The 72,089-nt window shown below is 40.9% G+C and overlaps 1 protein-coding gene and 1 long non-coding RNA gene across 5 annotated transcripts; one reads left to right on the plus strand and one right to left on the minus strand.

Moving 5' to 3' along the window:
* Positions 1 to 134: 134 nt before the first annotated feature.
* On the minus strand, positions 135 to 2,617 carry LOC128629157 (uncharacterized). The gene is made up of 3 exons (XR_008393459.1): positions 1,442 to 2,617; positions 1,291 to 1,357; positions 135 to 513 (listed from the first exon to the last, which is right to left on the minus strand). It is a non-coding gene; the product is annotated as an uncharacterized LOC128629157 (long non-coding RNA).
* Positions 2,618 to 9,351: 6,734 nt separating this feature from the next.
* On the plus strand, positions 9,352 to 40,632 carry slc5a6a (solute carrier family 5 member 6a). 4 transcript variants are annotated; one of them, XM_053675598.1, is made up of 16 exons: positions 9,352 to 9,443; positions 17,975 to 18,329; positions 19,310 to 19,375; positions 19,724 to 19,775; positions 20,013 to 20,080; positions 26,002 to 26,156; positions 26,456 to 26,596; positions 26,790 to 26,919; positions 27,528 to 27,616; positions 27,721 to 27,833; positions 30,137 to 30,204; positions 31,526 to 31,612; positions 32,059 to 32,237; positions 32,677 to 32,780; positions 34,001 to 34,122; positions 35,503 to 40,632. In XM_053675598.1, exons 2-16 carry the CDS (start codon positions 17,982 to 17,984, stop codon positions 35,653 to 35,655), a joined length of 1,875 nt encoding a protein of 624 aa, XP_053531573.1. In that variant the 5' UTR covers positions 9,352 to 9,443; positions 17,975 to 17,981; the 3' UTR covers positions 35,656 to 40,632. The 4 variants fall into 4 exon arrangements, with proteins under 4 accessions (XP_053531573.1, XP_017311174.1, XP_017311173.1 ...); XM_017455685.3 differs by having other exon boundaries at positions 9,367 to 9,443; positions 18,085 to 18,329; XM_017455684.3 differs by having other exon boundaries at positions 9,375 to 9,443; positions 17,907 to 18,329.
* Positions 40,633 to 72,089: the final 31,457 nt, after the last annotated feature.

Below are 72,089 nucleotides of genomic sequence, written 5' to 3' on the forward strand. Positions count from 1 at the left end.
GAATGTACATAGGTGTAGTAGTCTAAAGAAGTCTTAGAGGTTATCAGTAATATGAGTTTGGACCAGAATCAGAAGATGCTAAATTGTTAAGAGCCTGAGATTTGAAGGTCAATAAAAAGAATACCACACCAGAATGACAGTTTGCATAAAATGTATTACATACACAGGGCTGGTACATACATATACAAAAAGTTATGAAAAAATAACAAACTAAAATAATAAAGTGCACACGTAAATAAATCCTCTTTTAAATTCCCTTGAGCTCAGTTTGTCCTCAGTTTCACTTTGTTGACAAGAGTTCAGTTACCAACGCTGGGCCCTTTTTAGTTCGTGTTAGTGTTTGTCCTACCACCATGAAGATGAAGAGCCTGGCAATCCGTCTAAAGTCAGTCACAAACACACCCGGACTGGGAATCTACGAATCTCTGAAAGAACGCCTGGAACGTGAGGATTTGTATCATTCCGTGGAAAGGATCTCCGCACGATGTTTCCAACTCTTTACCAAAACCTGACCTATAAATAAGGCCAGATCATTTCTCTCAATTACCATTCAGTGAATAAATTGACTGCTACAGGTTACTATAAAATAAAATGAGATAATACTTCAGGACACCTATAATGCAATGTCAAAATCTCTCTCTCTCATTGTACAACAACTCTTATGTTTCTTCACAGATATCAAAACTATATGAATTTCTCTCCAGTATCCAAAGTACATTTACATCACAAATTACATCCTTCATAAAAACACACATTTCTAACTAAAGTTGTATGAAACCTTAGTAACGTTAGCAGTATGAAGAATAAAACTGCATGAATTTCATGTAAACATCGATCAACTTGTATTACTTTAAATTGGAGGCATTAAAGTGTTAGCGTGCTTATTTATCCCCCTCTGCGCCGGTAACAGTAGAAAGAATGCACTAAAAATTGTACCTCTTTAACCTCCAGTAACACAATTAAATCCACGACTTTTAACATAATTATTTAACTAACTAACCATTTAGCAACAGTAGGGAAAAGGCAGTGTTTTCAAAGGCATTAAACAGTAGTCCGCTAGCCTATTGTGGCTAATTACCATATTAGCATTTGAATCCAGCAGGCTCACATTAGCTTTCCACCATTAGCACCTTTGCATTGCTTACCCATAAGCGCCAATTAGCATAAATGCTAGCGAACTCATAGTAAACTCAGCAGGCTAGGTTAAATACCAATGGGCATCAAAAACCTGAGGCCTGTTAGCATGGATGCTAGCGAACTCATAGGCCTAGCGCCAGGTAAACAACTCACCATTTTAGCAGAATTCACTGCCTTTAGCTCCGTGACAGTGGATTCACGCACAGCTCTCTTTTACTCTCTATATTACAACAATGTATAGTCAGTATAAGCAATAATGAGTACAGAACTTGTTTAATTCACTCCATGTCGTTTTTGGTCTTACCAAGTGGATAACGCAACCTCCTATACTCAGGTGCAAGCACCAAAAGAACGTGCAGAGACACTAACCTAGAGGTGTAACTGTAGCAGAGCCTAGCTGGCAGCTGATTGGTCAGCTCACTGCCTCATAGAGTTCACCCATTTGCGCACTTACAAATCAATCAAAGATAACAAGAAAATCAATGTTAACACTTTTGTGACTTGGTTAGACAGCTAAATAGTGTTTCTCATTATTAAGCCTGGGCTACACATTGTTGTTTGATTATAGCGGCAATTTCTGCTTTCATGCATAAAGCTGTTTCTGAGATGTGCCTCCAATGCTGTGACGGCCGCCTGCACATCTGCCAGAGCGTCGGGTTTCTGCAAGCCTGAGTTTGCATCATGGATCTCAGTGAGCCTGGACATGTACTGTGATACAGTCTCTGAGTCTTGTTGTTTACACATCGCTATTTTTGTCATGTCCATTCCCACAGGAAAGGTGTTCGTCAGCCTCTGCTGGAGCGCCGCGATTTGTGCTCTGTACCTTGCGTTGACTTCATCATCCCACTGTGGGTTGATCAGGTGGACATCGTTCTCTGGGAATTCAGGTGAAACCTTAACCCAGTCAGTGCTAAGTTTCGCCATGAGCAGTCGTCTTAGTTCATGAGTGGTGGGTCTGAATTCTCTGCAAAATATCTGAAGTTCATCCCCAAACTTTCATCCGCCTACTTCACGGAGAGCCGGCAGATGCGTCATGCTGCTCCTGATGTCTTCCAATGTCCAAGGTCTGTGAACTAGCATAGGGCCTTCTTCTCCGGCCACTTATAGCATTGGGGCATCTAACACGGCGTGCACTGTACATTCTCTGTCCAATTTTGTTGGTCTGAAGCCCTCAGGCAGCAACGTTTTTGGTCCCTTCACATGGAATCTCATGTGTAACGTGAGCATAGTTTGGTGGGGGTTGGTGGCTAAGTTCTGACAGTTTCTGATAGAGTGGCATAGGCTGGGCCGCCTCATTGTGAAGAGGTGCCTCTGAAACTGCAGGTTCCTCCCTCCCTACTGGCTGTGGGTGTTGAGGTGGGGCAGAGTCCAGTTCGGGATCGGCTTTCTGCAATTTAGCACACTGAGAAACAGGTGAGGGCCCTACCTGACATTTTTTCCTCTCTTTTATGTGCCTTGCGCTGCCATTCAGTAAATGCCTTCCAGTCAGCCAAAAACTGCACTTCACTCTTTGTTTTAGGGATCTCTCTCTCCTTTGGCTCTAAATTAATTAAGTTAACATGCTATGAAAATCAAGTGAATATGCATTCTCGTGCACAGACAGAAAAGGTTCAAAATGTGTGCCAAATCTCTAGACATTTATTAATCATATAACTTATAGGTTCAGTAGAGCAAACCTTAAGAATGTTACAGCTTTCTCCTTTATATATATATATATATATATATATATATATATATATATATATATATATATATATATATATATATATAGTATCTCACAAAAGTGAGTACACCACTTACATTTTTGTAAATATTTGATTATATCTTTTCATGTGACAACACTGAAGAAATGACACATTGCTATAATGTAAAGTAGTGAGTGTACAGCTTGTATAACAGTGTAAATTTGCTGTCCCCTCAAAATAATTAAACACACAGCCATTAATGTCTAAAATGCTGGCAACAAAAGTGATACATCCCTTAGTGAAAATGTCCAAATTGGGCCCAATTAGCCATTTTCCCACCCTGGTGTCATGTGACTTGTTAATGTTACAAGGTCTCAGGTGTGAATGGGGAGCAGGTGTGTTAAATTTGGTGTCATCGCTCTCACACTCCCTCATACTGGTCACTGGAAGTTCAACATGGCACCTCATGGCAAAGAACTCTGAGGATCTGACAAAAAGAATTGTTGCTCTACATAAAGATGGCCTAGACTATAAGAAAATTGCCAAGACCCTGACACTGAGCTGCAGCACGGTGGCCAAGACCATATAGCGGTTTAACAGGACAGGTTCCACTCAGAACAGGCCTCGCCATGCTTGACCAAAGAAGTTGAGTGCACCTGCTCAGCGTTATATCCAGGGGTTGTCTTTGGGAAATAGACATATGAGTGCTGCCAGCATTGCTGCAGAGGTTGAAGAGGTGGGGGACAGCCTGTCAGTGCTCAGACCATTCGCCGCACACTGCATCAAATTGGTCTGCATGGCTGTCGTCCCAGAAGGAAGCCTCTTCTAAAGATGATGCACAAGAAAGCCTGTAAACAGTTTGGTGAAAACAAGCAGACTAAGGACATGGATTACTGGAACCATGTCCTGTGGTCTGATGAGACCAAGATAAACTTATTTGGTTCAGATGGTGTCAAGCGTGTGTGGCGGCAACCAGGTGAGGAGTACAAAGACAAGTGTGTCTTGCCTACAGTCATGCATGGTGGTGGGAGTGTCATGGTCTGGGGCTGCATTTCCCAATTGGGACATTTTCATTTAGTGGTGTACTCACTTTTGTTGCCAGTGGTTAGACACTAATGGTTGTGTGTTGAGTTATTTTTAGGGGACAGCAAATTTAGACTGTTATACAAGCTGTACACTCACTACTTTACATTGTAGCAAAGTGTCATTTCTTCAGTGTTGTCACATGAAAAGATGTAATCAAATATTTATAAAAATGTAGGCATGTACTCACTTTTGTGAGATACTGTATAACAGTGTAAGTGACATTATAGAGAGTATAAGTGACAAGTGCACACTTGGAACAGCAGACTGGGGAAAATTTCAGGAAGAAAGTACTAGAGATCCAAGTCAAATTAATTTTTAAATGGATGTTGAAACATTAGAGTACAAAATAAAGCAAGGTATAATATTGGCAGCAACAGAGGCCATTCCAAAGAGTAAATGGAAAAATAAATAGAAAGTAATGCCATGGTGAGATGATAAAGGCAAGGAAGGACACATAATTTCAGAACATGGTTCAGTATAAACAAGCTCAGGCAGAAGTAATGAGGACAGTAAGACAAGCAAAAAGGACATTTTGGAGAACATATTGTGATTCAATTGGAAACACAACTCTGACATGGGGGGGGGGGGGGGGGGGTAGAGGAGAATGGAATTATCCAGTTATGATCATAATCATGACAGTTATTTCAGAAATGAAACTGCAGAAACTAACACAGAATAGGTAGAACTGATGGCAAAAGCATTTGTTAAAAAATAAATAGTTCCAATAATTTAACAGAGGAAGGAAAAGAGGTAGAAAAAGAATAAAGGAAGAGAACATGAATGCATTACGCTGGAAAAAATAGTGGAGATGGAGAACAAGATGCATCTTTTAGCACAGAGGACATTGAATAGGACAGAGAACACTGCACCAGGGAAAAACAAAGAATGTTACAATATGCTAAAACATGTCCAGAAAGTCAGGAGAAATTATTGATATTATATAACAGTGTCGGAGGACGGTAGATTACCAAAAAGTTGGAAAGAGGCAGTAATTATCCCAGTAAGGAAGCCTGGAAAGTTCCAAGTAGACCGGGGAATTATAGGCCAATTGCATTAAAGTTACATATGTAAATTAATGGATCTCATGATAAATGAAAGAGTTATGTATTTTTTGGAGAATAAATATATAAAGGGTAGATGTCAAAGCAGATTCAAAAAAATAAGAAATACAATGGATCCTGTAATAAATTTGGAGGATGAGATTAGAATAGCCCAAGTAAACGAAGAGATAGCGGGAGCAGTGTTTTTGATGTGGAGAAATCATGACATGATGTGGAGGGAGGAACTTTTAATTAAATTGGATCTAATGGGAATTAGAGGGAAAATGTTTAATTGGATCATGGATTTCTTAGATGGAAGGACTATACAGGTAAAGATATGTCACGAATCGTGATGGAGCAGAGATAAGGCGAATGCAAGTGCAGGATAACAGTTGTTTATTCGTAGAGACACAGGCAGACAAATCCTAAACGTGATCCAAAACGTAATCCATAAACATGCAAGAGGTCAGGCGATTGGCAAACAGGCATACCCGAGGCAATGCAGGAATCTAGGTCGTTACACAAAACAAGACGAACTAAGGCGAGGGACTGGAAGCGGATAATCCAGCGCGAACTCACTTTTGGCTATGGCTACGATGCGAACTAAACTAACGCTAAACATTTACTTACTATTACGACTTCTTAATCTTCCGCGTTGTGTGCTGGGAGGCACGCGCTATATATGCCGACATGATCAGCGTCTCAACTGCTATCAGCTGAGAGCAATTCAGACCCATGTGAATTCAAAGCCAATGACGGAACAGGGAGGAGACATGACAGACAAACAAAACACACGTGTCCCAATGTCACTACAGTCAACAGCAGAAAAGCAGGTGCTCGCGCATTCGCGCTTAGAGCACGCTGCTTCAAGGGGGAATCGTGACAGAACCCCCCTCCAAAGGCACTCCTCCCGGAGTGCCATGAGTCATCCCATTTCATTGGCGGCCCCGGCCCCCTGGGCTGAATTTCCCGAGCAGAGCCAGGAAACTGCACAGAGCAGGGAAGCAGGGCGACGTCCTTGGCGGAGCAGGAAGGCAGAGCGACGTCCTCGGCGGAGCAGGGAAGCAGGGCGACGTCCTCGTCGGCGCCTGAAAGCGGAGCGAAGTCCCCTGTGAGGCCAGGGAGAGGAGCGTGGGTCTCCTCGCAGCATTAGAGGGGAACGCTATCTGCCATGGAGCAGGGTGGCCGAGCGACGTCCACAGCTGAACAGGGAGGCTGAGTTTACTAGGTGAACCTTGGGCATGGGCGGAGCTTGGCTGTGCGTGTCAGCAGACTGGGGCGCGGGCGGAGCTTGGCTGTGCGTGTCAGCAGACTGGGGCGCGGGCGGAGCTTGGCTGTGCGTGTCAGCAGACTGGGGCGCGGGCGGAGCTTGGCTGTGCGTGTCAGCAGACTGGGGCGCGGGCGGAGCTTGGCTGTGCGTGTCAGTGGGCTGAACTTGGGTGACCGGGTCGGTAGACTAGCATTTGGTCATTAGGCTGAGATATTGGCAGAGCTTGGGAAACTGGATCAGCAGGCTTGAACGTGAGCTCAGGGACGTGAAGCTTGGCTTGGGCGTCGGAGCCTGGAGACTTGGCTTGGGCGTCAGAGCCTGGAGGCTTGGCTTGGGCGTCAGGGACTGGAGGCTTGGCATGGACATCAGGGACTGGAGGCTTGGCTTGGACATCATGGACTGGAGGCTTGACTTGGACCTTCCTGACTTGGGACTTGACTGGGACTTGGACCTTCCTGACTTGAGGCTTGACTTGGACATCAGGGACTGGAGGCTTGACTTGGACATCAGGGACTGGAGGCTTGACTTGGACATCAGGGACTGGAGGCTTGACTTGGACATCAGGGACTGGAGGCTTGACTTGGACATCAGGGACTGGAGGCTTGACTTGGACCTTCCTGACTTGGGACTTGACTGGGACTTGGACCTTCCTGACTTGAGGCTTGACTTGGACATCAGGGACTGGAGGCTTGACTTGGACCTTCCTGACTTGGGACTTGACTGGGACTTGGACATCAGGGACTGGAGGCTTGACTTGGACATCAGGGACTGGAGGCTTGACTTGGACATCAGGGACTGGAGGCTTGACTTGGACCTTCCTGACTTGGGACTTGACTGGGACTTGGACCTTCCTGACTTGAGGCTTGACTTGGACATCAGGGACTGGAGGCTTGACTTGGACCTTCCTGACTTGGGACTTGACTGGGACTTGGACCTTCCTGACTTGAGGCTTGACTTGGACATCAGGGACTGGAGGCTTGACTTGGACATCAGGGACTGGAGGCTTGACTTGGACATCAGGGACTAGAGGCTTGACTTGGACCTTCCTGACTTGGGACTTGACTGGGACTTGGACCTTCCTGACTTGAGGCTTGACTTGGACATCAGGGACTGGAGGCTTGACTTGGACCTTCCTGACTTGGGACTTGACTGGGACTTGGACATCAGGGACTGGAGGCTTGACTTGGACATCAGGGACTGGAGGCTTGACTTGGACATCAGGGACTGGAGGCTTGACTTGGACCTTCCTGACTTGGGACTTGACTGGGACTTGGACCTTCCTGACTTGAGGCTTGACTTGGACATCAGGGACTGGAGGCTTGACTTGGACCTTCCTGACTTGGGACTTGACTGGGACTTGGACCTTCCTGACTTGAGGCTTGACTTGGACATCAGGGACTGGAGGCTTGACTTGGACATCAGGGACTGGAGGCTTGACTTGGATTTCAGAGTTGAGCTCTGCATGAAGTTGCCTGTAGTAGTGGGTAAACGGCAGGGCAGGTTCACCTTCCAGACTTACCCCCCTGAGAAGTTGTTCTAGCTCCCCCTTCGCCTCCAGACTCCCGAATCGCATCATGAATTCCCCCACAAACTGTTCTACACTGTCCAGGTTCCTACAGTGCTTATCCAGTTTAAGCTGCACCCATTGATGGGCCGGTCCAAAGAACCGGGACCACATGAATCGGAGCCAGTGCTTCTCCTCTGGCTTAGGGTCTGACAGGCTGGAGAAATAGAATTGACAATCTACCAGGAAATACTCTGGGGCACCGAAAAATCCGTCAAATGGATCAGGAAGCTCCATAATTGTCCATTGTGGGAAGTGGACTGAGTCCATAGCAGGGACGGTGGGCGTCAGGTTCCGGGTTCTGCGTCTCCTCCGTTCTCCTGCTGCATCCATGTTTCAGCGGAAGATTCTGTCACGAATCGTGACGGAGCAGAGATAAGGCGGATGCAAGTGCAGGATAACAGTTGTTTATTCGTAGAGACACAGGCAGACAAATCCTAAACGTGATCCAAAACGTAATCCATAAACATGCAAGAGGTCAGGCGATTGGCAAACAGGCATACACGGAGCAAGGCAGGAATCTAGGTCGTTAAACAAAACAAGACAAGACACGAACTAAGGCGAGGGACTGAACGCGGATAATCCGCCGCGACGCGATCTAAACTAACGCTAATCATTTACTTACTATTACGACTTCTTAATCTTCCGCGTGCTGGGAGGCACGCGCTATATATGCCGACATGATCAGCGTCTCAACTGCTATCAGCTGAGAGCAATTCAGACCCACGTGAATTCCCAGCCAATGACGGAACAGGGAGGAGACATGACAGACATAAACAAAACACACGTGTCCCAATGTCACTACGGTCAACAGCGGAAAAGCAGGTGCTCGCGCATTCGCGCTTAGAGCACGCTGCTTCAAGGGGGAATCTTGACAAGATAGGGGCTAGTCTTACCAAATCAATATAATGTAGAAAACGGGACACCGCAAGGGAGTGTAATCAGCCCAAATTTATTTTCCATTATGATTAATGATCTATACTCAGAGCTCCCAGTGGATATGGGGAGGTCCCTATTTGCGGATGATGGCGCTATACAGAAGAGATGAAGAAATGGTGAATTTATAAATAAGAAATTACAAGAGTGAATTGATCAAGTTGAAAAGTGAGGAACAAGTGGGGATTTAAGTTCTCAGTAGAAAAAAACAAAAGCAATGACCTTTACAAATAAAAAGAACGGTAAGGAATAGAGATGCATCAATGTATCGGCCAATTCAGTATCTGCCCTTATGAATATAAAGTCTGGTGTAACTAGAAGCAATCAGGAATTACTTTATGAGATTTTATTTACAAACTTAAGAATAAGCAGGAAAGGGAGACGCATTACATTTATCTGGATACCAGCACATGTGGGCATCCAGAGACACGAGAAAGTAGACAGATTGGCAAAAGAAGCAACAAAAAAAGAACATGTTCAGGTCCAAATTAAATCACTTACGTGGTATACAAACTCTGTCTTAGCCAATTGTAACGCAGGAGGCAGTGTACTACTAGCCAATCCCAGCATTTGAGGCGGGACTTGTCGGAATACGAGTGGGAAACAAAATCCGGTTATTAGAAGAACCGGTATTGATGTGGAGAGTAGGCGGTCTTTCAGGATCTCGTTCCTTCATTCAATTACAGCAGTCACGCTGCATGGCAGACGAGTCTTCCTGCATTAAGGTGAGAATATTTGATTATTAGCGAATGTTGTCGATTAAATTCGTTCACGGTGATAGTGTATAGTAGCTACAGCAAAGATAAGTCATCAATTGAATGTTCTTGTCGCTTCACCATGTAAACTAGTAGCGGCATGTTCTGATGCAATTGTTGTTGTTGTTTTTTTTTTTTCAAGTAATCGATCGGTAATTTAGCTATAATATAAATGGTTTCCCTCTGACGTGTTTAACCTCCGCGACTATAGCGCGAGGCATCGCTGCTCGCTAACTTTCACAAAAAATAACGATTTAATCAGCGCCGTTACTTTACTAGTCTATAAAGACACCTCTGGCATCTTAGTTCAGTATACAACAGGATTTTGGATGTGCATATATAACACTTTCCGGCCAGCAATAAAATGTGACCTCAGAACGCACCTGGCGCGTGACAATCTGACCCTGCGGCAGTAACACGGCGCGCGAGCTGCTCGCTACTTTTCACAAATACACCTTTTGTGAAGCTCGTTCATACCATCTACTCCAGAATATTTGTGCGCGTGTGCATTACGGTTTACGGTAGCCTGTTTATGACGTGCGTAGAAAATACAGTTCGCTCTTTCAGATTCATGAAGCACATCATACCCCCAAAATCGGTCGAACTATAGGAAAGTCTTAAATATAATCGAAAGGGATAACTGCTTATTGCACAGAAAAGCCCATAATATTCTGGTCAATTGTCCTATATCCTGAATTTATATATTCTGTAAAGCTGCTCTGGGGCAATGTCCATTGTTAAAAGTGCTGTACATATAATTGAATTGAAATTAAAAATTTCATATTAAATGTTCACTAAATCAAATTTTAAAGATTTAAATTTATTTATGAAGAGAACTTCAGGTACATCATAGTTTTACTTCATACAGGCCCTTCTGTAAGTATTTTGTAGGCTTGTAGATAAGCTTGTTTCAGTTGTTAGGTCATCAGTCTGTGAACACACAGTGTGTTTTGTGGCCACCTGTATTATCAGTTTGTCTTCTGTATAAAACTCTTATTTACGGAACAAAACACTACTTTCCTAGTTTTTTTTTTTTTTTTTTTTAAATATATACCTACAGTCATGTGCAAAAAATAATTACACCCCATGAAAATTGTTGGCTTTTTTTTTTACATATATGGAAAAGCAAACATTTGGTCATCTTTGAAACAGTGCCTATTAATAAAGTTGATATAATTGAACAGAACCACAAGGAAAAGTAGTTTTTCTATCATTTATTCAACAGAAATATCAATACACATGATATTCTTCTGTGGGAAAAAAGTAAGTACACCCTTGGCCTCAGAAGCTAGTATTGCCCCCTTTAGCAGAAATAACCTCTTGTAGGTGTTTTGCATAATTGTCCACCAGGCTTGCTGGAGTTTTTGACCACTCTTCCATGTGATTTTCTTTCAGTTGCAAGGTATTTGAGGGTTTTCTTGCATGTTCTGTCCATTTCACATCCCCCTACAACATTTAAATGGGCTTCAAATCTGGGCTTTGACTCAATGAATGCAAAATGTTAAGTCCCTGAAGCAGCGAAGCCATTATATTTCATTATGTTTCCACCACCGTGGAAATAGGGCTGCACAATTAATTGAATATTGATCTCGATTATGATTTCGACTGCCTATGATTACATGAACATGATTGACTGCGATATTGACGGTTAAAGTTTGTCCTCTTCTCATAGAAAACGCTGCTGCATATGAAATCAAGCACTTCCCAAACTTACAGCCAGTCACTATAGAGTGGCGCAGGGATGATGTCATTTTGTAATGCCAAAACCTGGAAGTGAGTTAGCATTTTAGCCCTTCCGGTTCCATCGTCCTGAAGTCAGTGGGTTTTTGGAGTGGGGTTTTGGTTAAAACCCTGAAATAAGCTCTGTGGTGAACACAAGCTCAAAATATTTTCACGTTTAATTCTACGACATAAAATATGCCAGTAATACCCCACTCATGACTTTTTAAAGCTTGAAAAAGGCGGTTGCTAAGAAGTTGATAAATGGGACTATAGATGTTGTTTAATGTCCCTGATGTCATCACGCCGAACAGGAAAAAACTTTGCAGATAAACAGCTTCAGGTATGCAGTGCACAGTTACCAAAAAAACTTGGAAGAAGATTCATCCTCAGAGTAAATCCGTATTATGGAAAATGTTTTAAATACAGTTTGGGAAAGTTGTCAGAAGCTTGGTGATGGTGACATTGAAGTCAAGCAACCATGGTGTAGTTCGTTTATAGCATACAGTTAGGTTTTTATTTCTGGCGATTGTATTTAGGCTCCAAAATTCATAAGTTGTGTTCATTCGTTTGAAATCTGTGCCACTTGTAGATGATTTTTCATACAGTGGAATGATGTATTTCAAATAATTTGGAGATCCTTTTAAACTCCTTGCTTTTCAGAATGCTAGATTTTGTCTTCTTGCACCTTTTTAACCAGTATGAGTTTCTAGTTAAATTCTAGCCCTTGCCAGGTCTGAACCACTTGGCATCCAGTGTTTGGGCTGAAGTATCTTGGTGCTTAGCAGAATTCATGATGCTCTCAATCTTTACAAGAGTCCCTGAACCCCTGAATTCAGATGCTACATGTAGTATTTCTTCTTTCTCGCAACACTTGCAACACAAATCACGATGTTATTATAGTACAATGTGACATCTAAACTCTAAACCTCTATAAACATCTAAAGACTGTTGTTGTTTCAGAGCTTGCAGCAGGTTCAGATATGTGTTGTTTTGCTAACTCTACATGCAAAATATCCCCTTTCTTTCTCATATATCTTCGCAGTAACAGAATACAACAATATTTTTACTAGAGTTCTGTGTCTAGTCAAGGTTGAGGCTTGCTTAGGCTGCAAGAAACAGTGAAGCAGAAGTTTGGTAAGTAAAATGACTTTGCAGATTAAGAAGTTCCACACTTATTTTTCCTGGTGTAACCAGTCGTCAGTAGGAAACACTTAAAGACAGAGGAATGTTAATGTTTCTTTCACATGTTTCTTGTTCATTATTTTACCATAAACATTGAAGAGAAATCACCGAACTCTCAGAATTTTATATATATATGTATGTGTGTGTGTGTGTGTGTATATATATATATATATATATATATATATATATATATATATAATGAAGAAATTTAATGACAAAATAAATAAGAAATCAAATGGAAATTGTGTGTCATGAAAGTTTTATAATGAGGTACTAAAATCTAGTCCAGAACAAAATACAAAGTTATTACTGTTCAAGTGTAAAGTGACAGGGTCTCATCTTAGGATATTTATTAATATTAAGTGTCTGCAATAGTAGTTTTGTGTGTTTATATTAGCACAATTCTGTGTGCCATGTATACCCATGACCCCCTTCTGTGTGCCATATTTACCCATGATCCCCCTCTCTTTGTCTCTGTGTGCCATGTTTACCCATGATTCCCCTCTGTGTCTCTGTGTGCCATGTATACCCATGACCCCCTTCTCTGTATGCCTTTTTCACCAATGATCCCCATGTAAATGCACTTTAAAACAAAGATACACATGGGCTATAACGTAATATGAAACGGCTACTTTTTTATCTACATAATGTCTTACTCTTAAGTAGGTTATTTAATATCATTTATTAAATAAGTTTTTTTTTTTTTTTTTTTTTAAACCTTCAAGTTTAAAGGTTTAAGGTTATTTTTTGTTAAGAAATAGCAATACTACATATACTACAAGTATTTTTGATCAGGAAAACCAAGCATTATTAAAAAAAAAAAACATTTTGTGTATGTTATAAATAATACGGTAATTGTTGGAAATTTAGTTTTCAAGAAGAAGTCAAATATACACTGATCAGCCATAACATTAAAACCTAATATTGTGTAGGCCCACTTTGTGTCACCAAAACAGCTCTGAGCCATCAAGGCATGGACTCCAAGACCTCTGAAGTGTGCAGTGGTATCTGGCACCAAGACGTTAGTAGCAGATCCTTTAAGTCCTGTAAGGTGTGAGGTGGGGCCTCCATGGATCAGACTTGTTTGTCCAGCACATCCCACAGGCGCTTGATCAGACTGAAATCTGGGGAATTTGGAGGCAAAGTCAACATCCTGAACTCTTTCTCATATTCCTCAAACCATTCCTGAACAATTTTTGCAATGTGGCAGAGCGCATTATCCTGCTGAAAGAGGGAATACTGTTGTACTGTGTACTTGGTCTCTAACAATGTTTCCAAGGTTTCCCAGCAGAACATTGCTGAAAGCATCACACTGGCTTCTTCCCATAGTGCATCCTGGTGCCATCTCTTCCCCAGGTAAGCACCGCACATGGACCTGGCCATCCACATGCTGTAAAAGAAAACATGATCCATCAGAACAGGCCACTCTGACCGGTCTGCAGCTTTGCAGCCCCATACACAGCAAACTGTGATGTCCTGTGTGTTCTGACACCTTTCTATCATAGACAGCATGAACTTTTTCAGTAATTTGTGTTACAGTAGCTCTTCCGTGGGATAGTCTTCACTCCCTACACACATGAATGTGCCTTGGGTGGCCATGACCCTGTCACCAGTTGTCCTTACACTTTTTGTAAGTACTAGCCACTGCACACCGGAGGAAATTAAAATTATTTTGTTTTAAAATAAAATCCACAAACTGAGAGTTACAAATATAAAGTTCAGACTAAAACTTTATGGACTACACAACTGTTTGTCCAAAACAGAAAAGAACCCAACACACATACAAGAATATATATTATTAATTTAGGACTGTAGTTTAATTCTGTGCTTTTTGTGAATCCATAAAAAAAAATGCAAAAGTACATAATATAAACTAACTAAATAAGATATATATTAATATTAGTATCTCACAAAAGTGAGTACACCCCTCACATTTTTGTAAATATTTGATATCTTTTCATGTGACAACACTGAAGAAATGACACTTTGCTACAATGTAAAGTAGTGAGTGTGCTTGTGTAACAGTTTAAATTTGCTGTCCCCTCAAAATAACTCAACACACAGTCATTAATGTCTAAACCGCTGGCAACAAAAGTGAGTACAACCCTAAGTGAAAATGTCCAAATTGGGCCCAAAGTGTCAATATTTTGTGTGGCCACCATTATTTTCCAGCACTGCCTTAACCCTCTTGGGCATGGAGTTCACCAGAGCGTCACAGATTGCCACTGGAGTCCTCTTCCACTCCTCCATGACGACATCACGGAGCTGGTGGATGTTAGAGACCTTGTGCTCCTTCACCTTCTGTTTGAGGATGCCCCACAGATGCTCAATAGGGTTTAGGTCTGGAGACATGCTTGGCCAGTCCATCACCTTCACCCTCGGCTTCTTTAGCAAAGCAGTGGTCGTTATCATGCTGGAATACTGCCCTGTGGCCCAGTCTCCGAAGGGAGGGGATGATGCTCTGCTTCAGTATGTCACAGTACATGTTGGCATTCATGGTTCCCTCAATGAACTGTATCTCCCCAGTGCCAGCAGCACTCATGCAGCCCCAGACCATGACACTCCCACCACCATGCTTGATTGTCGTTAAGACACATTTGTCTTTGTACTCCTCACCTGGTTACCGCCACACACGCTTGACACCATCTGAACCAAATAAGTTTATTTTGGTCTCATCAGACCACAGGACATGGTTCCAGTAATCCATGTCCTTAGTCTGCTTGTCTTCAGCAAACTGTTTGCGGGCTTTCTTGTGCATCATCTTTAGAAGAGGCTTCCTTCTGGGACGACAGCCATGCAGACCAATTTGATGCAGTGTGCAGCGTATGGTCTGAGCACTGACAGGCTGACCCCCCCCACCCCTTCAACCTCTGCAGCAATGTTGGCAGCACTCGTACGTTTATTTCCCAAAGACAACCTCTGGATATGATGCTGAGCACATGCACTCAACTTCTTTGGTTGACCATGGCGAGGCCTGTTCTGAGTGGAACCTGTCCTGTTAAACCGCTGTATGGCCTTGGCCACCATGCTGCAGCTCAGTGTCAGGGTCTTGGCAATCTTATAGCCTAGGCCATCTTTAAGTAAAGCAACAATTCTTTTTTTCAGATCCTCAGAGAGTTCTTTGCCATGAGGTGCCATGTTGAACTTCCAGTGACCAGTATGAGAGAGTGTGAGAGTGATGACACCAAATTTAACACACCTGCTCCCCATTCACACCTGAGGCCTTGTAACACTAAGAAGTCACATGACATCAGGGAGGGAAAATGGCTAATTGGGCCCAATTTGGACATTTTCACTTAGGGGTTTACTCAATTTTGTTGCCAGCGGTTTTAGACATTAATGGCTGTGTGTTGAGTCCTTTTGAGGGGACAGCAAATTTACACCGTCACTCAAGCTGTACACTCACTACTTTACATTGTAGCAAAGTGTCATATCTTCAGTGTTGTCACATGAAAAGATGTAATCAAATATTTACAAAAATGTGAGGGGTGTACTTACTTTTGTGAGATATTGTATTTCCCTGTGTGTGTATAATATATATGTATATGACACACACACACACAGTCATGAGAAGAAAAAAAAAGTACACCCCATGGATGTTATTGGCGGGTGGGTTTTTTTTTTTTTTTTTTTTTTTTTTTTTTTTTTTTTTTTTTTTTTTACATATTTGGACGAGCAAACATTTGATCCTCTTTGAACAGTGCCTATTAATAAAAGTGAAATAAATGTACGTTTTGTATTAATTTTCACAATTTAAATTGAGGAAAAACAACAGATCAGTCACATGGAAAAAGTAAGTAAACACATTGATCATAGGTATGATCTTTTTGTGAATTCGATGTAATGGAAAATTGCCAGCACTTATATAGCATTTTTTTCGTTTAGTTTTTTTTAAATTAACCTTTGCGGTTCTACAAATCAAGGTGTGTGCATTACACGGTTTATCATTCACCCATTCTCACGCACACACCAATGACAGCAGAGCTGCATGCAAGACACTAGCTTGCCATTAGGAGTCAGGCTGACAAGCGAACCCTGCGATTAGTGGACAACCCGCTCTACCACCTGAGCCACAGCCACCTTGTCTTCCAAACTGTTCCACTTTCGACTCATTAGTCCACAGAACATTCTGCCAAAAGTTTTGAGGATCATCCAGGTGTGTTTTGGCAAAATTCAGATGAGTCTTAATGTTGTTCTGGGTTATCAGTGGTTTTTACCTCACCACTCTTCTATGGATGCCATTTTTGCCAAGTGTCTTTCTGATAGTGGAGACATGAACAGTGATCTTTATTGATGCAAGAGTGGCTTGTGGTTCGTTTGATATTGTTCTTGGCTCTTTTGTGACTTCCTGGATGAGTCGTTGCTGTGCTCTTGGAGGAATTTTGGAAGGTCTGACACTTCTGGGAAGGTTCACTACTGTGCCGAGTTTTTCCATTTGGAGATAACGCCTCTCACTGTGGTTCTTTGGAGTCCCAGAGCCTTTGAAATAGCTTTCTAACCCTTCCCAGACTGATGTATTTCAATCACCTTCCTCATCATTTCTGGAATTTCTTTCAATTTTGGCGTAGGGTGTTACTGGTTAAGACCTTTTAACCAATTTCACACTGTTGAGAAAGTTCTATTTAAGTGTTGATTTGATTGAACAGTGTTTGCAGTAACCAGGCCTGGCTACATCTAGTCCAGCTGAACCCCATCATGAATGCAGTTTCATAGGGTTGGGGAATTAGTAACTGGTATTGGATAACTTTTGCTTCAATAAATAACATTAACATTATCATTTAGAAACTGTATTTTGTGTTTACTCAGGTTGCCTTTGTTTTATCTTAGATTTTGTTTTCATTTCTGAAACAATTTAATGAGATATCCAAAAACAGAATAAATCAAAAGCAAATACTTTTTCACAGCACTGTATGAAATTTTTTACAATCTGGGTTATATATAAAATATATATATATATATATATATATATATATATATATATATATATATATATATATATATATATATATATATATATATATATATATATATATATATATATATTTGTTTTTTTCTGTTTTGAGTCTGCTGTTATCATTTTTGGTTAATCCTTGTCACTTAGAAATGTAATCTTTAAAAAAACTTCTTTTAATGAACATATTCTTGTATCAAAACAATTCTAAACTGCTAGCAGGAACACTGTGTAAAGGTCATCTTGGTGTTTGTTAGTTATGTGTGCATTATTTGCATGGTTCCTAGTTAAGCCTTGTTGATGTTTAAACTCTATTGGTGATCATTGAGTTCTGTTAAGCCTCCACTCACTGGAAAGCCTCAAACGGCACAGCATTTATTGGAGGTTTAGTCACCAAAATGTCTGCAGAGCACCAATCTAACCAAGGTTTTGACTTGGCAGCCTGAATTGCTGTTGTATTTTAACCTATTATATAATTCTATATTTGTTTATGGCATTATCTTGGTGATGCTATTGTAAGATATTTTAAGGTGAATCATTTACCACACTGTGCTTTTACTTCTCCATAACGGCACTAGTGAAGATTCTATGGCCAGCCACACACTGTTGCTGTACTAGTCAACTTGTTGTGGCCATACCACTCCAGGTACATCATGGGTGACGCAGACCAGATGCACTTCACTGCAGTGGACTATGCTATCTTCGTACTACTCCTCGTAGCTTCAGCGGGCATTGGCCTGTTCCATGCATTTTCAGGGGGCCGACAGAGAAGCACACGTGAGTTCCTGCTGGCTGACCGCAGCATGAGCTGCCTACCTGTGTCACTGTCCCTACTTGCCACTTTCCAGTCGGCTGTAGCCATCTTGGGTGCGCCGGCTGAAATCTACGCTTATGGCACGCAGTACTGGTTCCTGGGCTGCTCTTACTTCCTGGGCCTGCTCATTCCGGCACACATCTTCATTCCTGTTTTCTACCGTCTGCGTCTTTCCAGCGCCTACCAGGTAGCCTGTGTTCTAAAATATTCTAATGGGGAAGGGTTTTTCAGGCAAAACTAGTATTATAATGTTCCATTGCTTTATTTAAATAATATTTTAATAATCTGTGCTTTGCTTTCAAATGACTATCTATAGTTCCCATTCATTTACAAATTCCAGCTTTACCCAGGAAGGGTTGCACTGTACTTTACTTTTATATTTTTGATTTATTATAATTGTCAAAGTCCGCAGCATTTTTAAAAACCTGTTTCTTTCCTGTTGGAAAGAGAGCCTATAACTAACGCCACTGCTCTCAGCTTGATTATATGGTTCTGACACTTTTTGCTCGGGGGGGGGGGAGCTCAGTTTTTTAAGACCCCTCCCCCCCAAATATTTGAATTTTCTAAATTCTAAAGACTGAAACAAAAATCCAGAAAAAATTACCAAAATAAATTTTATGAGGGCTTCAGTAATGTTAATAGAGCTCCAAGCTAACAGTATACGGATATATAATGGCTTAATAAGAAATTCAATCGGTATGGTTAGCTTATTGTCCACATGCTTGAAGGCAAAATAAAATTGTGTTTTGTGGGGGGTTATTATTGGCTGTTATAATGTTGGAGTAGACTTTCTGAATCAGTTGGAGATTCACATATTAAGCACTGTATGTATATACAATATTGTACTGTTTTCAATATTTTATTGGACAGCTGGTTAGAAATGGAAATTATACCCATTCAGTATTTGATCGGAGAACATCTACATATATTTAGGTATCTCCCTCAGCCTTTTTGGGAAAGAATAGACTGATTTAAAGAACTGTCAAAACGCCCACCTCTAAAACAAGTCAGAATTTCCGGGGTGAGAGAAGCATGTTTATATTTATATCATTTACATATAATGTGTGAGGTAGAATGTGAGTTAAGTCTTCTTTTAATAATGAATGTTGTGGCAGTATCTAATCTTGTTTCTTGTTTATCTAATCTTTTTATTAACTGCTCTTTCAGTATCTAGAGCTTCGCTTCAATAAAACTGTACAGATCTGTGGCACTGTGACCTTCATCTTTCAAATGGTGAGTTTGGTTTGGTCTGTGTGCAGCTCTGGAGTCAGGATGTGGAGCTCTCTGTTATGAGTTGTGTAACTAGAGATTATTTTGCAAGCTTGTGTTCTCAAGCACTTTTTTTTTCCTTTTCTTTGATTTAGTTTGCTTTTTGGAAACCTTATACCAGCTTTCTGAACAGTGTGTTGGGGGGGGGGGTTGAAAAAAAATGTAGACTTTGTGTAAGGATTTACGTAAGGATTTAAGTATTTTATGAATGTGATTTTAGGGTCTCACTATTTAATCTTTAAAATGTTAACACTTGTTTTCAGTGGAATTAACCAAAAGAATGAGCTCTTTCTCTATTTTGTGTCCCTGTAGGTAATCTACATGGGAGTGGTGCTGTATGCTCCTGCACTTGCACTGAATGCAGGTACATATGGCTGCGGTTAGAAAAAATGCTAAAAGATTACTTTTAGTAAAGATGCTAACAATGAGTAAATTCATTACTAAGAAATGTAGTTTTTCCCCCCATAATCAGTACATCCAGCGAATAAAAATAGTAGATTTTTGAAAAGGCAATAGGTAGCAAAATGCACAAGAATGAAGGCAATGAGTTGTTTGACAGTGAATCTACCAATAACTTGTTTTATTTCCTGGTGTATTTCAGTAACTGGTTTTGACCTCTGGGGGGCTGTTCTAGCAATGGGGCTCGTGTGCACACTCTATACAACGCTGGTAAGCCTGACCATTGTCTCCCATCTCAATAACCACAGACATAGTAATTCATTTATTTGTTGCTCTTTTTTTTAAAAAAAATTAATCTCTTGTAATTCATTCTAAACACATTTTAGTCATGTGATACCTGTTGATGTATATAATTTCTCTTTGCACAGGAGGTAAATCACTTTGAGCTTATTCTTAAATGTATGATGTTATTACTTAACATCATACATTATTATAATAATTATATTATCTCTTTTGGCTGGCTAGCTTAGTCGGTAGAGCATTAGACTTCTAATCAAAATACAAGGAAGACTCTGTACTGGCACCCAGGTGGTGGAAACTTCCCCTGGCTCTGCAAAGTTCCTGGCTGTGTTCAAACAAAAACTGAAGATGGACCACAGTTTAAAAAATGAACTCTACTCTCAAATAAAAAATCCTCTAACTCCACTCCATCAAGGTTTTAGTTTAATGTTGTTCTTAGACCCTGCTCTGTTTATAATGGTGTAAGGACGTGTTTACTAGGGATGTCACGATACCAAAAATCTAGTAGTTGGTACTGATACCACCAAAAGTACACGATACTCGATACCAAAGTTGATACCACGGTGTGGTTTAAAAAAATAAATAACATTAAATTAAAAACTCCTGGAGGACATCCTTCTCTGGCTGATACTGGCAAAGAGAGAGGGGGATATTTTAGTTGTCAAACACTAACTGACAATGACTAATAAAACAGTGCTAAGTGCTAAGGTGCACTCCTAAGGTGCACGCACCCCCCCCTTTACTCTGAATGCAAGCATTAGTTTAAATTCACTGATATGGTGGCAGGCCACAAAGGTTTATTAAAAGCATGAACATATGAATAATTATTTGTGACATTAGGCCACATTTAGCTGACAGGACACAGGCTGAATGGCGATGCATGGTGGCCCATTAAGAGGTAGTTTATAACATCGCAATGCGTTAGTGTCGTTAACAAATAACTGGCTATCGCAAACAGGCGTGCTTGTAGGCGTTCTTCTTCTTCTTTACCACTTGTGGACCAACTAAAACACTTGCGCGAATTTGCTGCCCCCATCAGTTCCGGAAGAACTGAAACCTCGATACTTTCATTACCAGTGTTACCTACACTACTGCAGAAAAACAAGTGCCGTCACGTTTTAAGAATGTTTGTACCGAAGTATCGGTTCTCATGACATCCCTAATGGGAACTCTTACAGTCCCTTCTGAAACCATTGGAACGGGAAGTGCAGTTCATTTCTTTTTGCTGTTGACTGAAGACATTTGAGTTTGAGATCAAAAGATGAATATGAGAGGAGAGTTTAGAATTTCAGCTTTTATTTCCTGGTACATATGTACAGTGAGGGCAAGAAGTATTTGATCCCCTGCTGATTTTGTACGTTTGCCCACTGACAAAGAAATGATCAGTCTATAATTTTAATGGTAGATTTATTTGAACAGTGAGAGACAGAATAACAACAAGAAAATCCAGAAAAATGCATGTCAAAAATGTTATAAATTGATTTGCATTTTAATGAGGGAAATAAGTATTTGACCCCCTCTCAATCAGAAAGATTTCTAGCTCCCAGGTGTCTTTTATACAGGTAACGAGCTGAGATTAGGAGCACACTCTTAAAGGGAGTGCTCCTAATCTCAGCTCGTTACCTGTATAAAAGACAACTGTCCACAAAAGCAATCAATCAGATTCCAAACTCTCCACCATGGCCAAGACCAAAGAGCTCTCCAAGGATGTCAGGGACAAGATTGTAGACCTACACAAGTCTGAAATGGGCTACGAGACCATTGCCAAGCAGCTTGGTGAGAAGGTGACAACAGTTGGTGCGATTATTCGCAAATGGAAGAAAAACAAAAGAACTGTCAATCTCCCTCGGCCTGGGGCTCCATGCAAGATCTCACCTCGTGGAGTTGCAGTGATCATGAGAACAGTGAGGAATCAGCCCAGAACTACACGGGAGGATCTTGTCAATGATCTCAAGGCAGCTGGGACCATAGTCACCAAGAAAACAATTGGTAACACACTACGCCGCGAAGGACTGAAATCCTGCAGCGCCCGCAAGGTCCGCTGCTCAAGAAAGCACATATACATGCCCGTCTGAAGTTTGCCAGTGAACATCTGAATGATTCAGTGGACAACTGGGTGAAAGTGTTGTGGTCAGATGAGACCAAAATGGAGCTCTTTGACATCAACTCAACTCGCCGTGTTTGACGGTTGGGATGGTGTTCTTGGGGTCATAGGCAGCATTCCTCCTCCTTCAAACACGGAGGTGGAAACATTATGCTTTGGGGGTGTTTTTCTGCTAAGGGGACAGGACAACTTCACCGCATCAAAGGGACGATGGACGGGGCCATGTACCGTCAAATCTTGGGTGAGAACCTCCTTCCCTCAGCCAGGGCATTGAAAATGGGTCGTGGATGGGTATTCCAGCATGACAATGACCCAAAACACACGGCCAAGGCAACAAAGGAGTGGCTCAAGAAGACGCACATTAAGGTCCTGGAGCGGCCTAGCCACTCTCCAGACCTTAATCCCATAGAAAATCTGTGGAGGGAGCTGAAGGTTCGAGTTTCCAAACGTCAGCCTCGAAACCTTAATGACTTGGAGAGGATCTGCAAAGAGGAGTGGGACAAAATCCCTCCTGAGATGTGTGCAAACCTGGTGGCCAACTACAAGAAACGTGTGACCTCTGTGATTGCCAACAAGGGATTTTTCCACCAAGTACTAAGTCATGTTTTGCAGAGGGGTCAAATACTTATTTCCCTCATTAAAATGCAAATCGATTTATAACATTTTTGACATGCGTTTTTCTGGATTTTCTTCTTGTTATTCTGTCTCCCACTGTTCAAATAAATCTACCATTAAAATTATAGACTGATCATTTCTTTGTCAGTGGGCAAACGTACAAAATCAGCAGGGTATCAAATACTTTTTTCCCTCACTGTAGGTGTGTTAAACAACATAGAATGTAGCACATTCTGTATCAGACCACCCAAATTGTAGGTGAGCAAAAATATTTGAACATGTGACTGGCAAGTGTTTCTTGTTACCCAGGTGTGTCCTGTTGGATTGATTTGTTAAAATATTAAATAGCTCTGAACATCTACTCTTGGTTTTAGCTTTCAATTTCACATGTGAAAACTCCATTTGTTGTTAAAAAGGATAAGCCAACATGAAGATCAGAGAAAAGCAGTATCATTTTGAAGAGGGGAAAATCAGTCATAGGCATTGCACAAACATTGGGCATAGCCAATACAACTATTTGGAAAAAGAAAGAAACCACTGGTGTACTGAGTACCAGACATTGAATGGGTCGGCCAAGGAAAACAACAGCTGATGACAAACATTGTGAGAGCTGTGAAGAAAAACCCAAAAACAACACCCAGTGACCTAATCAACAACCTCCACATGTCAGGAGTGACGGTATCACAATCCACAGTTTGAAGAAGACTTGTGGTATGGCCTCTATATTTCTGCTTCAAAGATACACACCACTCGTCAGCAGTAAGAGACAGAAAGCCAGATTGGAATTCACAAAGAAATACAGAGATGAGCCACAAAAGTTCTTGAACCAAGATGAACCTCTACCAAAGTGATGCAAAGACCAAAGTGTGGAGAAAGAAAGGATCTGCTCATGATCCAATACATACAAGCTCATCTGTGAAACATGGTGGAGGTAGTGTCATGGCTTGGGTTTGTATGGCTGCTTCTGGAGCAGGCTCACTAATCTTTATTGATGATGGAACTCATGATGGTAGCAGCAGAATGAATTCAGGAACCGGAACGTTTTGTCTGCCAGTTTAGAGAGAACTCAGGAGGAATTTCATCATGCAGCAAGACAATGATCCAAAACACACTGCCAACTGAACAATGGACTTCATTGTGGGGAAAAAGTGGAAGGTTTTATACTGGACAAGTCAATCACCAGACCTTAACCCAATTGAGCAGCATTTCACCTCCTGAAGAGGAGACTGAAGGGAGAAACTACCTGAAACAAAGAACTGAAAGAGGCTGCAGTAAAAACTTGGAAAAGCAACACAAAAGAAGAAACCAACAGGTTGGTGTCAGTCAGTGCGTTTAAATGGACAACAATAATCCACTATTAACCCGATCACTAACGCATGATCAAACTTAATTCAATGTCCAAGCGGGAGGTAAACGAAAACCAGAGTCACGTGACCAGTCAGAAGCCGTGCCGCAGTGCCATCTGCTGGCCGTGGCGTAACAGAACCCCCCCAGACTGGAACTGGACTGGAGCTCAGGACAGCCTCCTCGGCCGGACATGGCAGCGGGACAGCCTCCTCGGCTGTGCAGGGCGGCGGGACGGCCTCCTCGGCTGTGCAGGGCGGCGGGACGGCCTCCTCGGCTGTGCAGGGCGGCGGGACGGCCTCCTCGGCTGTGCAGGGCGGCGGGACGGCCTCCTCGGCTGTGCAGGGCGGCGGGACGGCCTCCTCGGCTGTGCAGGGCGGCGGGACGGCCTCCTCGGCTGTGCAGGGCGGCGGGACGGCCTCCTCGGCTGTGCAGGGCGGCGGGACGGCCTCCTCGGCTGTGCAGGGCGGCGGGACGGCCTCCTCATCTGGGCTGGACAGCAGAACGGCTTCCTCAGCTGGGCGGGGCAGCGGGATGGCTTCTTCGGCGTGCAGGAGCTCCAGAGCTGAGACCTCACCGTAGGCCTCAGGCTGGAGCTCCGCTGTCCCCATTACCCCCCCCCCCCCCCCCCCCCCCCCCAAAGCCGAGCAAGTTCTTCGGTGAGCTGTTTGCTCTGATCCCAGAATGAACGACGCCACGCCTCAAACTCGGCCGCTTCGGCGGCGCTCATGATGACCTGCTGCTTCCGCATTATGGGCGCAGTATTCTGTTACGTATCGGGACTGGAGGCGGATGCAGGTGTAGGTCAAGTCTTTATTAACAGTAGACAGACAAACACAGGAAACGCATTCTTCACCAGGAAAACGAGAAACTGGTATCGTGGCTTGAAAACTAGAGCAGGGCATGAAACCAGACTGCTTAGCATGCTAACGCATTCACTATCGTAATCAAACATAAACGGGAAACACATCAGGCGTTTGGTACAAACTATACAAACTATAATACTGCGGGAAGTGCGTAGTCACGCGAGGGGTTTAAATAGCAAACCTAATCAAACCAAAACATGGACACCTGGGGCAAATCAGAGACATGATCAAACTTAATTCAATGTCCAAGCGGGAAGCGAACAAACAAAAGAGTCACGTGACCAGTCAGAAGCCGTGCCGCAGTGCCATCTGCTGGCCGTGGTGTAACAGTTTAGGGTCGTTGTCTTCTTGCATTACCCACTTTCTCGAGATTCAGTTCATGAACAGATGTTCTGACATTTTCCTTTAGAATTTGCAGGTATAATTCAGAATTCATCGTTCCATCAATTTTATTCTAAATGATGAAGCCATCAATGATGGCAAGTCGTCCTGGCCCAAATGCACCAAAACAGGCCCATCAACAACTCTCTTTCTGAGGGCCTCAGAAATCAATCTCCTTTGCTCATGCCATGATACACTTCCATAAACATGTGTTGTGAAGATCAGACTTTGATAGATCCCTGTAATTTAAATAAAACAGAGAGCTCACACACCTGGTTGTCATCCCATTCATAGAAATCACCTGACTCCAATTTTAACCTTAAATTAACTACTATTCTTAGACGTGCACGTACTTTTGCCACTCACACATGTGTAATATTGGATCATATTCCACAATAAATAAATGACCAAGTATAATATTTTTCTCATTTATTTAATTGGGTTCTCTTTATCTACTTGTAGGACTTGTGTGAAAATCTGATGATGTTTTAGGTCATATTTATGCAGATATAGAAAATTCACAAGGGTTCACAAACTTTCAAGCACCACTGTAAATATCTCGCTCATTCTTCTGTGTACAGGGTGGCCTGAAAGCAGTCATTTGGACAGATGTGTTCCAGACAATTGTTATGTTTGCTGGGCAACTGGCTGTAATCGTGGTGGGCACCCACCAGGCAGGTGGCATAGCCGAGGTGTGGAAGAAAGCCCAGAACAGCAGCCGCATCTCAGGCATTGAGTGAGTGTGATTTTTACTGTAAGCACACACATTACAGAAAAAATCAGAAACAGTTTGATTGGCTAAGTAAAAGATAACTCTCACTTGAGAGTTTGTCGCAATGTTACAAGCATAATTCAAGAAGAGTTAAATGAATTTGAATGAATAGTGTAAGTATTAACCATTATATAGTAGATAGGAGTTTGTTAGTCCAGTAGATACAGAATTTACAGGCTGAATGTAAGCTGTAAGTCTGGTTACATTCTTGTTTTGCATTGTATATTCTCCTTTCTCTGTCACTCTGGTGTCTGACCCTTCAGGCTGAACCCTGACCCCCTGGAGAGGCACACATTTTGGACATTGTCTGTTGGGGGCATCTTCCTCATGCTGGCACTCTATGGAGTGAACCAGGCTCAGGTCCAGAGATACCTCAGCTCCCGCTCTGAAAGAGAGGCCATCATGTCAGTAATACCCACCTCAGATTAGCCTGGTTATATAGAAATGAATGTGTCTCTGTGTCTGTCTTTGTATCTGTCTGTTATTCATTTGGGTAATTTATGCACATTCCAGAACATCATAGTGTTTTTAATTATAACTTTTCTGGTTTTCTGCAAAAAACGACTGGCATACACTCTTGTCTGTCCCCTGTCATAGGTCCTGCTATGTGGTGTTTCCATGCCAGCAGATAGTCCTGGCACTGGGTTGTCTCATGGGGCTGGTAATGTTTGCTCGCTATGGTGAAGACAGTCCTTTGGACAAGGGCTTTGTCCAGACCAATGACCAGGTCAGACTCTCACTGGCTTCGTTTTTAATTTTCCTGTCGTGCTTTTATGGGATGTGTTTCATGCAGCTGTGCTCATGGTCTTTTCATATCTTTTCATAATGTACAGTATCTCACAATAAAATAACTCGACGGCAAATTTACACTGTTACAAATTACGGTAAATTTACACTGTTACACAAGCTGTACACTCACTACTTTACATTGTAGCAAAGTGTCATTTCTTCAGTGTTGTCACATGAAAAGATATAATCAAATATTTACAAAAATGTGAGGGGTGTACTCACTTTTGTGAGATACTGTAAAAGGAGCTTTCAGAATGATGCTTGTTTGAATCTTCCTGACTGCTTATAAGCAGTTTCACTTTGTGATTTTATCCATGACCCTTAAGCTGCTTTTCTATGTTTTTAAAGTGCTATTTAAATTAGATTAAATAGGCAAAAAATAAAACATTAAAATGACGTGGTGTAATTTTTTTTTATATAATATTTTGTCTTCTCTTATAATGAAGCTCTTTAATGAATACATTGACTTGCTACTACTAGATATTGTTTATCATAAGGTGCTCAAGAAAAATCCTCTTTTTTTTCCCTTCAATTCTCTTTCTGTAGATGGTGTTGTATTTTGTTATGGATGTGCTCAGAGACCTTCCTGGTTTGCCTGGACTGTTTGTTGCTTGTCTTTTCAGTGGAGCTCTCAGGTAAAGGCCTCACATTAATGAATTCCTCAAAAAACCACATAATTGGTGCTCAGCTGTGATAATTTTTGTGGTGTTTAAAAAATATATATATATTCTTACTGTAGCACAATTTCATCTGCCTTCAACTCCCTGGCGACGGTTACCATGGAAGATCTGATTAAGCCCTTTTATCCTGGCATGACCGAGGCCCGTGCCACGCTGCTATCCAAAGGCCTTGGTGAGCAGTGGTTTAACTCTCCCACTCTGGAGAGGGCAGTATTCATAGATCTCAAACTGTATTTTAAATGGATTAAATGAAATACAATGGGTTACTTGCACGAACACTTCTGGTTTCATTCACCCTGGATTCTGGTTTTCCAGTATGTTCACTACAGTTGTAACAGGTATTTTACAGCCAATGTCTGCAAAAGCTCCCTTGACGTTCATGGAATATCTAAGAACACTCAGATATTCCTTGCATAAAGCTCAAGTGGGTCCAATGCAGTTTGGTCAACTGTTCAAGATTTTCCAATTTTTTTCCAGAGTGAGTAATTCAATTCAATTCAATTTTATTTGAATTGAATGGACATTGTCACAAAGCAGCTTTACAGAAACATATAAACACAGGATACAGATTTTAAGTGTGTGAATTTATTCCTATTGCGTAAGCCGGTGGCGACAGTGGTGAGGAAAAACTCCCTAAGATAATATGAGGAAGAAACCTTGAGAGTGATTACCTCTTAAAAGCAGTAAGTGACCTCTGAGCTGTAGTCACTTCTTTTATCACAGATAAAATACCATCTCAGCTGCTTGACTCTGTTCCTTTGTAAAACACCCTCACAATTTTTATAGCAGAACGTAAAAACTTACTTATGAAATATGAACATTTCAGGTTCATATCTGGTCCCCCCACCAGAGTTTTTCAATCTGAAAGCGAAATAAAAATAATAAATGTTAAAAAGCAATTTATCACCCCAATTTAAAAAAAAGAGAAGTCTCAAACATTAAATGTTCTGCATGTACACTATACTTATCTAGACTCAAACCCTTCCCGTTATAAACTGACTCTCAAAGTGGAACTGTGAGCAATCTAGAGCATCACATTTGGATTTAAGTTCTAAGTCTAAGGAACACTAATGTGCAAAATGATTATGTGTGTACCTTGTAATGCGCTCTAGAGATCAGGGTTTGTTCCAAGGAGCTAGGACCGTCCTGAGCTGAGAGATTGAGGTTTCTGTAAACAGCTGTATAACCAAACTTTCTTGTGTGCCATGACACAAAGATAGCAGTCAACCAAGTAAAATAAAATAAAAAAAATTTATGGTGATTTTTGCAATGACAATACATGGAGGTAATCACACAAAAAAATGTGAAAAATTAAAATCGGTCAAGTAATTACAATTATTGGACCACTTGAGATGGAATGATCCAACCCGAACACCTGAGCTAACATTAGCCCTGCAGTACTACAAAGTAGCTTGTGCTGTTGCTAACAGGGTGTCTTCAGTTGAAACTGGATATCACCCATGATATTAGTTTCTAGACAAGTTTGTTAAATTAGTTATCTATCTATCTATCTATCTATCTATCTATCTATCTATCTATTTATTTATTTATTTATTTATTTATTTATTTAAAACCCTGATGACTCGTATGCCATAAAGGTAAATATTGCTAGTGTGTGTTAATGTGTGGCTAATACCAAGTTAATAATGCTACTTTAATAATAAATAGCTGCAAGCAGCAGTTACAGGGCCAAGCACAACAGAGACAAAGTAAATAAATTTAATACCTTTCCTATTAACGGTTCTATAGGCTGCTATCGACTTTGAAGTGGAAGCAGAATAATAACACTAAATTAAAACAATAATTAATAATAATAATAATAATAATAATAATAATAATAATAATTTTATTATTATTATAATAATTGGGTCATTTTTATCTTGTGTGGTGTTATCCATTGGCTTTCACTTCCACACACTGGGCCATGGTGTAACTGTTCCATTCAAAGAGAAATGGCACTGTGCTTTTTTTTGATGGTCTTCTCTGACCACCTGTGGTTTTAATTATCTGATCTGGCATGAACTGTCTGCTTCAGACCTTCGTATGGGTGGAAATGGTGAAATGGTCATGATATAGGTTTTCTATCTGGGACCACTTAAAGCTGTTAAAGTTTGAAGACATTGTGCAGAGAGGGACACAGCATTGCTTATTGTATTCCTTCATTTAACTTTTTAAATATTCTGCCTTAAATACCTTATGGGAGACATTCATTTTGCTCTTGTTACAAAGGAAAAAAATGTAAATGTGCTACCAGAAACTTGATAACCACACAATTTCAAAACAGAAATGCGTTTTAAGCCTGAGTGCAAGTATCTTGTTGTGATTCATTGTAGTTCATGTGCAATGTAGCAGCAGATATGTGGTTTATCAATATTAGAGGGGTAATATGTTTGTTAGTACACAAAATAACATTAGCATGATAAGGATTTTTTTTTAAATCAAGGTTTTGAAGAATCTTTGCTCTGTTTGTCTCAGCTCTTGGATATGGATTGGTGTGTCTAGCTATGGCTTACATCGCTTCTCTAATGGGCTCTGTGCTACAGGTATGGATTAGTCTGTTTATTTACAATGGTTAGCATGCAAATACTGTAATACAGCAATAATCATATAATTTTATGTTATGGCGCACATTTTTTTGACTATCCATATTAGATGGTATTTTGAGCAGTTTTTGTACCTACTGAAACTTGAAGGCAGCATAAATAGCTCTCTCTATTTCCCTGAAATCATAGCTCTGTTCTCCTGGAACAAGAGTCCCATGAGAATTCGAAAACCATGGCAGAAAGTGACGGACTGTATAAGTCCATTTACAAATAAAGTTAACTCTAGAATATTTAGTAGTAGAATAACACAATTCCCAGCATCACTTGCTTTATTTGCATGAATAGACTAACAGACAAATATTCATTTTTGGTCTGACCGTTGCTTTAATCAGCTTGCGCTTTATTAATTGTGCTTTGTTTTCTGGTTTACTGCCTTTTGCACAGAAAATTTCATTTTTATAACTCAAATGTTATATTATGAATTATACCACAGCATGGCCGAATACTCTAATCTGTTTGGTCAGAGGGTGTGGATTATTTCTGTGTAACAGTATGGCTCAGACAGTATTTCCAGCTGTATCATGAACAATAGGTTTATGTTAATGGACTTGTTGTAATACATTATTGTTTCTGTGGTAACTGCTCGTACACAGGGACTTGTATGGTCGATGCTCCACATAATCTAACACTAATAATAAACAGATGTTTGTGTTAAACAATGTAAATGTATAATCATTGATGTGATGTTTTTTTGTTAGGAGACGTATTGAATGAATGATCTCTCGCCTGTTAGCGCTTTGTAACAGTTACAGTGCTTTGTGTTTGTTTTTGAGAGAGAGGCTGGTAAGGAAACACCTGTTTATCACTGCTATAATGTAAGTGAGAACATGAGCTAATTTGTCTCTTGGATGTTCCACAACGTTAAATCTAACTCTAAGCCATTAAATGCACTACTTTCATACATTAATAAATTAAACATTGTAATCATTGGCAAATTGCTGTGGTATAAGCAGAATACCACACACCAGACCATGCTGTTATACAAAAATAATGCACTCTGCTTGTGCATTGTACACCTAGCACCGCTCCATAACACCCCCTTCCCACCCACCCACAAGTATGGTCTGGAGTGTGGTGTTCTTAACATTCTTGATTTAGTTCATCTCTAATGGTATAGTATGTTTTAATACAGTCTTGCAAAAATGGAAATAATGATAAAAGTTTAAGTGATAAAAATCATACAAGTGTGCAAAACCAACTCTGTCTATGTTCCTGCATACTTTTATTTGTCTAATTTCTTACTTTTATGTGATCCTTTCAGGCAGCACTCAGTATTTTTGGGATGGTTGGTGGGCCTCTGCTTGGCTTATTCTGTCTAGGCATGTTCTTTCCCTGTGCCAACTCTGTTGTAAGTGCATTGTTGCTCTCTAACAGTAGAAACATTTGTCTCAAAGAAGCATTAATATAATTAAGCAGTATTGCACAGTCAAGAGTACTGTTGGACTGAATATCAGCATGACTGTAAGCACAAGGCTGCATGTAATCAGCTATGCTGATATTCAGTACAACAGCATGATTGCAAGTGTGATGTTGCAACATTAATTTTATACAACAGTTTAATAAACAAGAAATTAATATGGAGTAACTGACACAATAAGATCAAATTGGCCGGGCTGGATAGCTAAATGTACCAGTGTTACACCAAATATTAGCACTCTTTGAACACCGCTTGTCCAGTCACATTAGTGGACCAGAACTGTTGGATAAATAAAGTAGCAGAGCTCATTACAACATTTGTTTTATTATGGAAATGCAGAATCCAGGCATAGAGTTTGTGTTCGTGTGCATTTCCAGGGAGCAGTGACTGGCTTGGTGGCAGGACTGATTATGGCTTTCTGGATCGGCATTGGCAGCTTTGTTTCCCGTATGAAAGCACCTGGAACACCCATCTTTAACGCCACGATCGTTCATGACACAGGCAACACAACTGCCATCATGGCTACTGTCATCACCTCTATTACAGCAAAACCCAGGTAAATCTGTTGAAGCTCACGGGTACAATGTTTCCTTAAGTCTTTTTGTTGTTTTGCTTAGTATGTGACTTTTTTTTTTTTTTTTTAATCTGTGTTTTAACTAGGGGTGTAATAATCATTAAATTGCACAGTGAATTTAAAGGTAGCAAACAATTGTTAAATTTAACAATTTCACAAAACAAAATACTATTAACATGCTAACATGTTGCATCTGAAAAAAAATATTTTTTTCATTGATTGGGGGTGGTTTATTGACTATATTTTTCCTAATTCCAAGTTGCTTGTAATTTTTTATGGTGAACATGTATAGACATTTACACCTTGTTGTCCAGTAAAAAAACAAAAAAAAAACCAAAGAGGCCCTTCAAATAAACTGAACTGAGAGAATTTTCCTATGAGTTGGAGAATTATAAAATAACCCAGTACTGTGTTTCCGTAGGCCCACTGGACTGCAGGCTCTCTATTCGTTGTCCTACATGTGGTACAGTGCTCACAACTCAACCACAGTTGTAGTGGTAGGACTGTTGGTGAGCCTTCTCACCGGTATGTGAAGCTGTTTACACTGTATGACAGGGTAAATTATAGGGTAACTGTCAGGATTTCATGTTGTTTTCCAACACCTATCAGAACTATAGTACTATCAGAACTATATACTTTATCCTATTCGGAAACCTAGCTCAAAAAACGTGTGTATATATATATATTTTTTTAATAAACAGTGGCTCTGACTTTTTGCACTTGACTTTCTTTGCCTTTAATCTACATATACATAATGACAAAGTGAAAACTTGTTTTAGAATTACTTATCTTTTGCAAATTTATTATAAATCAAAAACTGAAATCTCTCATTTAGCTGATTATTCAGACACTTGGCTAAGGCACGGTAGTATATGGTGGTTGCTTTGATTATCTTCAGATTTCTCGAGAACTTCACTAGAGTACACCTGTGGCAAATTCAATTGATTGAACATGATTTAGAAAGGCACACACCTGTGGGTATAATGTCCCACAATTCACAGTGCAAAAACTAAGCCATGAAGTCCAAGGAGCTCTTCTCATACCTTTTGTAGATCTGGACAAGGATATAAAACCCATTTCTAAAGTGTTGAATGTTCTCAGGAGCACAGTGGGTTTAATCATTGTGAAATAAAGAAGTTTGGAACCACTTTGACCAACCAGCCAAAGTCAGTAACCGGGCTAGAAGGAACATGACCAAGAATCCAATGGCCACCCTAATAGTGCTTCAGAAGTCCTCTGCAGAGATGGGGGAACCTGCTGGAAGGACAAACATCTCAGAAATACTCCATCAATCAGGCCTTTATAGTAGAGTGGCTAGACAGAAGCCAGTAAAAACTCCTGAGTAAAAGATATATGGCAGGCACTTAAAGGAGTCTCATGGTCTAATGCGACATACAATGCCCTCTCTGCACTGAACTCCAAGTGCTACTGTACATCTGGCAAAAACCTGGCACTGCTCATCAATTGGCACTCACCCAAGTAGAACCGAAGCTATAATTACTGCCAAACGTGCTTTCATAAAGTACTGAATAAAGGCTCTAAAAATGTATCTAAATGAGATGTTTTAGCTTTTTGTTTTTAATAAATTTGCGAGAATTTCTAAAAACATTTTTGACTTTGGCATTATGGTGTATAGATTAATGGCAAATGGGCAATGTAATCCTTTTGAAATGAAATCTATAGAACAATAAAGTGTGTATTTTCTGGAGCCACTGCTTTACACTTACTCTGGTGCATATGATCAGGACCCTGGAAGGAGAAGGATTTGACCCCGGGTACTGTTTACCCCGTGTTGGGAATGCTGCTTTTCTTTCTACCTGAGCGCTATAAAGAGAAGCTGTGCTGTGTTACTCCTCTGGACCACAAGGTAATATTACCAGTACAGTCCTTGCATGCAAACGTAAACAGATCGAAACTGATAGAAACTTTATCATACCAAAGGACAAGTCCACCCTGAAAGTTTTGCATATTAATTTTTATAAGTAACATGTGATCTTCAGCCATGTCCAAGATTTATTATCTAATGAAATTCTGAGTTTATTATTTTTTTTGTTTAAGGTTTCTTTCAACATGTTGATCTGTTTTTACTTTGGTTATCCTACATTTCCCACAAAGCCATTAAATTACCTGCCGGCTTTAGCCCTTCTACACTCTTCTCAAACCGATCATCTTCCAAACTTTAATTCCCATACTTTCAACCATACACCATTTATGCTTCTTATCTCGTAGATCACTAACTGGCCAAGCTGAGTCTGTCAGAACTGTCTTGTATGTCATAAAAGTGAACTCGAAGCTCCAGAATGCAATTCTATTTCTACATTGCGTTGTCATTAATATGACATTGAAAAGAAGCTCTTGCTCTTTTGTTTTTAAAAACTTACAGCAAAACTTGTTGAATGCTTTTCTCCTAATCATCACAGACCTGAATACCTGCCTACCTTTGTGCCTAAAAAATGTATTAAAATATATTTATTATTGATACTGCTGAAGATTTTCAACTGAAAATTGTCAGAAATGACAGTCGGTTGAAAGACAAAGTACGTGAAAAAAGGTTCATTAAGCCTTAAATGAAGTGTAAAATATAACATATTACAAATCACTTTAATGGTAATGATAATTAGAAAGTGATTAAAAACGCTGCCTGCTCTCTTGTGCAGGTTACCGCAGCTGCATTTAAACTTATATGTATTCTAGTAACCAGCAGTCATATGGCAGCCCCTGTGGTTACTGTAAAATGCTGTAAAGCGAACTACAATTTCTGCCTTGTGATTTGTGACTATATTGAAACTGTATTGTTTTTACACCCCCACCAACACCTCTCGTCCCCCAACCCTGCATTGTTCCTCTTCAGGGCTGTATTTACTACTGTGACTGTGCTAGCAACGTGATCTCTGAGTATCAGGAACTTCTCACAGGAATAACGTCACCAACCAATATTTTCGCAACAGAATATGCACGAACACCAAACACATCACAAATATTTGAAAATGAATGTTAAATGTGTTTCAGGGTGGATTTTTCCTTTAACATAGACATTATTGAAACTGTTTTTATCCAAAGTAGCCTACAACTAAAACAGTATGCTATACAAGCATGAAGATGTTTGACCATACAAATGACCAGAAACAATTGTGTGATAGTTACATGATAGTAAACATTAGTTATACGAAGTGCTTGTATACAGAAAGTGATGGAAAAATTACTGTATTTACTGACTGTCAAGTTCCCATTCATCTTGCATATGCAGTCCGAGGCTCTGGACAGGCAGCCATATAAAAATGGAAAGAAAGAGAACGGCATTGTCCAAATTCAAGATGAAGACAAGAATGAACGGGAGGAGTCCAAAAACTCACAGGTTTCTTGCAAGCTGGTGAATGTTGAGCAGGAGACTGCTTTGTGATTTTCTCTAAATCCATTACATAACATGTTCAAGGCCATATTTATTGTATTATAAACCAAGAGGGGAAATGACTGATGATGTCAAAAAAGGTCAGTTTCTATAGATGTTCACTGTTCAGATCATACTTTTGCACAGTCTGCTGTTATGTTATAATGATAAGGCAGTGTTGACAAATATAGCACTAAATTCATGAACAGAGATGTGTGAAATGTACAATTCAATTTCTATATACTTTACTGTGCAAAAGTCTTAAGCACATGCAAAGAAATGCTCTAGAGCAAAGATAACTTCAAAAATAATGAAATTAAATGTTTCTCTATTTAAAAAAAAAATACTATAAAGAGTAGGAAACAGTAATAAATGAAACGAAGGCAATGTTTGGTGTGATGACCCTTTGCTTAAAAAAAAAATAGTCTCTGGTAGAATTTGTACAGTTTTAAGAAATGAGGAATAAGGAAATGAGCTGTAAGTTTTATTGAGCATCTTGCAGAACCAGCCACCGTCCTTCTGGAGACTTTTGAGTGTCGCACTTGATTCTTATCTTTGCAGCAAAACCCAGCAGCCATCATTGTGTTTTTCTGTTGTTGTTTTTTTGTCTGAAAAGTGTCTCTTACCACTTAATATGCTGGTCTCTTTACTGACTAAAATGTTTTTGTACTGACCCAATAATGTTGAAGTCATAAAATAAAAATCTATAACAAAGTTTGTATTAAAAAATAGGGTGCCTAAGACGTTTGCACAGTACTGTACTTAAATGTGTCATGAAAATTGACAAATTAAGTAAACAGCCTTAGCAATTGTGCAATTAATAGAAAATGAAGACCTATGTCTAAGTCACTAGAAGCAAAAGAAAATGTACTTAGTCATAGGCTCAGCATTTGCACATTGCATAGAAAACGACCTGTTTGCTTAATTGGTCAATAGAATAAAACCACATACTTGGAGCATTTTATTACCTATTTTCATTACAGTTCGGCCAATTTTTCTACTTAACCAGATTTGTTTGAAATATTTTCCCCAGAAGTAAGGATGCTGCTACTGGGGGACTTCTCCATTTATTGCTCCATTCAATTGTTCCTCATGTCCAAACATCATAATTTATTCTAAACATCTCGTGGAAATGTATTATGTTTGTACTGCGATAATGTTTTTTAGTGTTTGGAAAAGTTTTGTTGGCAGTGGGAATGCTCTGATTATAAACTTTTCCAGCCACCATAATTGTCTTATGGTTTATGAGATGTTAAAAATTACTATATTACCAAACACTTTTTGCAGATTGATCACTACTTACAATAAATATAAAACATCTACACACCCGTGTTAAAATTGCAGGTTTTTGCGACGTAAAAAACAAAGATAAATCATCTTTTCTCACCAATAATGTGAAATTGCAAGGTATACATAAAGTGAAAAACAATCAACTTTTTTAGCGGGGAAAGAAAAAAATAAAACTTAGTTACATAAGTGTGTGCACCCCTAAACTAATACTTTTTGAAGCAGATTTAGATTTTATTACACCTCTGTCTTTTTGGGTAAGAATTTATCATCATGGCACATCTTGACTTGGCAATATTTCCCGACTCTTTCTTATAAAATCTTTCTAGATCCATCAAATTGTGAGGACATCTCCTGTGCACTGCCTGCTGAAAGGTGAAATTCCTTTTCATCTTCAGCTTACTAAGGTTTTGCAATAAAGTTAACTGGTATTTGTAACTATTCATGATTCCCTCCACCTTGATAAAAACCCCAGTTCTACCTAAAGAAAAGCAGCCCTAAAGCATGATATTGCCACCACCATGCTTCACCATGGGTATGGTGTTCATTTGGTGGTGTGGGGTTTTTTTTTTTTGTTTGTTTGCTTGTTTTTTTTGTGTACCAAACATGCCTTTTGGAATTATTATACCTTTTTGGAGTTGGTCTCATCAAACCATAAAACATTTTCCCCACATGGTTTGGGGTAATTTAGTTGAGCTTGGATGGGTTTTTTTTTTTTTAGCCACCCTACCCAATATCCCAGACAGTAATCAGTACTTGTCCAATATTCCTGCAGCTCCTTTAATGTTGCTGTAGGTCTCTTGGCAGCCTCCCTGGTAAGTTTTTGTCTTGTCCTTTTGTAAATTTTGGAAAAATGTACAAAACAAATGACAAAAGCACCACCATTTTCTCCACGGTGGTGCTTCTAACAGTGTTCCATGCTACATCTAATGTTTTGGATATTTTTTATACCCCTCTCCTGATTGATTCCTTTTGACAGTGAGACCCTGTACAGGTTTTTTCAGTTCTTTGTGGACCATGACTTCAGCAGTCAGATGAAACCAAGATGTGAAGAAAATCCTACAGAAACAGCTGATCTTTATTTTGTGTCAATTGGAATAATTTCATTGATAACAGCTGTATGATAATTACTTTTGAATGTGAGCGTGAATGTGATTGGGTCATTCTGAACACAGCAATATCCACAATTATAAAAGGGTGTGCACACTTATGCAACCAGTTTATTGTAACTTTTTTTTTTTTTAAATCCTTAAAATGTTTTTGTTTTTCGTAAAATTTTTAGGTTATAATTTCACATTGAGGCTGGAAAAAGTTCTGACGATTTATTTTGTCAATTTTTTTAATTAAACCATTTTAAGAGGGGTGTGTAGGCTTTTTATATCCACTGTAGGTTAGTTCAATTAGGGTTTTTATGGAGCTCTCATTTGGTGAACAGAATTACAGGATTGCTACTGAGAAGGATATTTGCAGTGCTGCCATCACGTTGGATAAAATGTGATGCCATATACTGCCTTTCAGATGGAAAGCACAGGTTTATGTGGCAGTTTATGTGGCTTTGTCTGTGTTGAATATTGTGATCTAGAACTTATTATGCTTAGTTGTTTATTTATTTTTTTAAATTCTTCATCAAAATACTTGAAAGGATTTCCATGTGGTCAGCAACATGAGCATCTTATACTGGAAGAGTCCACCCATCTGTGTCCTCAAAGAGAATCTAAATATGTGATGGAGTTTTTCCATCACATACTGTGGGGCAATGAGAGAGCTTTTTTTTTTTTTTTTTTTTTTTAAATCTTTGATAAACACATGGTGTGTGTTTAAAATATTTAAATACAGGCATCCCGTACATTGAATACTGAAACCTGGACGGTTTTTGATCTAGTTTTCAGTATAATTATTTTTTTTTGCATTTTGTCATCAGTGACTTGTTTTAGCAGCCAAATCATAGCACACTTAATTTTGTGCACCTTGGTTTTTAAATCCTTCATATTTTCTCCAACATAAGACCTGAAAGCCATCCCATGTGACATTTTATGTCAAGCTTCTTGTGATTCTGTGAAGGCTTAGTGTTTCTGTGAGTATGAGATTTATTTCCCACTGTGAAGCAGCATTTGTGATGATGTATCTTGTTTTTCTCATGCCTTTTAGATTTATTTGTAGTGTTTACAAAATGGACCTTGAATTTGTTTATTTCCAAAGATATATAGATAAGATGTTTGCTGGACATTATTTTTTGTCTCTGCCTGCATCTTGCTGCAAGTGGTATGTTGTTCTGATTAGACACATTTTGGTCATTCTGAAATCCCTGATGACATTCAAGGACCTAGTAAATATTTATTTACTTTCAGAAATTAGTATTGATGGACATGAAAAGAGTGCTTGCATTGCCTAAAGCAGTGTTTCCCAATTCTTGTTCTAGGGCATTATTGATTATCCTACAGTATCTGCACAATGGTGCATTCAGTCTGTTACTACAAAAAGCATGATTTAAATGCATACTTGCTGTTGTTTTTTCTTGGGATAAGAACTTTAAGAACCCTCTTAACTGCACTGAAATAAACTGGGTTTAGTTTAGACTGTAGTGTCACTGCCAGGGAGTCAACTTGCCAGCTTCTAGCATGTAACACTGACATGAAGTTATTTGTCCTGTTGTCTTCTGACGGGTAGAAGTGACTTAACTTTTCATAAACGTTTGTAGTCCTAGAAGCTGCATGCTGTCTGTCCATCATATAATTCATACCTGACATTACTTGAAAAGTGTGTACTAATGCTTTCTTTCAGCATCTCACTTTCACGGTCACGTTATTACTAATATTTTCCCCTGTAACAAATGCACATTATTGTATGAGGTCAAACTTAATTTTATTCTCACAAAAAATTTTTTACAACTATATTTCAATAATTGTTTTTAGAAGATTAAATTTTACCCTTAATTAGCTAAATCTTTACATTGCAAGGTATAAGGTTTTTTTTTTTTTTTTTTTTTTTTTTTTTTTTTAATGTATCACCTGTTAAGTCCAGAAAGCACTGTGATGGTCACTGCTCCCTCAATGCATTAATTTTCTGTAAGTTTTGATTTATTTATTTGTTTTTTTAAAAAACACTTTTTATTTTACTGTATGTAGTAAGAAAGCATAACACTCAAGTTATTACAATCCAGATGCATATTATTTGTATAATATTATGAAAATATTTTTTATAGATATTTTCATTTACAAGTGGTTTCCCATTTTATAGTCATTGTGTGCATTCCAAAAAAAAACACTCATAATATTTATATATATTTATTTGTGTGGGTGTGTGTGTATGAATATGCAATGGAGTCAGACCAGCTTCATTGCGTTTGGCTGTGCCTTCACTCTCTTTCTTTGATTGGTTGTTGAAGTTTCAGAGAACCTTCAGGGGACCTTCAGGAAGCACTCTGAAGAGGCATGTGTTATTGGATAGGGAACAATGACAGCGATGACACTTTACACACTTACTTGAGCAATGATAGCGATGAAATTTACTTTGTGCTCTTGGAAGCCAATCAAAACAATAAAATAATGAAGAATATTGTGTACTTTAAAAATAAATAAATAAATGAAATGTCTACTTGGAATTTGTACTGTTTATTTCTATTCAGCTTCCTCACCCTTTGACCTGTAATCATTTGTTCTATTTTTTTTTTAATTATGTGAAATAAAGATGAATATGAACATAGTACAAGTATGACTGTCATTCTACAACAAGAGAGATGCACGCTTAGACAGAATATTACTGCTGCTGTTTTGCATGGGCTGGTTTTATATATTTGTCCTAAGTAAAGATGTCCATTAGTCCTTTTTGATTAAGAAAGTTATTGTTAATGGTACCAGTCACTTGTTTATGGTACCAGTCACTTCACAAGGACCAGCTAAAAGGCCCAATCCAAACTTTTTGTAAACACCAAAACTCACATTTGAAAGTGTAGAATATTCAGAATTCATACATAGTAAGCTTTAAAAAAAAAACGGATCAGGCAGGTCTGGAGAGCAGAAAGGATCAGGATCTCTCGTAAAAAAAAGTCTACAAAAAAAAACTTTAATTTAACTTAATTCAACTTAACCAACAATTTGACTTAATTTAATTTCAGCTGATATTTTACAGGCAAGGGGTGGTCCTACCAAATACTGATTTAATTTTATTTTGTCTTTAAAAAAAAATTCATTTCACTACTCTGAAAGCACCTTCACTTCACTGTATCTGCTACATTGACACTTTGTATTTTGCATACAGTAAGCACTCATTCTGCACTGTGCTTAGTAGAAATAAATTTACTGTCTAGATTGGTAGCAATTAAAGGGGGGAAAAAAGTGATTGTTAACAAAAGTGCTCCTTCATTTTGTCCCCTCTACAATCTTGAGAAACTTCTGGATATTTGGGCCAATAACTCTAGCTCTTCCATGGCAGCAAAATGACCACCTCTGGGCATCAGAGTGTAGCTCACAAGCTTTTGGTACTTCTGCCTGGCCCACAGTTCTGGAGTGTGCACCAGCTCATTGGGGAAAACAGCCAAAAATGCTGGAACAACAGTTGGGATTCTAAAGATAATATAGCACAATGTACACAGCAAAATAACCAGTGTTGATTCAACATTGGATTCAAATAAACACTCTGGGTGTTAATTCAACACTAAGGATTTTACTGTGTCGCAAAGAAAAACAAGCATTTAGGAATAGTGTGGGAACAAAAAATAGCACAGTAATTGAAATAGAATCATTTCTTCACGCACTTGGAATGTGGCTGAGTAAGACCTTTGCCAAAGTTCTCCTTGTATAAACGCATGGAGGGGATGATTGAACTGGTAGTCCAGTAGATCATCACATTAGTCAGCAGGTCATCCAGAGAAAACTTCCTGTAACGGAATTAAAAAGTGATAATATACAATGGATATAAAAATCTACACACCTGTTAAAATGGCAGGTGTTTGTGTTGAAAAAAATTAAACCAAGATAAATCTTAAAAGGAAAAGCTTTTTTCCACCCTCAATGTGAAATTACAACATATTAAATTTAAGTGAAAAACAATCAAATATTTTAGGGAAAAATAAAAACATTACAATAAACTGCATTAGGGGCTGCATTAGTGTGCACACCCTTTTATAACTGGGGACGTGGCTGTGTTCAGAATCACATTCAATCTCATGTTCAAAAGCAATTATCATACAGCTATCTTCACTTAATTTATTCTAATTAACCCCAAAGATCAGCTGTTTCTGTAAGATTTTCTTCAGATCTCTTTAGTTTCATCTGACTGCTGAAGCCATCGTCAACAAAGAGCTTACAAAGAATGCATGTCACTTGTTGAAAGGTACTGATTAGGGGAGGGGTAGGAAAGAATTTCCAAAACATTAAATTTACCATGGAACACTGTAAAGGTCGCTATCAACAAGTGGAGAAACTGGAGCAACACAGTGACATCAAGAACAGGATGTCTCTCCAAAATGTATAAAAGGACAAGACAAAAACTCACCAAAGAGGCTTCCAAGAGACCTACAGCAACATTAAAGGAGCTGCAGGAATATCTGACACATACTTATTACTTGTGACAACACTCTCGTATTCTTCATATGTCTGGGCTATGGGTTGGGGTGAGTAGACGGAAGCCCTTTCTCACAAAAAACATCCGATCTCAACTAAATCACCCAAAACCATGTGGCAAAATGTATTATGATCTTTGGAGATGGTCTCATCAGATCATGTTTGGCACCAAAAATTGCACATCACCAAATGAAAACCATACCTACAGTGAAACATGGTGGCAGTATCATGCTTTAGGCCTGCTTTTCTGCTATTCAGTCAGAACTGGGGCTTTTATCAAGGTGGTGGGATATTGTAGGTTATACGTTTTTTTATTTCCTTATTTTTCGCTAAAATAGTTTGACTGTTTTTCACTTTATTTCATACGTTGCAATTTCCCATTAAAGGTGAGAAAAGATCTTGACATGATTTATCTTAGTGTCATTCTTTTACTTTTTACACAAAAACCTGTCATTTTAACAGGACCTTGACTCTGTTTGGATCAGTGCCAGAATCTAATGAGTTAATCTGCTGGTTACAATGATAATTCCATATGAATTGTAGGGGAATTAGCCCGGGGGAGGGCAGAGCACAGACCCACAAGAGACAGATTGCAGTCAAAATGGGTGCTTTATTTGTCCGTGTGTGAATTGTCTGTCTTGAGGAGGTGAGGGTGTGTGAATGCGAGGGGTTTCGTGGGGGTGTGGCTGGCGTTGTGACCTTCTCGAGGGCGTGTTGGGGTTCCCGAGATGTGCGCGTGGGTCTCCCGTGCCGTCATCCACCGTTGAACGCGATCTCACCACCCGGCGGTCTCGTCCGCGCACGCACCTTCGGGGAGAGAAGGAGAGAGAGAGAGAGAAAGGAATTAGAGATTTGAGAAAGGATACCGTCGTGCTCAATGTTGGCGTGCCTATATGCCGCTGAAGAGCACGCACGGAGTCTGTCTCTTCGCCGTTCTCCTCGCGCGGCCGGAAGCGCGTCCTTTTATCCTCCTCCGCCGTCGCCTGAGTGGTGGAATTTCCCCGACGGACTCCCCAATCGCCGGCCGGTGTAGCTTCAACGGTCCTGCGCCACCGTGACGGTCCTTCCGGCTGACGGTGTGTTTGGCACGAGGCTGTCCGCTTCGTGCCGGTGCGGCAGTTGGGGAAGGAGCGACTTTCTTATTATGTGCGCCGGCTGTCGGTCCGTCGCGACAGAATCCTACAAACTTTCAAACAATTGTTCTTGAGCCGTCACATTAACGAGAATCACAGACAGAGAAACAACACAAAACCATAACGCCTCCACTACCCAGTGACCGAGGAATAAAAACCAAAGCAACAGCACAAAACCTGAACAACATACATTTGCAAGCCTTCATCCTCAAGATTTGTGAACTTATGATCAGTCCAAGTGGAAAACTTCTCCAGAATGTATGCAGCCAAGCCAACAGGAGAGTCATTCAGCCCACGCCCTATAAATTATAACACAAACAGCAACAGCTGTGCTGGGGGGGTTAACTTACACATTAAAGTTACCTTACACATTTTTAAATAGATATCAGGCCCCAACATCCAACATTAGCATAGTGAAATAAAACTGACATTTTGAAAACATCTGCTGCAAAAAAAAAAAATGAATTAAAATAAATAAATAAATAAATAGTAATTGAGAGGTATTGGAACTATTTTCCACAATAAGTGGGTGGACTTTTACCAGCAGTATCAGGCTTGGTGGCTTGTATGTGCATGTATCGTTTACATTTACATTTATTCACTTAGCAGACGCTTTTATCCAAAGCGACTTACAAATGAGAAAGATACAAGCAAAGCGATATATCAAGCAGAGAACAATACAAGAAGTGCTACCATACAAGATCTATTAATTGAATTCCAGAAGAAGCAAAGTGCAGAGTAGAGGTGTAAGTGCATTTTTAAAAATATTTTTAAAAAATTTTTTTATTATGAGTTGGTTAGGTGTTCATGGAAGAGGTGGGTCTTTAGCTGTTTTTTGAAGATGGTGAGAGATTCTGCGGTCCGTATTGAGATTGGAAGTGCATTCCACCACTGAGGAACAGTTAGTGTGAAGGTTCTGGAAAGGGACCTTGCGCCACGCTGAGTTGGAACTGCTAAACATCGGTCACTAATCGATCGCAGATTGCGAGAGGGAACGTAGGCCTTCAGGAGAGAGTTGAGGTAGGAGGGTGCTGTTCCTGACAAGGTCTTGTAGGTGAGCATCAAGGCCTTGAACTTGATGCGGGCAGCTACAGGAAGCCAGTGGAGGGAGATGAAGAGGGGTATGACATGGGTTCTCTTGGACTGGTTGAAGACGAGGCGCACTGCAGCATTCTGAATCATCTCAAGGGGTTTGATGGAGCTGGCTGGGAGGCCTGAAAGCAGTGAGTTGCAGTAGTCCAGTTTAAAGATAACAAGAGCCTGGACTAGAATCTGTGTAGCCTGTTTGGTGATATAGGGTCGGATTTTCTTGATGTTGTAAAGGATGAACCTACAGGACCTTGCAGTTGCTGAGATATGGTCTGTAAAGGTCAAGCCATCATCAAGAATCACCCCAAGGTTCCTGGCCGTCCTGGTTGGCATGAGTGTGAGTGAGCCGAGCTGTACAGTGAGGTTGTGGTTGATTGAGGGACAGGCTGGGATCACGAGAAGCTCAGATTTTGCCAGGTTAAGTTTAAGATGGTTTTCCTTCATCCAGACCGAGATGTCCGAAAGGCAAGCAGAGATGCGTGCAGAGACGGATGGATCATCAGGCTGGAAGGACAAGTGGAGCTGGGTGTCATCAGTATAGCAATGATATGAGAAGCCATGAGACTCAATCACCTGCCCTAGAGATGTAGTGTAGATAGAAAAGAGGAGTGGACCCAGAACTGACCCCTGTGGAACGCCAGTTGTGAGTTGCTGAGTTTCAGAAATACCTCCCCTCCATGATACCTTGAAGGATCTGTCAGAGAGATAGGAATCCACCCAGCACAGAACCGTTCCAGTGATGCCCAGGCTGGAGAGAGTTGACAGGAGGATCTGATGGTTCACAGTGTCGAAAGCAGCAGAGAGGTCGAATAGGATGAGGACAGATGATCTAGAGGTTGCTCTTGCTAGTCGTAAGGCGTAAGATGTATCCTGTCTCCTTCACTGTATTAACAACTAATTTCTGCACGAAGGGAAAAATTTGCTTTACATCATGATGAGTGACGTTTCTTGCAGCCATGCAGCTGTCTTAAGTCCTTGGTGGACAACCAGACCCTATCGCTGGGCTGGTACCGTGGATGCTCGCTGCGGTGGCAGTCAGCCTTGCGCTTGCAAGTGTGTGCTATCTGTACCAGGCGCCGGTGTGTGTTGGCCCAAACCTGTTCGCTCCTCTGGAACCACTGATCAACTGCTGGTGATTCTTTGGGGTTTGCATTCCAGGGGAACAGTGGGGGCTGGTATTTTAGCACACATTGGAACGGTGTGAGTCCTGTGGCTGAGTGACGCAGCGAATTCTGTGCATCTGTGCAGGGGAGGAATCTGCTCCAGTTCTTGGGGCTTGAGGCACAAAATGTTCTAAGGAACTGGCTTATCTCTTGGTTCACTTGTTCCACTTGGCCATTGGCTTGTGAGATTGTGAGATTGGCTTGGCCAGATGTGAGGTTGACAGTAATCCCCAACTTCTCCATGAAACTGGACCATACCCTGGATGTGAATTGAGGTCCCAAATCACTGACTACTTCCCCCAGGATGCCGAAGTACCTGAACACCCTCTCCATATTAGGCCATATTAGGCCACCAGCCCGCAACAGATGGTAGGTGCGGTGTGCACCTGGGTGACCCGTGGCTACCGCCGTGTGGGCCCAGACAATGACTTCCTGTCGGTGCTGCTCAGGTACAAATTGTCTTCCCGAGGGGCATGTTGTGGAACCTGTGATTGGGGAAAGTTTACGAAGGTTTGATCTAGCTCCTATTCCAGGACACTGATGATACGGGGAGGGGGGCGGGGGGGAATGATGAACTCCTCATGGTTCCTCCAAACCTCAGTGCTGTCCAGACAAGACAGGGCATCAGCTTTAGTGCTCTTGGACCTGGGTCTGTACGACAGGGTGAATTGGAACCTTGCGAAGAATAGTGACCAGCGGGCTTGACGAGGTGATAACCGTTTGGCAGTACGTAGGTACTCTAGGTTCTTGTGATCAGTGAATATGATGAAAGGGGTGTGTTGCCCCCTCCAGCCAGTATCGCCATTCCTACAGGGCTAGCTTTAAGGCCAAGTGTTCTCTATTGTCCACGTCATAGTTTTGTTCTGCTGGTGATAGTTTTCGGGAATAGAAGGCCACAGGATGGAGTTTGGGCCTCTCCCCGAAACATTGAGAGGATAGATCCTACCCCATTCTCAGACGTGTCGACCTCTACAGCGACTGGCTGGGACGGGTCTGGGTGTTTGATGATGGGGGCAGTTGTGAAGGCCTTCTTGAGTTGCTCTAGTGCTTCTTGGGCAGCTGGATTCCAGGGCAGGCATTTGTGCTTTCCTCTCAGCAAGGACATCAACGGTTGTGCTATGGAGTTGAAGTCTCTGATGAACAGCCTGTAGAAGTTTGCAAAACCCAGGAATCTCTGTAGCTCCTTCAGGGTTACTGGTGTGGGCCATTCTACCATTGCTTGCAGTTTACCTTGGTCCATGGTAACCCCCTCAGGGCTGATGATGTACCCCAGAAATGAAATGGTGTCCTTATGGAACTCATATTTTTTGGCTTTGACGTAAAGCTGGTGCTCGAGTAGTCTTTGTAGGACCTTCCGGACATGGTGGACATGCTCCTCCTGGGAACTGGAATAGATCAAGATGTCGTTGATGTACATGATCACGGTACGTCCCAGCATGTCCCTTAGGATGTTGTTTATTAGGCACTGAAAGACTGAGGGGGCGCTAGAGAACCCATACGGCATTACCAGATATTCATAGTGGCCTGAGGTGGTACTGAACCCCGTCTTCCACCAATCTCCCTCTCTGATCCGGACCAGGTTGTATGCACTGCAAAGGTCCAGTTTAGTGAAGATGGTGGCAGCACGGAGTTGTTCTAGGGCGACCGTTACTAATGGGAGAGGGTAGCGATACTTGATACAACACTGATTAAGACCCCTGTAGTCGATGCATGGCCTGAGTCCTCCTCCCTTCTTGTCCACAAAGAAAAATTCTGCGGAGGCGGGGGACATGATGTACTCCTCCATAGCTCTCTGCTCAGTCTGTGACAATGGATACACCCTTCCTCAGGGTGGCGTAGTTCCTGGAAGCAGAACTATGGCACAGTCGTAGGGCCGATGAGGTGGTAATCCACTAGCCCTTTCCTTGCTAAATGCCTCGCTGAGGTCCTGGTATTCGGGTGGAATGTGGACTGTAGCGGTTTTATCCAGGCTCTCGATGGAGGTGGTCGCTAGTGTGATCACTGGTGTCTGTAGGCAATGTGTTATGCAGTGGGTGGACCAGTGTGTGATCTCTCCTGTGTTCCCCTCCTGTGTCAATCAGCGCTTCTAAAGTACAAGACAGTCCTGAGTATTCTACTATGACAGATAGCAAAAATGCAGATTGAGATACGATCTGGGTTGAAGGACCCAAACTCACCCCTGGCTGATATGGTTTGGCCGTTCTGCTTTCTCCTAGGTCGCGGTGCTGCTTGAGAGGGCATTATCTGATGAGGTGCCTCTCCTCACCACAGTAGAAGCAACGAAACTTGTGACACTGTCTCTCTCTCTCCTCCGCATTGACCCGCACACGCATGGGGAGACCTTGTACCGCAACAGCAGCCTCGCTGCGTACTGGTCGGAGGCTCTGTAGCAAGCGATCTAGGTGAATAGCCAGGTTAATGAGTGAATCGAGGGTGAGTTGGTCGTCGCACCAGGCCAACTCTGTCACTATATCCGGATTCAATCCCTGGCGAAACATGGTCTTAAGAGAGGCTTGGTTCCATCCACTCCTGGCAGCGACAGTGCGAAATTCTAAGGCATAATCCACAACGCAGCGTGCACCTTGCTTTAGGGTAAGCAGTTCCTCCCTTGTCTCCTCGTTATCTGGTGAGTGATCAAAGACCACCCAAAAGCGATCAGCTGTTCCAGGAAGGTGATGGTGCTGCTTCCCTGCTCCCATTCAGCCTTGGCCCACCGTAAAGCTCTCCCGGTCAACAGCTCCATGAAGTAGGTAATTCTCCGACTCTCCGGCATCCCTGGGTAGCTCGAGAAGAACAAGGAGCACTGGAGGAGAAAACCCTGACAGCGTGCCACATCCCTGGCATATTTCTCCGGCGCCGGTATAGGAAGAAAATGCGCAGGCATCGGTGTAGCGACTGGCGCGTTTTGAACTAGCCTAGCCACCTATGCAGTCAGGTTGGCTAGCTGCTGGTTCTGGTCGCTAATCATTCTACAGTGGCCTTCAATAGCTTGACGCCACAGCGGATCACCCGCTGCTTCCATAGGAAGGCGAAGTAATCTGTCACGTACCGTGGGTGGAGATGGAAGCGGATGTAGGTGACAGAATCAGGCAGAATAATCCAAGGGGAAAAGACAAAGTTCGTGGTTGACAAACAGGCGAGGGTCAGGCGATCAGACAAACAAACAAAAGGGGGCTAGGCAGAAATCAAGGTCAGGGACGGAAACACTGGTCAAAGGTAATTTAGTAGACGCATGAGAAAAGAGCTTAGAGAATGGCTGAGAAACAAGTCAACAGAACATTACTTTGCAAAGTCTCTACGTTTCCAAAGTCTCTCTTATGCTGTGGTGTGAGTGTGTTTAAATGGGATGCAGGTGTGTGTGATTAGAACTCGTAGTCCTCAGTGGCCATGTTTGTAGTTAGCGGTGCCTCCTGGGAAACCGAGTCATGGCTGGGCTGAGATATGACACTTTGGGTATGCTTTTCATCCTTAGATATTAGACCTCAATTCAATTCAGTTTTATTTGTATAGCTCTTTTTACAATGGACATTGTCTCAAAGCAGCTTTACAGAAAAATATAAACATACATAAAAATACAGATTTTAAATGTGTGAATTTATCCCAATTGAGTAAGCCGGTGGCGAGGAAAAACTCCCCAAGATGTTAAGAGGAAGAAACCTTGAGAGGAACCAGACTCACAAGGGAACCCATCCTCATCTGGGTAACAGTGGACACTGTGAAAGTAAAGGAGAGTTCATTATGGTTTCATATGAAGTCTGTTTGGCCTTAGAAGCAACCGTAGTCCCAGCAATCTGGAATTGGAGTAGATGAGGGCTCCAGCCAGAGGTAGGGAATCCGAACGGATCATGCAGGTCCGGAGAGCAGAAAGGAAAATCAGGTGTTGCTCGACAGAAGGAGAGAGGAAGAGAAGAGATTGTTAGGACTGTGCTTTGCGGAACAGAAAGTCTACTCATGGTAGGCTTGAGTAAACAAATACGTTTTAAGCCTAGACTTAAACACTGAGACTGTGTCAGAGTCCTGAACACTAATTGGAAGGCTATTCCATAACTGTGGGGCTGTATAAGAGAAAACTCTTCTCCCTGCTGTAGCCTTCGCTATTCGAGGTGCCGTCAAATAGCCTGCATCTTTTGATCTAAGTAGGCGTGGCGGTTCATAGAAAACCAAAAGTTCACGTAGATACTGTGGCGTGAGACCATTTAGTGCTTTATAAATTAATAATAGTATTTTATAATTAATGCATGATTTCACAGGGAGCCAATGCAGTGTTTATAAGATCGGGGTGATGTGGTCATATCTTCTGGTTCTAGTTAGGACTCTAGCAGCTGCATTCTGGACTAACTGGAGTTTAGCTGGACCTCAAGCATGAGTAACCTGTGAACAGATATTATGTTCTGTTTTGTACAGTAAAATCAGACACAGGAGATGGTACTTGTGATCACTCAGCAGGCTGTTCTCTGTCTGAAGAGCAGAAGCATTGAGCAGCCCTACTAGCACTCACATAAGTGAACTAATCAAGCAATTGCACCCTTGAAAATACTACTCAAATCCATTGCAAAAATACATTCAAATCGCTCCTTTTATACAGGCCAATACACAAAACAACTTCACAATTGTGACAGTACATTTGTAGGCATCACATTTGTTTATGGTCCCGCTGGAACATCCAGACAGGATGTTCATCTAGTCTAGAGGTGATGAAAGCATGAACTACATCTGCATCATGTAGTGACGATATATTTCTTATTTTAGAAATATTTCTGAGATGAAAGAAGGCTATCCTAGTAATATTATCTACATGAGCATCAAATGATAGACTGGAGTCAATAATCACTCCAAAGTCTTTTACTGCTGCACATCATGAAACAGAAAGTCCATCCAGAATTACTATGAGATCAGAAAGCTTACTTCTAGCTACACGTGGTCCTGGTACAAGCACTTCTGTCTTATCAGAATTAAGTAAGAGGAAGTTAATAAGCATCCACCATCTAATGTCCTTTACACATTCCTCAACTTTATTAAGTTGCTGTCTGTCGCCTGGCTTTGCTGAAACATACAACTGTGTATCATCAGCATAACAGTGAAAACTAATTCCATGTTTACAAATAATTTGACCTAGAGATAGCATATATAAAGTAAAAAGAAGTGGGCCTAAAACAGAACCAAATTTAACCTCGGTATGCATGGAGAAGTCACCATTTACATCTATTAACTGATAACGATCGGTCAAATAAGACCTGTGCCAGGAGAGGACCGTTCCCTTAATGCCAACAACATTTTCTAATCCATCAAGGAGAATAGTATGATCTATAGTATCAAAAGCTGCACTAAGGTCAAGTAACACAAGCAACAAGACACAACCCTGATCAGAGGTGTTGTGGATAAAAATGACATGAAATAAACACGAGGGAGATTGAGTATGAGTAAAAATGTAATTTTATTGGTAATTCACAGTACGGGTGGGTGCGTAGTCTGGAGGAGAGTAAGAGGGGGAAGAAAATGGGGTGCGTCCTGGGGACATGGGGAAATCAGGGTGGGTGAAGTGAACGGACCACTGAGAGTCGGGCGGACTGGTGGGTGAGAAGAGGGACGGATGGTCGGGGCCCGGATCAGAGAAGACAACATCATCCTCGGATTGGAAGTCAGAGGGGGGTTCTGGGTCTGACTGTGTAGAGGCGTCAACACGCACGTTCGTGGGGCAGATTCTGTACCGAAGAAGAGGGGGGAACCCCGGATCTCTATTCTTAGGGGGGGTGCTGCGAAGATAGTTAAGTAGCATCATGATATCAGCAGTGAGATGCACAAGCTGGTAATGAGTGTCCAGATCCAGGTCCAAATCCTGATCCAGGTCCAGTAACGGAGAGAGAGGGGACTGACGACGGGCACCGGCACCTAGACACATAGAAGCGGGATTAGGCGGACATTGACAGATTGGAATTACGAGCAATTTAAGAGCAGTAATAGTCAAAAAAGTCAAAAAGAAGTGTACGAGCTGAGGAGTGCTAAAAACACACACACACACACACACACACACACACACACACACACACACACTCGTACAGTCAAGGGCGGGCAAGTAGACACAACATACATACACACACACTCTCTTCCTCATACACACACATGAATAACTTTAATAAAATCTTATAGTAATAGAGAAACTCTATAAAAAACAGAATAGTAGGATATGCAGGACAGTAGAACTGTAATGATATTAAGAAGTTGGAAGTACAGTAAACCGCTTTTCAAGTAGTATAAATATATATAAACTAAGAAATATAGTGCAAATATGAAAATAAATTATAAACGAGAAATACAGGAAAAAAAGGAAAATATAACTTACTCATGATTCAGGTGGTGAAGATTCTCGTCTCGCAAGGAAAGCCTTAATTTTTAGAGAACCATGAAGAAAGCCAGTTATAAGGGTGGCTGGGTCAAACTGCCCTCCCCCCCCCCCCCCCCCCCCCCCCTCTAGATAACGATAAGACCAAGGTCCCTCCCGGTTGTTTAGTCGTCTTGTCTACGTCATTTTTTTTACCTAGGGAATTGAGAATCCTGGTTTCTGACTACATAGGTAAATGAGAATCCTGGTTTTTGACCCCCTAGGTAAATGAGAATCCTGGTTTTTGACCACCTAGGTAACTAGAAACTCTGGGTTTTTGTTTCCTGGGTTGTTGGAAATGCCTGGGTTCTGATTTTATGTGTAAATTAAAACCCCTGGTTTCAATTCTATGGGTAAGTGAAATAGGCCTTTTCTGGAAACCTATGGGTTATCTAGTGTGTAAATACAGTATAAATACTGGAGCTTAAGCTCAGGGTAGGGGGATCACTTTTGAGAATTCTCATCGGTGTGGATCTCGTGTGGTGGAATGGAACAATAAAGCTGGACCCTTCCTTCTTCTCACTCACGGCTGGTGTATTTTTTCTATCTCCAACTGGTCTCAGAGGTAGATGTGAGTATTGGCTTCTAAGTAGAATTTTAAATGTTTTTGGGTAATAGGCTAAATTCGAGCCAACAGAGGCCAGTAGTAGGTCATTTACTACTTTAACCAACGCTGTCTCTGTGCTATGATGAGGTCTAAATCCTGACTGATACATTTCATGAATGTTATTCCTATGTAAGTGCAAGCATAGATGCTGTGCACCAACCTTTTCTAATATCTTGAAGATAAAGGGGAGATATAGCTGGACAGTTGAGAGGGGTCAAGGTGAGGTTTTTTAATCAGGGGTATAATAACTGCTAGTTAAATGATTTTGGTACATAGCCAGTGCTAAGTGAAGAATTGATTATATTTAGAAGTGGCTCAATTACTCCAGGAAAAATCTTTTTAAAAGAAACATGTAGGTACAGGATCAAGTATATAAGTTGATGATTTTGCTGAAGAGAATAATGAAGATAGTTCAGTCTCTCTAAGGGGAGTAAAACATTCTAATCATTTATCAGATATTGCTATATTATCATCTACAGGGTTAGTTATAAAACTGTCTGGTTTTAAATTAATAGCCTGAATTTCACATCTAATATTTTCAACTTTACCAATGAAAAAATTCATGAAATCTTCACTGCTATGTAATGATTGTCACGATTCCCCCTTGAAGCAGCGTGCTCTAAGCGCGAATGCGCGAGCACTTGCTTTTCCGCTGTTGACCGTAGTGACATTGGGACACGTGTGTTTTGTTTATGTCTGTCATGTCTCCTCCCTTTTCCGTCATTGGCTGGGAATTCACGTGGGTCTGAATTGCTCTCAGCTGATAGCAGTTGAGACGCTGATCATGTCGGCATATATAGCGCGTGCCTCCCAGCACACAACGCGGAAGATTGAGAAGTCGTAAATAGTAAGTGTTTAGCGTTCATATAGCCATATAGCCATATAGCCATATAGCCATATAGCCATATAGCCATATAGCCATATAGCCATATAGCCATATAGCCATATAGCCATATAGCCATATAGCCATATAGCCATATAGCCATATAGCCATATAGCAGTTCACGCTGGATTATCCGCTTCCAGTCCCTCGCCTTAGTTCGTGTCTTGTTTTGTTTAACGACCTAGATTCCTGCCTTGCCCCGTGTATGCCTGTTTGCCAATCGCCTGACCTCTTGCATGTTTATGGATTACGTTTTGGATCACGTTTAGGATTTGTCTGCCTGCCTGTCTCTTTAAATAAACAACTGTTATCCTGCACTTGCATCCGCCTTATCTCTGCTCCGTCACGATTTGTGACAATGATTGTGTGTTTCATTTTGCAGTGGTTTCATTCTTGGTTAATTTTGCTACCATGTTGAATAAAAATCTCAAATTGTTTTTGTTATCTCCTACTACAGTGGAGAGAGAGACTTTTCTAACATCACTAAGAGATTTTCTATAGTTCAGGAGGCTCTCCTTCCATGCCAAATACTACCAAATTGGTTTGACGCCATTTACGTTCTAATTGTAGAGTGGTCTGTTTTAAGGTGTGTGTGATCGTTATTTTTTTGTAGCTTTTTCTCTCTAATTATTTTTCTTTTGAGTGGAGCCACTCTATCTAGCGTGTAGTGGAGTGTTGACTCTAAGCAGCCTGATCAAGTTCTATGGGATCAGACAGTGATTCAAATCTAACTGATGTCTCTGGGAGGTTATTGATGAAGCTTGGTGCAGCAGCTGACATGAAAGTATGTTTTACACGGTAGCGATGCGAGGTGCAAATATTATGATCAATAAATATTATGAACGAGCTAAGATAATAGTCTGAGACAACTTCAGACTGTTGAAAAATTACAATATTTTCTATATTTAATTTGTATGTTGGTATCAGGTCAAGAGTGTGACCACCATTATGAATAGCTCCTATTACATTCTGATTAACCCCTACTGAATCTAAGATGGATATCACCGTTGTTCTACACTTCTTGTCAAAATTGAAGAAATATCGGAGGTTGGGAGGAACTTCAGGACTGGCCCCAAACTCAAGGCCAAAGCAAAACAGGATAAAGGTGAATATACTACAGTGGCCAAGTCAAAGCCCAGATCTGAATCTCATTGAGAAGCTAGGCACTATTTGAAAATTGCAGTAAAAAACAACAACATCCAAACAACCTGAAGAACCTGGAGCAAATTTGCCAGGAAGAAAGGATGGCAATCACCCCTAAAAAATGTGCAGAGTTGTTGGGAAATTCACCGACCCCAACAAACTTAAAGCTGTTATTGCAGCAAAAGCTGGTTCTACCAAGTAACAGTCAGAAGGGGGTAAATACTTACTCAAGTAGCAAGTTTCTTTTTTTAAAACTCTGCTGAGAAATTTTGACTTTGAAAATGTAATTTAAGAGCATTTTGGTTTGCAAGAAAATACTGTCTGGAACAATCTGTGTAAGTGTCATTTGTAATCCAGACGAATCTGATGACTTGAGGTGGTTTCAATACTTCTGCAATTCACTGTATATGGTTACATTTTCTAGCTAGATATGGCTGTATGACTCTTAGTTGGGCTCCTAGGCTCCTGGGCTCTTAGTAGTGATAATCCAGCCCCAAGTCTCTTCATCAGCTTGTGGAACACCCGTGCTGCGCACATTGAGTGAAAACCTATTCCAAACAAAATCACGACATACACAGAGGAACTGAAAAAACAGCTTTAACCCAAAGTAACTTAAGTGAAGCAAAATCAAATCAAAGCAAACAACTAAAAGGGTGAGGTTTAAGGGCTCAAAATGGCTCTCTGTTAGTTCTGCCATTTTGAACTAAAAGTCGGTGTGAACAGAATCTGAGTAGAAATAGATGTATGAAGCAGACAGTGAGTTTACATACTTTGTTATGTGGTGCCTCAGAAAAGCCATAGCCAGGAATAGAGGGACAAATGACCTCAAAAGAGATGTCCTGAGGGCTTCCTGCCTCCATGACGAGGAGAAGGATGCCACAGAATTGATAAAAAGGACCAGGTCAGCCATGTACCATCATCAGAGGTATGCTACATGCTCCTTCAGGCAGGTTCTTGGATTTCACATGGATATAATGGACATCAATACCTTAAAATTCAGACAAAAATAATATATCAAACTTTCATAGCTAGTATAATACCATACCCACAAGGAACCTTTTTTTCTAGCAATGTAGAATGTCAAAATATGCCTGTCTGTGCATCACCATCAAAGTCATGCTGATAGCTCATTTGTTACAGAAGTTCATAAAAATGTATTGTGTTACACCATGTTTAATCACATTTCACAAATCCATCTTAAAGCCTGAACCAAATTTGCATGCATGAATAGCCTGGGTATTTTGAACTACACTATATAAGTATATCTTTGAAATGAATATGAATAAATGGCTTACTTAATTTTCTGCATCACAACATCATGATCACTATTTAAATCAATTCAAATATCAATGCTGTATGGTGTACACTATATGGTCATAAACATGTGGACACCCAACCATCAAACCCATGCATGTTGTTGAACATCTCATTCCAGATTTATTCCTCTTTGCTTTTATAATAAGCTCCACTCTTCTGGGAAGGATTTCCACTAGATTTTGGAGCGTGGCTGTGGGGATTTGTGTTCATTCAGCCACAAGAGCATTACTGAGGTCAGGCACTGGTGTTGGGCAAGGAAGTCTGGGGTGCAGTTGGTGTTCCAGTTCATCCCAAAGGGGGTCAGTGGGGTTGAGGTCAGGGTTCTGTGCTGGAACAGGTTTCTTAATTCCAAAGAAGGGAAACTGTAATGCTAAAAAGTCATTCTATAGTGTGCTTCCAACTTTGTGGCAAAAGTTTGGAGAAAGCTTGTGATGGCCAAGTGTCCACAAATGTTTGGCCACATAATCTATATACACACCTTCTATTTTGGTTTTAAAATGGGGATATTGATTCAGTTTGTCCACTTGTCTCCTCCAGTCAAAGTCATTCCTCCAGTATGAAACAATCTTCTTCAGGTAACTGCAGTTGAAGCCATAGTGAAACTGGCTGTTTTCTAAAGAAGGGACAGGCGTGTCTGATCAATACGATGATGCAGGTCCTAGAGATGACAGAACAAAGAATAATTATTTAAGTTATATAAAAACAATTCAAGGACATAGTCTTCTGAAAAAATAAGTACACTCCATGGAAATTGTTGGCTTTTTTTTCTGACATATTTGGACAAGCAAACATTTGATTATCTTTGAAACAGTGCCTATTAATAAAGTCGATATACTTGAACAAAACCACAACCAAATTATCGTTTTTAGTAATTTATTCAACAGAAATATCAACAAATGTGATATTCTTCTGTGGAAAAAATAAGTACACCTTTGGCCTCAGAAACTAGTATTGCCCCCTTTAGCAGAAATAACGTCTTGTAGGCATTTTGCATAATTGTCCACCAGGCTTGCTGGAATTTTTGACCATTCTATCATGCAATTATCTTTGAGTTGCAAGATGTTTGAGGGTTTTCTAGCATGTACTGTCCGTTTCAAATCCCCCACAACATTTCAATGGGATTCAAATCCAGACTTTGACTTCACCATTTTATAATCCTCCATTTCTTCTTCTTCAAGCCATTCCTTGATGGATTTGCTAATGTGCTTAGGATCATTATCCTGTTGAAAGGTCCACTTTCAGTTCAACAGTTCAACTTTTGGACAGAGTCTTTGATATGATGCAGAATTCATAGTTGAATCAATTAATGCAAGCTGTCCAGTCCCTGAGGCAGTGAAGCAACCCCAAACCATTACATTTCCACCACCGTGCTTCACAGTTGGTATGAGGTGCTTCTCCTGAAAAGCTGTTTTTGGTTTCTGCACCAAACATGTCTGCTGTTACTGTGGCCAAACAACTCTACCTTTGATTCATCTGTCCAGAACACATTATTCCAAAAGGCCTGGTCTTGCCTATATGCTCATTGGCAAACTGTAGTCTTGCAAAGGCTTTTTCCTGACATGACTCATATGCAATCTCTTTCTGATTGTAGAAACATGCACTTTGACACCAACAGTTGCATAATTTACTAGCAGATCCTGTGATGAAATTTTGGGGTTCTTAGAGACTTCTGTTTGAATCAGACGGGTCTGCTTTTGGGCTGAATTTGCTGGGATGGCCAATTGTAGATGATTTTCCTTACAGTGGAATGATGCATTTGGAGATCTTTTTAAATCCCTTGCCAGACTCATAGGCACCCACAACCTTTTTTCTGAAGGCCTTACAGCAGTGGTTTTCAAAGTGGGGGCTGCGGCCCCCTTGGGGGCCGCCAGGGGGCGCCCGGGGGGCCTTAACAATTTGGTGTGAAAAATAAATAAATACATGATTTTTTCTTTCTCACTCTCAGACAACCACACACACAATCAATTCCAATTGTCATGTAATGTAAAGATGTAAGATGTAATTATTAATAAAAAAAAAAGGGGGATATATTCCGAAGTCTGTATTTTTAATGTGTTTTAAAGGTATCTTGCAAAAGGGGGGCCTCGGTCAAATGGTAATGCCATTTGGGGGGCCTTGCCCTGGAAAACTTTGGGAACCACGGCCTTACAGAACTCTTTAGATTTTGGCATGATGAAACCACACACTCCAATAGTAACAGGATGTAGAAAAATTAGTTCATGCTTTCATCACCTCTAGGCTGGATTATTGTAATGCCTTACTGACTTGATGTTCCAGTAGGATCATAAACAAGCTCCAGTTAGTCTAGAATGCAGCTGCAAGAGTCCTTACTAGAACGAGAAGTTACAACCACATCACTCCAATCTTATCCACACTGCACTGGCTCCGAGTGAAATTTCAGACTGATTATAAAATACCACTACTGACCTATAAAGCACTGAATGGTCTCACGCCACAGTACCTGAGTGAAATTTTGGTCTTTTATGATCTGCCACGTCTACTTCCATCAAAAGGTGCAGGCTATTTGTTGGTACCTCAAATAGTGAAGGCCACAGCAGGGGGAAGAGCTTTCTCTTACAAGCCCCACAGTTATGGAATAGCCTTCCAATTAGTGTTCGGGACTCATACATGGTGTTTAAGTGTTTAAGTCCAGGCTGAAAACATAGTCAAGCATTTTGTGAATTTTTTTTCCTTAGGTAAAGGTGCAGATCAAGAGGTGCACAGGCATGGAGTGCTGTGGTGAACTGGGATCTTCAGGTTTGTTGATGGCCACCTTATATCCCAGGGAGCCCTCTGTGCTACCTTCATAGCTAGTCTTGCCGGAGTCCCTGCTTGCACTCAAAGTACATGGTCCTTAACCATTACGGGGCAATAAGCATACCTAATAATCTCACCCTCTCTTTCCTTCTCTCTCGAGCTACATGTGATATTCTGAGATACCAGTGATCCTGATGCCCTACTGGAGTTCTCATTAATTAGGAGTCACATGCTTCTGCGGATGGTGCAGCTAAGGTTGGTGCATTGTGGTGCATGGTGCATTGAGATTGCTGAGAATGGTTCCACTTGCCTCTCCAGGAACCATCACCTTACCATGGTGGAGAGGTTTGTGTGTCCCTACGAACCTGAGGGCTGTGTTGTCTGGAGCCTTGTGCTCCTGGTAGGGTCTCTGAAGGCAAAGTAGTCTCAGGGGAGGGGCCAGACTAAGAATGGTTCAAAGACATCTTCATGAAGAAAACAAAGGGAGGAGGAGTTACTCTGCTATATTATATATATATATATATATATATATATATATATATATATATATATATATATATATATATATATATACATATATATATATATATATATATATATATATATATATATACTCACAAGTCCCCGTTTGAGCGCTGTTACGTTGGACAAGAAGGTTGCCTTCTTACGCCTACTGGCTGTGGGGGGGGGGGGGGGGGGGGGACTCTGACTGTTGGCTCGGGAAAGGGAAGCTCGGGGTCCCCTGCTGGAGCTGCTGCCCCCATGACCCGATAACAGATAAGCGGTTATGGATGGATGGATGGTACCACTTACATTTACATTTTTAAGGTATTTGGCAAACGCCCTTATACAGAGCGACTTACATTTATTTCATTTATACAGCTGAGCAATTGATGGTTAAGGGCCCAACAGCTTGGCGGTGTGAACTAACGACCTTCTGAGCAGTAGACCAACGACTTAACTACTGCCCTACCACTTTAAAAAAAACAAAAAACAAAAAACAAAACAACAACATAAAGATGGCTTTGGTTGTCAATTCATGTGAACAGTTATGCTGTGATGGCTAGGACTACAATTACCACAAACAGTTTTACACTTAAGTCTCAGAACAGATAAGTTCAACAAAACAGACTCCATGTAAAAACTGTAATGAATTTCCTACTATTTGACCATGTTGTATTAACACATTTATAGAAGGGATTTATTTATAATTGCACTATCCGTTGTTACCCAGCTGAGGATGGGTTCCATTTTGAGTCTGGTTCCTCTCAAGGTTTCTTCCTCATATCATTTCAGGGAGTTTTTCCTCACCACTGTTGCCTCTTTCTGCTCATTAGGGACAAAGTGATACATGTATATATTATTCTGAATTTATATATTCTGTAAAGCTGCTTTGGGAAAATGTCCATTGTTAAAAGTGGTATACAAATAAAACTCAGTTGAACTGAATTGAATTGTTACTATCAATTATTTTAATAATTGATTATTTGACCATTTCCTTCGATTAATAATCGAATAGATGATAATCATATTGACTTAAGTAAGTAGACTTATCAAATTGCATCTTAAAACCTACTTGTACAGACCACTGTTAACATTAGGGTTTTAGCCTACTATGTGCTATATAAATACAGTTTGTTTTATCCTTAAATTCAGATTTTTAATGATACATAAATTTCCAACAATTACTGTACATTTCATAATGTATATGCAAAATGTTATTTTTTTTTTTATAATACATACTTTCCTGAACAAAAATACTTCAGTATCTGTAATGTTACTGTTTCTTATAAGAGGGACAGGGAAGAGAAATTAAAAAAAAAAAAAAAAAAAACACAGACAGGAGGATCATGGGTAAACATGGCACACAGAGATGTGCTAGCGTGCAGTATTCCCATGAGTTACCTACATGAGCATATCTTCAGTGCAATGCATCAGGCAAGAGCTGATTGGGAAGGCATGACTATGCTTTTCCATGGGTTTTCAGTGCATCTGGAAAGTACTCACAGCGCTTCACTTTTTCCACATTTTGTTATGTTACAGCCTTATTCCAAAATGGATTAAATTCAATATTTTCCTCAAACTTCTACAAACAATACCCCATAATGACAATGTGAAAGAAGTTTGTTTGAAATCTTTGCAAATTTTTTAAAAATCAAAAAAAGCACATGCACATAAGTATTCACAGCCTTTGCTCAGTACTTTGTTAAAGCACGTTTGGCACTAATTACAGCCACAAGTCTTTTTGAGTATGATGCTACAAGCTTGGCACACCTATTTTTGGTCAGTTTCTCCCATTCTTCTTTGCAGGACCTCTCAAGCTCCATCAGGCTGGATGGGGAGTGTCTGTGCACAGCCATTTTCAGATCTCTCCAGAGATGTTCAGATGATCGCACATACATGAGCAAGGTGCGCGTGCGCCTGCTCTTCGAATGTTGACAACTGTGACATTGTTTACCACGGCCACGTGCATTTTTTTGGTTTTGTTCTGTCTCCTCCCTGCTCTGTTGTTGGTTATTGTTCGGGATGTGGCTTTATTGTTTTCAGTTGCCAGCACTTAATGATGATTATGTTTGCTTATATACCACGCACCTCCCAGTACACTGCGCATTAGATTAGATTAGATATAGTAGATTAGATACATCAGATTAGTTACGGTCCTTGATAGATATAGTTATATAGTTAGTTTCACGTTAGATTAGTTCATTTAGTCCACACTGGTTTTTCCGCTCCCAGTTCCTAGTCATAGTTCATGTTTCTTGTTTTGTGTCTTGACCCTGTTTTCTGTGACCGCGACTTTGATTCCTGCTTTACCCTGTTTGCCGATCCCCCGACTCTTTGCCTGTCTTGACTACGTTTTGGATTACGATTTGGATTTATCTGCCTTTGTCTCTTTTAATAAATGTGTCTTTTCCTGCACCTGCTTCCGCATCCATCTTTGAATCGTGACAGAATAGTCTGCCTAAACATGGATGCAGCAGGAAGCCGGGGGAGACATCACGCTACAAAAACCATGGAAGTAGCAGGAGAGCGCCTTGTTGGGAAACGCTTGGATTACTGGCCGCGTTTCCTGTCCATACAGTTCCCTCAAAGGTATGCCGCCGAACTCCCACCGGAGACAGTGGGATTGGGGAGCTACCCGCTGGAGTTCCTCTGCCACTGCCAAATATATTCAATTCAATTCAATTAAATTTTATTTGTACAGTGCTTTTTACAATAGACATTGTCTCAAAGCAGCTTTACAGAAATATCAACACGGTATGCAGATTTTAAAGGTGCGTATTTATCCCAACTGAGCAAGCCACTGAGTGGCGACGGTGGCAAGGAAAAACTCCCAAAGATTTTTTAAGAGGAAGAAACCTTGAGAGGAACCCGACTCAGAAGGGAACCCATCCTCATCTGGGTAACAACAGATATTGTGAAAAAGTTCATTATTGACTTATATGAAGTCTGTACGGCCTTAGACGCAGCCGTAATCCCAGCAGTCTGGAATTGGAGAAGATTTGAGCTCCATCCAGAGGCAGAAAGGATCTGGATCTCTAGTATCTCGATAAATTTGTGTGTGGCTCAGCAGAAGGAGAGAGGGAGAGAAAAGATTATTAGGACTGGGAATTAGTATAATAGAAAGTCAAGTCAGGGTAGGCTTGAGTAAACAAATACGTTTTAAGCCTAGACTTAAACACTGAGACTGTGTCTGAGTCCCAAACACTAATAAGAAGACTGTTCCATAACAGTGGGGCTCTATAAGCGAAAGCTCTCCCCCCTGCTGTAGCCTTCACTATTCGAGGTACCGTCAAATAGCCTGCATCTTTTGATCTAAGTAGGCGTGGCGGATCATATAAAACCAAAAGGTCGCTTAGATATTGTGGCGCGAGACCGTTTAGTGCTTTATAGGCTAATAAAAGTATTTTATGGTTACTGCGGGATTCCACTGGGAGCCAATGCAGTATTGATAATATTGGTGTGATCTGGTCGTGTCTTCTAGTTCTAGTTGGACTCTAGCAGCTGCATTCTGGACTAACTGGAGTTTGTTTATATTCCTACTGGAACATCCAGACAGTAAGGCATTACAGTAATCTAATCTAGAGGTGACGAATGCATGAACTAGTATTTCTGCATCATGTAGTGACAATATATTTATTATCTTAGAAATATTTCTGAGATGAAAGAAGGCTATCCTAGTAATATTATCTACATGAGCATCAAATGATAGGCTGAGTCAGTAATCACTCCAAGGTCTTTAACTGCTGTACATGTTGAAACAGAAACATCCAGAGTGACCATGTGATCAGAAAGATTATTTCTAGCTACACGTGATCCTAAAAATAGTATTTCTGTTTTATCAGAATTAAGTAAAAGGAAGTTAGTTAACATCCAATGTCTAATGTCCTTTACACAATCCTCAACCTTACTAAGCTTCTGTCTGTCCTCTGGCTTCGCTGAAACATACAACTGTGTATCATCAGCATAACAGTGGAAGCTAATTCCATGCTGACAAATAATTTGTCCTAGGGGTAGCATATATAAAGTAAAAAGCAGTGGGCCTAAAACAGAACCCTGTGGAACTCCAAAGGTAACCTCAGTATGCATGGAGAAGTCTTCATTTACATCTACGAACTGATAACGATCGGTCAGATAAGACCTGAGCCAGGAGAGGACTGTTCCCTTAATGCCAACAACATTTTCTAAACTATCAAGGAGAATAGTATGATCTATAGTATGAAAAGCTGCACTAAGGTCGAGTAACACAAGCAGCGAGACACAACCCTGATCAGAGGCCAGAAGTAGGTCATTTACTACTTTAACTAACGCTGTCTCTGTGCTATGATGAAGTCTAAATCCTGACTGATACATTTCATGAATGTTATTCCTATCTAAGTACGAGCATATCTGCTTTGCTACAATCTTTTCTAAAATCTTAGAGAGGAAGGGGAGATTTGATATAGGTCTACAGCTGGACAGTTGAGAGGGGTCAAGGTCAGGTTTTTTTAATCAAGGGTTTAATAACTGCTAATTTAAGTGATTTAGGTACATAGCCAGTGCTAAGGGAAGAATTGATTACATTTAAAAGTGGTTCAATTACTCCTGGACAAATCTGTTTAAAGAAACATGTAGGTACAGGATCTAGTATGCAAGTTGATGAATTGGCTGAAGAGATTAATGTAGCGAGTTCGGTCTCTCTAAGCGGAGCAAAACACTCTAAACATTGATCTGATATTGCTACATTATCATCTAATGGGTTTGTTACAGTACTGTCCGATTTTAATTTAATGGCCTGTATTTCACGTCTAATATTTTCAACCTTATCAATGAAAAATTTCATGAAATCTTCACTGCTATGTAATGATTGAGTGTTTCTCTCTGTAGTGGTTTTATTCCTAGTTAATTTTGCTACCGTGTTGAATAGGAATCTAGAATTGTTTTTGTTATCTCCTATTAAGGTGGAGAAATAGATTTTTCTAGCATCGCCAAGAGATTTTCTATATTTCAGTAGGCTCTCCTTCCATGATGTTTGAAATATCACCAGTTTGGTTTGACACCATTTACGTTCTAATTGTCGAGTTGTCTGTTTTAAGGTACGTGTTTGACCGTTATACCATGGTGCTAATTTTTTCTCTGTAATTATTTTTCTTTTGAGTGGAGCCACTCTATCTAGCGTGTAGCGGAGTGTTGACTCCAAGCTTTCAGTCGCCTGATCGAGTTCTATCGGATCTGATGGTGATCCAAGACTAATTGATGTTTCTGCTAGGGTATTTATGAAGCTCGGTGCAGTAGCTGATGTGCAGGTATGTTTTACGTGGTAGCGAAGAGAGGTGGAAATATTATGATCAATATGTATTATGAACAAGATAAGATAATGGTCTGAGACAACTTCAGACTGCGGAAAAATTACAATATTTTCTATACTTAATCCGTATATTAGTATCAGGTCAAGAGTGTGACCACCATTATGAGTAGGTCCGATTACGTTCTGATTAATCCCTACTTAGTCTAAGATGTACACAACCACTATTCTTAGAGGGTCTTCCAAGTTATCAATATGAATATTAAAATCTCAGACAATTAATGCTTTATCTACAGACACAACCAGGTTTGAGACAAAGTCTGCAAATTCACTAAGAAATTCAGTATATGGCCCTCGGGGTCTGTAAATAATAATTAGAGGAATTGACTTATTTTTTGTGGCTACATAACTTATACCGGTATAAAGAATTTCAAACGAATTAAATTTATAACTAGGTTTTTGTGTGACGACTAGATTTTTACTATGGATGAGACCAACACCTCCTCCTCTACCAGTTGAACGAGGCTGATGTACATAACTGTATCCAGGAGGACTGGCGTCATTTAATGCTATGTACTCGTTTGGTTTAATCCAAGTTTCCATTAGACACATTAAATTACATTCCTGATCAGTAATGATTTCGTTAACAATAAGAGCCTTAGACGCAAAAGATCTAATGTTTAATAGTCCTAGCTTCAGATTACAAGTGCTGGCTGTGTATTCAATATGATTTAATTTTATGTTAATTAGGTTACGAAGACAGACTTTCCAAGATTTTCTCTGTATTTTTATAGCTCGGGGAACAGACACAGTCTCTATAGTATGTATTACAGGTGCTGGACTATTAATTGAACATTGATTATAATTAACGTTGTTATTGTTGGAAGATGTACTTATGTTAGGCAGTCACTTGGAGTGTAGCACCTTGGAGATGTTGTCAGACAGCAGTTCCGCTCCGCAGCCTGATGTCGTTTGTCCCCGCGTGCAGCACAACCGCTGCAATGCGCTCGTCCTTCTTCAGGATCCTGGATACCTGCGCAGCGACATCAAGGACACGAGCACCAGAAAAACAGTGTGTGTGCACCTTACCTTTAGATGAAACTACACGGAAGTTCCTCACAATGGAGTCCCTGACGATCACAGCGTTAGGTCTGGTCTGACGGAGAGGGGCAAAGCGGTTCCTGGTTGGAACCTCGAACACCGGAGGTGGAGAGGTCCTGTTTTATCTAAAGTAGTGTCAGTTATATTTGCATAATGTAAGGTAAATAATTTTATACTTTTTTAAAAATATACTTCTGTAGCCTGGCATATCCGAAGCCTGACAAGAAACAGTGGCTTGGATTCTTAGTGTCCCAGTTTTGCGGCCCGGCCTGTGACTGGGTGGAGCAGCTGGTAATTACAGGGTCCACCATCCTCAATGATGTCACTCAGTTTGTGGAACTTTTTATGGAGGGGGTCACGCAGCCAGGGCTGCACGGTCTGGATTTACTGGGGTGGAGAGTCAATGGAATGCCCCAGGCTGAATTGCCATTCCACATGTATCATGAGGGGATTGACAGGGTAGCCTCCACAGCTCTGAGGGCTTAACTGAGGACATAACTGAGGGTTGCGGGAAAGAGACTCAGCTACAACGTCCCACATGCAAGAAGCTAGGTCTCCAGGAAGCATTTTTCTGCTCTAAGGAATGCTTCAAGAGCAGCTGGCATCAGCACAAGCATCTACACAGGAAAGCCCCTGCGGAACTACAGCCAGAGGTCAACATGAAAGATCTCAGAACCAGAGCTCGAACCTGAGACACATGAGGTGGTCTCACCTGCCGAGCCCCAGCCAGAGGTCAATGTGGCGACCTCAGAGCCCCAGCTTGAGACTCACAAAGAGGTCTCACCGACAGAGCTCCTGCTAGAGGCCAATGTGGCGACCTCACCACCAGAGCTCGAACCTGAGACCCATCAGGTGGTCTCACCTGCCGAGCTCCAGCCAGAGGTCAACATGGTGACCTCAACCCCAGGGTTGTAGTATGAGACCCATGAGGAGGTCTCACCTGCCAAGCTCCAACCAGAGGTCAATGTGGTGACCTCAGAGCTCCAGCTTGAGACCCACAAGGAGGTCTCACCAGCAGAACTCCTGCTAGAGGTCAAGGCGGTGACCTCAGACCTCCAGCTTGAGACCCACGATGAGGTCTCAGCACCTGAGCTCCAGCCAGAGGTCAACATGGCGACCTCAGAACCAGAGATCGAACTTGAGACCCATGAGGTGGTCTCACCTGCCAAGCTTCTGCCAGAGGTCAACGTGGCGACCTCAGAGCTCCAGCTTGAGACTCACAAGGAGGTCTCACCGACAGAGCTCCTGCTAGAGGTCAACATGGTGACCTCAACCCCAGAGTTACAGCCTGAGACCCATGAGGAGGTCTCCGCTTCAGAGCTTCAGCCAGCGGTCAACATGGTGACCTCAACCCCAGAGTTTCAGCCTGAGACCCATGAGGGGGTCTCAGCTTCAGAGGTCCACTGTAATGCCAAGTTACTGTCCCAGGTCGAGGAGATGACCAACCCAAGCTCTGCTCATGCCAAGTTCCTGTCCCAGGTCAAAGAGACTGCCTCCCAAGACACTTTACTGTCCCAGGTCGAGGAAACGGAAAACCCAGGCCCTGCTCACGCCAAGTTCCTGTCCCAAGTCGGTGCCGAAGTCAGTACTGACCAGGTTCTGCTCATGCCTGAAGTTGTAGTCATGAACAATAAAGCTCTAATCACACTGGATGATACAACCAGGTTTTGCTCACGCTTGACACCGATGACATGGATGACCAAGTTCCCCTCACGTCCAAGTCTGCTGACATGACCAACCAAGTTATGCTCACGGCAGAGTCTGTAGATACGACCAACCAAGTCCTGCTCATGCCCGAATAGCCAATCAAGTTCAGCCTGCAGAGTCCACTGAGAACATTGCTCTGCTTACCTGTTCCGCTGAGAACATCGCTCTGCTTTCCTGTTCTGATGAGGACGTCGCTCTGCTTTCCTGTTCCGAGGAGGACGTCGCTCTGCTTTCCTGTTCCGCTGAGGACGTCGGTCTGCTTACCTGTTCCGCTGAGGACGCCACCATGCTTTCCTGTTTCACTGAGAACGTTGCTCTGCTTTTCTGTTCTGCTGAGGACATCGCTTTGCTTACCTGTTCCACTGAGGACGCCACTATGCTTTCCTGTTTCACTGAAGACGTCACTCTGCTTTTTTGTTCCTCTGAGGATGCCACACAGTCTCCTGGTTCAGCTGGGGACATTTTGCCCAGGGGGCTGGGACCGCCAATGGAGATGGATGTTTCATGTTTCATTTCCCCTTTAGGCAGCGCGCTGGAGAGCATGAGGGCGCGCGCGTGCACAAGCAAAATGCGCGAGCGCCCGCTCTTCGAATGTTGACAACCGTGACATTGTTTACCATGGACACGTGTGTTGGTTTTTGGTTTTGTTCTGTCTTCTCCCTGCTCTGTTGTTGGTTATTGTTTGGGGTGTGGCTTTATTGTTTGCAGCTGCCAGCACTTAACAATGACTATGTTTGCTTATATACTGTATTGCTTATATATAGTCATAGTTCATGTTTCTTTTTTTGTGTTTTGACCCTGTTTTCTGTGAATGCGACTTTGATACCTGCTTTGCCTCGTTTATGCCTGTTTGCCGATCGCCCGACCCTTTGCCTGTCTTGACTACGTTTTGGATTACGATTTGGATTTATCTGCCTTTGTCTCCTTTAATATAACTGTTAACTGCACTTGCATCCGTCCTAATCTCCCTTATGTCTCTCGACATGACACCAATAAATAGCTAGCAAAATTTCAGCTTTGGGTCTGCATTAGTAGAGATATAGAGCTTCTAAAAAAGGGGGCATGAAACTAATTCACTGTAAAGTTCTGTAAGTCATTACTTTTGAATTGTTTATCCTCTAGTATAAGATTTCTACACAGCTGCATATTTTCCAATTTATGGCCTGCTGAAAAAAATTAACTAGAGCTGTAACAAGTAATAGATAAAATCGATAATAATCGATTAAGAAAATTGTTGTCAACGAATCTCATTATGGATTAGTTGGTCTGCGCGTGGCACAGGGTACGTTTATTCACTATGTTACTTCTCTTCTGAAAACACGCTTCGGAGAGTAAATACTAAAGTTGTGTCCCAAATGACATACTGCACACTTACACTGTGCACTCTGCACTACCGTCTAGAATGTGGATTTTAGAAAGGTAATATCATCTCAAATAGAACATTAGCGTTTTTTTACTAACCAGAAGTATAAGCCGCTTCCTAGTCAGTGGCGCATGACGCCATACGCACGTAATGTGACGCTACTAGCTTTAGTAGATACCCAGAGCTGATACCCCGTGCTGCGGGGGTTTCCTCCAGGTTCTCCGGTTTCCTCCCCCAGTCCAAAGACACGCATGGTAGGCTGATTGGTATTTACAAAGTGTCCGTAGCGTGTGAATGTGCCCTGGATTGTGCCATCCAGGGTGTACCCTGCCTTGTGCCGCATACTCCCTGGGATAGGCTCCAGGTTCCCTGTGACCCAGTAGGAATAAGCGGTATAGAAAATGGATGGATGGATGATAATAATACATCAGGATAATATATGTATTTTATGTCTAGAGATCATTTGTCTTTATTTTATCATATTATGTAAAGTTCTACAATTTAAACAAACTGTACCATCAGGCAAATAGATAGAAGTTTATACTGCCTGCCAGCTGATGCAAGTGGGGCATCAATGATCCTCAGAGGGACCCAACCGATATCATCTCCCCTTGGCCAACTGTAAGTCTTAGAGGGACCATGAGGATGCATAAATATTACTTGTACATCTTATTACTCCTGTGATGTTGTATGAATGTTGCCTATCCACCACTGTTGGTTATATAAACATATAACATAGTTACCAGGAATTGCTTCTGCTGATTTCACAGTCGTCTGATCCATCACTTGTGGACAATTCCCACTCATATCCACAAGGAAACTAGGACCCTGTTGACCTGTAGAAGGTTTCGCATGACTGCAACGAATGAGTGGCTGTTTCTAATTCCAGGAGTAATGGCTGATAATTGGGACAGTTGAGCATCTCTCCAATGGAGCATGGTGCCAAAGATGTAGCCAGGTTACATGTAAATCAGGTGTATACAGCAATGACAAAGACAAAGGAACTTATTGTCTTATCTGCTTTTATAAAACAGTAGCAGTTTGGTGATGTCAGTCACAAGCTTGATGCAGTTATTGCAAGCATGGAATATGCTACCAAATATTAAGTGTTATTTACTGTATGACTATCTGTTCCAATACTTTTGCTCACCTAAAACATTGTATGGTCTGCCGCCAAAGGTGCCATGTTCTAAGTTGTTTACCACGTCTAGATGTAAATATAAAGAAATGAAAGCTGAAATTCTGATCTATCTTCTCATATTCATCTTTTGATCTCAAGCCCAAATATCTTTTTGTATTGCGAAAACAATAAAACTGGCCTTGCCGTTCCAATATGTTTGTCAGAGAGTGTACTTTGATAATAATTTGATATATATCAAGGTACCAACTTCAGATTTTGTACATTTGCTAATTAAAACATGCTCGTTCAAGTGGTATAATGGTAAACCTTGCCATGCATGGGCAATATGCATCTGAAGTATAGGCATGAAATTGCCTTTTTTTTTTTTTTTTTTTTTTTCTTTTTCATTTTTAATAACTTATAAATCAGAACGTTTGTGTTCTTTCAGACCTACTTGCAAAAAAAAAAACAAAAAACTAAAACATAAGTAAAGATATGAAAATTTGAAAGACTCTCACCTGCATTTTTAGCTCCAATGTTTTAGGTTGAAAAGTGAAGACACTTTCCAAATAAAACCAACAGGGAGACTGAGACCTAAAAATGCAGATGAGAATCTTTGAAATTTTCATATCTATTACTTAATGTTACTTTTTTAATGACTTATGATCAGTACTGTAAAAAGTACTGAGCAGTAAAAGAGAAAAAAGAGAGCAGTAAAATGTCAGAGAACATGATGTACGCATTTCAACTTGCTACAGAAAAAACCTTTGTAAATGAGTGGAGAAACAGAGTAAAGTTCATGTGTTGCCCAACACTGGCAGCAGTGGGAGGATTAGGCACAAGTTTACATGATAGAAAACACACACACGCACGCACATACACGCACGCACGCACACGCATGCACACGCATGCACACACACGCACACACACGCACACACACGCACACACACGGCTTACTATCCTTGGGTCTCATTTATCAAACTGGATAACTGCTTATTATTATAATGTTTACAGTGTTTAGCAGACACCTTTATCCTGATGACCTTTGGAGTGTGTTTCAAAACCACATCATGCTAGGTCTAGGACTAAGAATACAATCCAGAACATTTTGTGAAAAACAGTTGTTTTATTATTACTCACATTAATTAAAGAACAGGAAAAATGTGATCAACATTCGCACGTGTGTATGAAGAAAGTCAGCGTTTCCAAAACTTGTAAATCCAGCAGAAAATGTTAGTTCAGTTTGGTTCACACAAATATTTACACACAACTTTATTAAACTAAATTGGTAAATGGTAAGACATTCCCTAATTATACAACTTATTAATACCTATGTCTAAATCTAAACCTAACCTCAGTAACAAAAAAGGAAACCTTTTGGCTTTTAAAAAAACAAAAAAAAAAACTTTTTTCCAAATAAAAGCTGTCAGATACTGTCCACACACACACACACACACACACACACACACACACACACACACACACACACAGTGTTTCTCTATCCATAAACCCCTGAAAGCATTAAATTCCCTATGTGTATCATTAAATTAAGATGTCAAATATACAATACTAATTTGTTTACATGCTACATTGTTATGAACAATACAAAATAATCGTAGAGGGTTTTTTTTTTAAAGAAAAATTAAAATGCTTATTCAATTCACTGCAAAACACCAGAACTTTAATAAGTCTTTACTTAGCCTGTGTGAAAACATCACTGATATTCCACAGTACTATAACAGAGTCATGAATTAAAAACAAATAATAAAACCACAGTGCTGTGTATTTTTCAGTTTCTGCATTAAATCTGAAATCTACTCATAATGCACTTGTTGGAATCACTCAGCTATTAAATATAATCTATGCATAATCTAGCAGCAGTTGGGCAAGTTATAGAAAGCTGCAGGGAGTATTTATTAAAGTATCTAAAACTGGTCATGACGACGCATCAGTAATGATACGGTTTACATCATTTGGCACCATGCAAATGAGGTTTTCAGTTAAAGTTTCTTTTATAAGCACTATATCTTTATCGGAATTTGACTCACCTG

This window comes from Ictalurus punctatus, chromosome 25, assembly GCF_001660625.3.
Source record: "Ictalurus punctatus breed USDA103 chromosome 25, Coco_2.0, whole genome shotgun sequence".
NCBI lineage: Eukaryota > Metazoa > Chordata > Actinopteri > Siluriformes > Ictaluridae > Ictalurus > Ictalurus punctatus.

Excerpts from the sequence above, each read along its gene's own strand:
- slc5a6a (XM_053675598.1), top strand. The coding sequence starts at position 17,982 with ATGGGTGACGCAGACCAGATGCACTTCACTGCAGTGGACTATGCTATC. Across the intron at positions 26,157-26,455 it reads AGCCGCATCTCAGGCATTGA|GCTGAACCCTGACCCCCTGG; the intron begins GTGAGTGTGATT and ends CTGACCCTTCAG. Across the intron at positions 30,205-31,525 it reads TAATGGGCTCTGTGCTACAG|GCAGCACTCAGTATTTTTGG; the intron begins GTATGGATTAGT and ends TGATCCTTTCAG.